At 40.3% G+C, this 71,010-nt stretch overlaps 5 protein-coding genes and 3 pseudogenes across 5 annotated transcripts; 3 read left to right on the forward strand and 5 right to left on the reverse strand.

Moving 5' to 3' along the window:
* The window catches only part of LOC140932700 (E3 ubiquitin-protein ligase TRIM71-like), a 3,016-nt pseudogene extending 2,924 nt beyond the window's left edge, over positions 1-92 (reverse strand).
* A 6,649-nt stretch (positions 93-6,741) lies between these two features.
* On the reverse strand, positions 6,742-15,085 carry LOC140934298 (E3 ubiquitin-protein ligase TRIM71-like). The gene is made up of 2 exons (XM_073383951.1): positions 14,472-15,085; positions 6,742-8,388 (listed from the first exon to the last, which is right to left on the reverse strand). Exons 1-2 carry the CDS (start codon positions 15,027-15,029, stop codon positions 6,742-6,744), a joined length of 2,205 nt encoding a protein of 734 aa, XP_073240052.1. The 5' UTR covers positions 15,030-15,085.
* On the reverse strand, positions 8,604-14,465 carry LOC140932836 (uncharacterized). Its single transcript, XM_073382341.1, has one exon. It carries the CDS (start codon positions 14,193-14,195, stop codon positions 8,604-8,606), a length of 5,592 nt encoding a protein of 1,863 aa, XP_073238442.1. The 5' UTR covers positions 14,196-14,465.
* A 1,532-nt stretch (positions 15,086-16,617) lies between the features above and the next one.
* On the reverse strand, positions 16,618-48,645 carry LOC140934959 (probable ATP-dependent RNA helicase DDX56). Its single transcript, XM_073384515.1, has 26 exons — positions 48,562-48,645; positions 48,440-48,481; positions 47,860-47,936; positions 47,230-47,272; positions 45,663-45,746; positions 45,342-45,412; positions 44,997-45,069; positions 44,302-44,399; positions 44,168-44,219; positions 43,183-43,221; positions 42,472-42,536; positions 41,851-41,901; positions 40,105-40,158; positions 38,960-39,031; positions 38,694-38,785; positions 38,232-38,253; positions 37,856-37,905; positions 37,110-37,176; positions 36,418-36,521; positions 35,392-35,465; positions 31,295-31,325; positions 31,060-31,118; positions 19,571-19,676; positions 19,351-19,454; positions 18,136-18,198; positions 16,618-17,283 (listed from the first exon to the last, which is right to left on the reverse strand). Exons 1-26 carry the CDS (start codon positions 48,625-48,627, stop codon positions 17,257-17,259), a joined length of 1,686 nt encoding a protein of 561 aa, XP_073240616.1. The 5' UTR covers positions 48,628-48,645; the 3' UTR covers positions 16,618-17,256.
* LOC140932837 (uncharacterized) lies at positions 25,436-26,117 on the forward strand (annotated as a pseudogene).
* Positions 48,646-48,997: 352 nt separating the features above from the next.
* Positions 48,998-56,717, forward strand: LOC140932702 (uncharacterized). The gene is made up of 5 exons (XM_073382213.1): positions 48,998-49,192; positions 49,327-50,166; positions 53,529-53,776; positions 54,268-54,393; positions 54,763-56,717. The coding sequence occupies exons 2-5, from the start codon at positions 49,548-49,550 to the stop codon at positions 56,260-56,262; spliced, it is 2,493 nt and encodes an 830-aa protein (XP_073238314.1). The 5' UTR covers positions 48,998-49,192; positions 49,327-49,547; the 3' UTR covers positions 56,263-56,717.
* A 3,195-nt stretch (positions 56,718-59,912) lies between these two features.
* Positions 59,913-67,225, reverse strand: LOC140934960 (uncharacterized). The gene is made up of 4 exons (XM_073384516.1): positions 65,892-67,225; positions 65,228-65,475; positions 62,625-62,750; positions 59,913-62,108 (listed from the first exon to the last, which is right to left on the reverse strand). Exons 1-4 carry the CDS (start codon positions 66,601-66,603, stop codon positions 59,973-59,975), a joined length of 3,222 nt encoding a protein of 1,073 aa, XP_073240617.1. The 5' UTR covers positions 66,604-67,225; the 3' UTR covers positions 59,913-59,972.
* Positions 67,226-68,042: 817 nt separating this feature from the next.
* LOC140934961 (RING finger and CHY zinc finger domain-containing protein 1 pseudogene) lies at positions 68,043-70,018 on the forward strand (annotated as a pseudogene).
* The last annotated feature ends 992 nt before the right edge of the window (positions 70,019-71,010 follow it).

Genomic DNA, 71,010 nt, shown 5'->3' on the forward strand with positions numbered 1-71,010 from the left:
GACATGGCAAAGTCTTGGGATTGTTAACTGTCTCTAAACACAGCGGACACTGCCTCTTTCTGAAGATTTCTGAAGAGTTATTGCACATCCATGGTCCAATATAGGTGGGATGATTATGCGTAACTTTTTCAGAGCTGTAATTTTGAAATGGACTGCTACCTTTCATTGTTCTAAAATTAATAGTAAATTCCGCACGATCATTGGCCGACAGCTACTGTATGGCAGTCAATTGACAACGAATTTTTTTTTAAATTTAAGTGACGCGTGATTTTCCGAGAAAATTTGCCGGAATCACTAGTACCCAAGGCTTTAAATAGCAAGATCGTGGTCGAGATAATCGTTGGAAGTTATACTTCTAGCCTCGATCTTCTATGGAGGTCGTATTTCCTTCCTACTCCCCTTGTTGTGAGGGAGGGGAGGGGGAGGGGCTATTGAGCGACGCGATACCGTTGAGTTATACTCTAATTCGCCACCCTCCCCTCCCCCAAACGAATATAAAACATTTATCATGTAATAAGCAACCACAATTGGGGTGCGACCCTCTTTATTATGCCTTCATCAACAAAATGGATGGGAATGATACAACAACCAGAACGAAAACTCGGGAATTTAAAAAATTCAGCTAGAAAACCACCCTACAAAACGATCTAAACTATGCTCGTATAACTATGATACGGTAAACGTTCTAAACCTTTCATATAGCAGCATGCAAAAACTACATCTAGGAGAAACTGATAACCCCTAGTCACTGGGTCACAAGTCTCAAGTCAAGTTTATTGTGAAAATACGCTTAGCTATTTGTGAGAAAATACACTAGCTACTGGTATTTCACATTGAAAAATGAAATGAATAGATAATTATAATGGAAACTGTATATAAAATAGCTAATTAAACTGGAGATAAAATGTAATTTACATAATACTAAAATAAAGCTAAAACTATTTGCAATTATACTAAACCTGACAAGTCCAGTTTTCTAATTGCCTTCGAGGTACGAGAACGCAACCCCTAATTTGTGTCGGGTGTTCTGTGCATTATTGGGTGTCCTGTGTAATTAATAAGGGAGGTTTTTTCGAGATTGCATTCGTCGTCGTCGTCGACACACATTTGCCTCGCTTTGAGGCGCTTGCTTACGTTTTGCCTCACTTTGACGCGCTAACTCACGTGGTGATTCGTGTGTCCTTGGCGTTCATCTTTCAAACGTTTGCTGAGGTCTGCTATTCTGTCTTCGTAAATCGTTTATCTTTTAAAAGTGTGCTGAATCTTCGTAAAGCGTCTACATATTTAAGAGTTTGCTGAATGTCTACTATCGATCTGTATTTAATGAATCTTCCAAAGCGTTCATCGTGCTGAAAGTTTGCACCCTGAGTAAAATTTTACTTTGGATTAAGCCTTCATAATTTTCTTTGGAAAATGCGTGCTACTCCTGGTGCATGCATCAAACCGGGTTGTTTAGCTCGGTTTCCGTTGTGCCACAAAGTAAATTTACCGGCGAGTTGTGAAGCTCAGCGTCTGTTGTGCCACAAAGTAAATCTACTGAGTTGTGTAGCTAGGAGGCCGTAGTGCCACAAAGTAAATCTACCGAGATGTGAAGCTCGGCGGCACCATTTCATCATGACTTGTGATATTTTCGGCGCTGGACAAACGAACATTTTAGCTCTGTGTTATTTATTCGGAACAACGCGACCAGCCCACAGTAGCACCACTCAAGCCACTGAAATCAATGCACTCGACCTAATTACCGGAAACGTTATTTCCGTGAGCCGCACACACATTCCACTGAAGGCTTTGATGATTCCCTTGAAACGTGTGAAATTGAGAGGTGTAGTGTAAGTGAGCCAGTGTTGAAACACAATCATTAGGGCCATTTATACGAGGAAAAATAAGACGAGTCTTACAAAAGACGCGTCTTAAATAAGACGCGAACTGTACCATTTATACGAGCATGTCTTATCTAATAAGACGCGTCTTAGCTAAGCCGCGTCTTATTTTAGACGAAATGTGCCGTTTATACGGAAAGTTCGCGTCTTATTTAAGACGCGTCTTATTTTTCCTCGTATATATAGCCCTATTGTGCCCCGGCATTTACCACAAAAATGTGGTCTTGTGTCCTTCTTTAATATCATCACAAGTTAAGAAGACTTTTCAGTAACTGTTTCTGGCATTTTATAGTAAATTTCAGTAATTGTCTACATGTGGAATTCCCAATATTAAATAAAATTAATGATTACATCTAAAACATTAGGGCCATTTATACGAGGAAAGATAAGACGCGAACTTTCCGTATAAACGGCACATTTCGTCTAAAAAGCAAACAGTTGACAATAGGGCCATTTATACGAGGGAAAATAAGACGCGGCTTAGCTAAGACGCGTCTTATTAGATATGACATGCTCGTATAAATGGTACAGTTTGCGTCTTATTTAAGACGCGTCTTATGTAAGACGCGTCTTATTTTCCCTCGTATAAATGGCCCTATTGTCAACTGTTTGCTTTTTAACAGTACCTCATGGGCCTGGTTGTTCAAAGCTGGGTTAAGATAACCCATGCGAGGAGGGTTAGTGCGAAATTTAAACTCAGATGTGAAAGCTTCATTTTGCCAACAAGTTGTGGACGCTCTTAAAAATAACTGAGAAACTATCCAAAGAAATGTTTTTTAACAAAAGAAAAAGAAACCCGGGTTAAGCGCTGATCAGCCTTCGAACAACTGCGCCCTGTAGAGCATCTATAATGCGCCAGTAAAGCAAAAGGTTCTATTTACACGCCCGAAGCACTCTGGCCAATGTCTCCTCAAATAACAGGCACTTGAGACGAACCATACGATATCACGCTGATCACTAGCCTTCAAAACCTTTTCATAATGATACACAGTTTAAATCGAAGTTTCACTGTACGCAACCCTTACGTTCAAAATATGCCATAATCATATTTATCTACCGTAAGAACCATCCGCCTTTTCCCCTCAGCTGCTACCTGTGCGCCTAGCAAACATATTGAACGCACTCTCCTAAGCTCCGATTACTCCTAGTACTATTTCTAAAACCCGTGAAAGATCGTATAGTTCTATATGAATCGGGTATTGAGTTCCATAGTTTCGGCGCTGTAAACGGGTTTACCTCAGTGTAAGGGCCTGTGAACTTCTTTGTTTCGCACCTTTTGTTTTTCCACGTTCTATTGTGTTGACTTCTTTGTTTCCTCTGTTTTACGTCACTTGTGAGTTTAACAGGTTCTCACACCGAGATGAGCCCTGTAAACCACCACGATTTAAGGCCTTATGTTGAAGAGTTGGCCATTAGCCGCTTTAAAATATCATTTCCCCTGCAGAGGTCGTGTTTATTGTTTCTTTGTTCAATCAGATCTTTAATCATGCTCTTTGGTGCATATTCATCATCGTTAATGACACTGAAAACTGGACATGCTATTTTAGCGAAGCCTTGATTCACAAGTGATGGTAAACCCAGAAAAGGCACTCTTTTCGTTTACGTTCTACCGACAAATGATACCCTTTTCATGCACATACCAAGTATAGAATTTGCATCCACTTAAACTGCTGTAAATCAACCGTATTTTAGAAATGAATAAATCAGTTAACCAAGAAGTTTGTCTCTTTTAAATCTGTCTGCGCCTGTTAGCCCTTTTTGGTCCTTTTTTAAAAGATAGATATCTCTAACCTTAGTTCATAGAATTCAACTAATGAAATACCTACCCCTTCATTTACCTGAAGCCGAAAAAGGAAACTCCGTACAGGTCATTATAGAGAGTACCCCCCACCACCCCGTCCCAACAAGCCAAATCATCAGAGTGAGAAAAGCAAAAACGGCTGTCTGTTATTGTCAATGTAATTCAATACTACCAGAGGAAACTCTTTTTTTTTCAGCCGAAACTGGAGATGTCCTTTTGCAACGTCGCGTGCTTAGCCTAACCAACCATCAGAGATCAGACCCAGCAATCATACCATTTGACTTTTGAGGGGAGGGAATATGGATGATATTCCCGTAGACTGGATTCGATGGGAAAAAAAATGACTTGCAAGGAAATACCTTGGGAAAAAACTTTCCTGCACTGAAAAAAACTCTTATGACGTATAATGCTTGAAAACAATCTAGAGGTTTGCGAAAAAAAATTCTTCTCGCTTTAACCGAACCACCCATATCCCCTTCAAAAGTCAAATGGTCGACCCCTAAATATACAAAGGAAAGTTCCTTAAAAGGGAACGGCCTTATGAGTAGCACTAAGTGCTGTTATCAATGAGGGTCAAGGAAGACATTGGAACCCATTATAACCCAGATACCCGGTGCTCTAACCACAGACCAACGAAAAGTTTCTAATGGAGCTAAGCCATTTATTGATTTCTCCGTGACGTCAAGCGAATTTGCATCAACATGCAAGGAAAAGCAGTAAAACAAGCATTCCTTGATGTGTGATGAAAAATATGTACGGTAAATTGTAACCTGGGTTAAAAATAAAGAAAGCTGAAGTGAGCGTAAAAAGATCAAAATTTGTTCACACCTTAGTTCCCTTGTGCTGATGTCTGTGGTACTTGAAGCTCTTCAATGGATCCAATTTACGTTTCTGAGTCAAATATACGAGTTCTTGATGACCTCTGTAAAGAGAAAATGGAGGGTCTGTGAACATGTTACACACTGGCTTGCCCGTTTGAGATGCCTTTTCTTATGGGCATTTCTCTTTCAACTCACCACCTGGTTAAAAAGTTCTAAACATTCATTTTACTATTCACCATTTTCACCGAGACCATAATGCACCTTGATTACCCAACAATATTTTACAGAACCATTTTTCCAATAGACCGTTTTAGTTTGTATGTTTTTTTCCCTGACAGACAACGTGATGGTACCACAGAGAACTGTTTCTTTCAAATGTCGTCTTATGCACCTGCATGCGCATGCATGTGCATGCATAATTAATGGCAAAACAAAAGGCAAGTTCCCTGGAGAACATCACGTGGTCTGATCTGGGAAAACAAAACATATCAGCTAAAAAGGTTTATTTTTCCTGGGTATTACAGGTCCCAACAGGGGGGGGAGGGGAGGGGCGGTTGGCGGCGGATAAACAAGGTGCCTTATCGGGTCTGGGTGAAACAGTCAATTCACACAGAATCCCTGTTTCCAAAGTATTTGGAAACTCAATGGCATCCGTGTCTGCTAATTGGATAAGACGTCCAGCTATATAATGGAGTTGCTGGGTTCTTGCCTGCGTAGCGAGCGTTGAAAGAGGTAGTGAATTGGGACAATTAGCCTTACAGGCTATTGAGTTTGCGCAATACAGCTTCACTGTACACAACAAGGTTGTTGTAGCCGAAAATCTTGGATCAGTCTTACAGTTCCATCTAAAAGACATCGAGAATTTTTACAGCTGACAACGATGCATTAATAATAGCTCACGTAGAATACAACATGAAATTAGAACTGTCCCTAATTATAAGAGTCCTCCGCGACTCGCCGGGTTCGTGAAGTTACAAAAGAAAGCAAAGAAGCTAATCGAACGAATTCTATTTCATAAATCTTAGGCTCCGTTACCAGCCGTTGTTCGGGAAATAAGCCCGCGCTCCTAGGGGAAAACCGAGCCTATTAAAATCTACCATTTTTACGTAAGTGTTCACTTACGTGTCGTTTATGTTAAAGAAATTGCGGGTGTTGCACAAAACCATTTTTTACGGGAAAAATAACACATAAATTGACGGGGCCTATGTTTTGGTTCCGTATCCTTACGATTTTTACCAAAGTTAACGAGATCTTTAACTGAGAAATGAAAAAAAATTCTTCTTTACGTAATGCCGTTCTAATGCGCTTTGTTAACCTCGGATGTACACTTTAAACTGTCATTAAGAAAAAAGAAGAAGAACAAACTTTTCCAGTGGATATTGAAGTTTAGTAATGATTTCATGTTTATTTCGATGTGAGCCTTAAAAATGTTTGGAACGATTTAATACTTTCTTTACACTCGGCGGATGGTTAACTTAAAAGTGAGTCAAATTAATAATTGAAGTACCATAACAAAGTTACGTGTGCCCTTAAGTGCGCCCGTAAGTTACCACGTACAACAAAAATTAGGAGAGTGGTAAGTGCGTTTCATACAATACCCGTAAGTGTACCCATAACGGATTCGTAAGTGACCTACTTAAGTGACCACTTAAGTGCAGGTTTTATGCAACCGGGCCCCTGGGTAAGTGGGCAAGTCTCTTCCTCACTAAGGTAGTAACTTGCTCGCTTCATGTTCTTCCACATTTTAAGCAAACACGCACTAGGCAATAAACGCAAAAAAAAATTAGCTAAAACTGTACCTCTTTCTAGAACAATGGTACACCAAACTAATATAAATAATTTCTAGCATCAAGAGCTATTGCCGGATGTATATTAGATAATGGACAACCTCTCTCTCCTAACCTGCATCTAAATTAGACGGATATCTCGCTAAAACAAACACTTAAGAGTTTTCAAGACTACAAAGTGCCATATCTCAGTAAAAACAGTCATATTCACAGAAAGAAAGAAACTAATTACCTGTTTACACGTTTGTAAAAGTACCCGCAGGGTAATGGCTATTTGATCTTGCCTTAATTTCAACAGACAGACGTTTTTCGTAATGTGCTTAAGAAACGTGTATTTCAAATATCAACACCGAGACAATGTATCGTAGTTATTATTTGCTAGCATGTCAAATGGTTCATAGCAGTAGAATATACCATGTCACTTCCATAAACACATTGGTTCGCTTACAGTGCTAATGGAAAACATACACACAGTGCCGCCGTGAATCAGTAACAAACAAATGTCCAGTATTAGAGATGACAGCATAACAAGGGTGGCGATTCTCAAAAATACTCCCAGCTATCTGAGCGATATACTTTCCATCAAGAGTGAAAAGTTGCAGTCTTCTTTTCCCCCCGCTATTGCAAACGATCAAACGGTTAAACTTGTCGATAACGACACTTCTGGGCTCCGAGAACTGCCCGTCACCAGATCCCTTGCTGCCAATGTCATGTACATACTCCCCTGCGTTGTTAAATACCATGACACGACATGCAGAAGAAAAAGAAGCAACAAATTTGTCCTGTTGATAAACGACACAGTCTGGGGTTTCATCACAATCTGGGGCTTTGAATGACTGAAGTAAGTTTTTTCCATCACCTGTAAGAACTTTGATTGTCTTGTCATTAGAGTCACTTGTGATAATGCGACCATCACTGGAAACTGATACGTAGTATGGTGTCTTTATATGTTCACCGCCAATGTACTTGATAAACTGACCATTTTCAGTAAAGAGTAAATTTTTTGTGGTGCTTTTGTCATAGGTTAGACGAACAAGGAGGTCACCTGACTCGGTAAAAGCCAACGAAAAGGGCTTACCCTTCAGTGCAAACTCTCTGAGGAAATCCCCTTTAAAGCCAAACATCTGAATTCTCTGATTATTGTAATCAGCAACAGCAAGAATTCTACTTTTATCATTCACAGCAATACCCCAAGGATAGTTAAACTGTCCTTGCTCTTTTCCATATGATCCAAATTGAAACGCAAATTGATACTGATGCGGACCAATCACCTGTACAACCCAGGGACTACCAGTCAGCGGCTGTCCATTAACTTGGATCTCTACTCTATGTTGTCCAACACACTGTGGTGTGTATGTTACTGTGTACTTGCCGTCTTTGGCGTCTTTTATCTCTGTTTCCAGTTGATCACCTGCGGGATTTAATATGTTGACTGTAATCACATCCTCTTCCTGATAACACTGTCCCTCATCCGAGTTTCGGGTTACTATGGTAAAATTTGTTTCCAGTTTTTCTCTTACATCTTTCAGACTTGCCACTTCAGCCAACGATAGCGAAGGATCTGTGTCACTGACAACAATACGATCCAAAATCTTCACTTTCTGTTCAACCATATAATTTACGTGTGAAGGCTTATAAATGTCAGGTTTTCTGGCTTTTAGAAGTTCTTCACAGCGTTTAACAATGGCTTGGTTTGTTTGCAGAATTTCAGCACTGATGTTTCTTTGTACGATAGTCTCACCTCGTTCAACGCAACTTTTTAGTTGAGTCAAAACCAACTCAAAGTTTTCTACTTGTGTTGCGTGATGTTTTTCTTGCGCTTCATAAATTTCAGCGAATTTGGTTTTCATGATCCTCTCATGTTCCCGCAAATCGCGAATCAAATCTTCCACTAAATCTGTCATCTTCTTTTCGCACGACATAATTTCTTCCTTGTTCTTATCCATTAACTCGGTTTGTTTCCGTACTTTTTTCTCGTAAACAACGGTTTCTGCTTTCACTTTCTCCAAAGCGTCCATCATTTGCATCTTTTGTACTTGTGCGGCTTTCTGAGTGTCTGTCATGGTGTGTCGATTATGGCTTACCACTGTCGTGTGGGTCTTTAGATAACAGTCTGATAATTTAGGGGAACGGTGAACGAAGACAAACGAACAGACAAGGAACAGAATCTCGATAACCAAACACAGCTATATTTCAAAAGGACGATCTGATCATACAGTACTTTCCATGTGACTTGCGCGTGCGCATACATTTATGACATGACCGCATAACATGCTGAGTTAAACAATAACAAGGTTCAAATAGCAAGTTCAGTCTACTCGACATCCTCCGGGGGGGCGCGGATGCATCTTGTCCATTCTGAAATTCTCCCCATGGCGTCAGTAGCCGCAGCTCGTCTCGGTCTAGTTGATGTGACTACGGTAGATTGTTGCTCAGGGGAATTTCGCGATGCAATCCTAGAGGAAGAGAGACTTGCAGTAACTTCAAGAGGATACAGTTTGGAGACAGGACGGTTGGTATATCCAGTACTTGTGCGAATGTGTGCTGCCCTCACAAAGCCATCACCTCCTCTAATCAGGTCTTCTATAACTGCTAACTTCCATGATGATCTGGGACCTTCGTCATAGACTAGTACAACATCTCCCGTCTTGATTGATTGCTTGTTGGTACCGGATGCTCTGTGGAATTCGCGAAGTGAGGTCAGGTATTCGTGTCTCCATCGGTTCCAGAAACATTCAAGGATATGGGCTTGTGCTGTCACACGCTGCCTCATGTCAGATGCACCTCCATAGTCCGGGTCAGATGGATCATCATCAGCAATGGGATAAGGCAGGGAAGAGATTCTCCTCCCGTTTAAGAGATGAGAAGGTGTTAATGGCTCTTCGTCTGTACAATCACTTGAAACATAAGTGATAGGGCGATCATTCAGGACAGCTTCTACTTCAGTGGCGAGTGTTTGGAGCTCTGTTAAGGTGATAGATGCCTTGCCAAGCGTCTTCTTAATGGCTCGTTTCGTTAGTCCAATGATTCGTTCCCAAAAGCCTCCGTACCATGGAGCGCGTTTCGGGATAAATTTCCACTCAACGCCTTGTCGGCTGAACTGTTCCTTTAGTGAAGGAGATTTGAATAGGTCACTGAGGGTATCTGAGGCTGCAAGGAACGTGGAGGCATTATCTGATATCATGTGATGTGGCACAGATCTGCGACTTGAGAATCGTCGGAAGGCTTGCAGGAAACTTCGCTCCGAGAGGTCACTGACAACTTCCAGATGTACCGCTCTTGTTACAGCGCACGTAAACAGACAAATGTAGCTCTTGGTGGTACCCTTTTCTGATCGCACATAGAGGGGTCCAGTAAAGTCAACTCCAGTTACTGAAAATGGTTTTGCTTCCTGGACTCTTAACTTAGGTAAGGGTGCGGGATCTGGAGCTCTGAAGGCCGTTCCTTGCACCTTCCGGCAGGTCACACATCGACGAAGAAGTTTCCTCACATACTGCCGAATTGAAGTTATCCAGAATGTTTGGCGAAGCATGGTCACTACCGCGTTGACACCAGAGTGAAGTTGCTTTTTATGGACTTCGTAGACAACCAGTGCTGTGAAGGGATGGTTGGGTGGAAGCAGATAGGGAAACTTTGCTGACTCTGCAAGCTGAGCATTATGGATCCTCCCCCCGGAACGAAGGAAGCCGTCAGCATCGAGGAACAGGCGGAGTTGTTTCACTAATGTCAAACGGGTACTGGAGTTGGATCGAAGGTTAGCAATCTCTGCTGTATAGATTAGTGCTTGGGAGTTCTGGATCCACTTGCGTTGGGCGTCTTGCCTCTCCTGTACAGATAGGGGGCCATGTGTCTTTGTTGCAGGATGTTTCAAGTTCTTCACAAACCGTAGAACGTATGCTGTTACGCTGAGAAGTCTGGAGAGAGTGCTGAATCTTGAAACATCAATAAGATTATGGATGCCTAGCTCTTTCTCCGTCGGATCTGTCTGAGTCGTCCCATTCCTGGTTGTGGCATCAGTGTCTTGCACATCGGCGATGTCACACAGCTGTAGATGGAGTATTTTGGAGGGATTCCAAGATGGCCATTGCTCGACAAGTGGTAACCATTGGGGACCGTGTTGCCAAAGAGATGAGGTGTGAAGCTGTGTTGTAGAGATGCCACGAGTAAGCAGATCAGCAGGGTTTTCTTGGGTTGGGCAATGATTCCAGACAGTAACAGGGAACAGTGTCATGATCTCTTTGGTGCGGTTGGCAATAAACTGTTTGAGGGGCTTGGAGCTGTGTAACCAATGGAGGACTATCTCGCTGTCTGACCACAGATGGACTGTAATATTGGGAAATCTCGATTTGAGGGCTTCTGCTACGAAATGAGCTAGTCTTGTACCGATTGATGCCGCCATTAGTTCCAATTGAGGGAGTGTCAATTTCTTCAGTGGAGCAACACGTGACCTTGACATGACGAGTGAGGTCTGGTCACCATTAGAAATGTAGGCTACAGCTCCATATGCTTTAGGGCTGGCATCAGCAAAGACATGTAAGTAGATTGGTTGTGCATTAGACGGCACTTGTGAGAAGAAGCATCTGGGTAAGATCAGCTTGCTAGCCTCTTGGATATCTTGGGCCATGTCATTCCACTTGGCTTCCAGTTCTGTGGGAAGTGGCTCGTCCCATTCCAGCTTTCTTTGCCACAGTTCTTGAATGAGGAGCTTGGCCTTCACAGTAACTGGAGATATGAATCCCAGTGGATCATAAGTCCTTGAGGCAAGTTGTAGTACATCACGTTTGGAGGTTGGTTGACTGGAAGGGGAGGCGAGTTCCTTTGGTGCAAGAGAGATGGTGTCTTGGATTGGGTGCCAGCGCAAACCAAGAATGTTGACCACAGTGCTTGGATCGGCCGTTTGATCTTGTTCTGCCCCTTCACGAAGTCGTGGGCTATTGGATGCCCATGAGCGCAGGTTGAAATTGGCTTCATTCATGATTGATCTTGACTCTTGATAGTAACGGATGATGTCAGTTTCTTGGTCACACCCGGAGATAACATTGTCTACATACATATTGTTTCCAATGTCTTTGGCCACAGGTGTACTGTAGTTTTCCAGATGATGATGCAGTGTAGCGTTCAGCATGAAAGGGGAACTGGTGGAACCAAATAGGACCGTCTTGAAACGAAAGACCTGAAATTCGCTTTCCGGATTCTTAGGGTCTGACAACCAGAAAAATCGGGTAAAGTCTCGGTCATTGCCATCGAGACCGACATGAAGAAAGGCCTTCTCAATATCTGTGGACAGGCCGTAAGTGAAGGATCGGAATCTTATGATGATGGAGCACATATCGCTTAGAAATGGAGGGCCCACCATAAGGCAGTCGTTCAAACTTGGAGAGTTGTTTGAGGATCGGGAGCTGCAATCAAAAACAACTCTGATAGGTGTGGTAGCAGATTCTTTCTTGACTGCGTGATGTGGGAGGTAGTGCGCTCTATCCATACTGTCTACATTGTCAACCCTTTCAATAAATCCACGCCTTTCATGTTCTTTGATAATTTCCCCGTACGAGGTAAGAAGGCTAGGTGTCTGAGCAAGGCGGCGTACCATAGCCCGCGTGCGGCGTGCACAGCTACCATAGTTGGAAGGTAGTGTGGGAAAATCTTCCTTCCATGGGAATTTGGCGCTGTAACTGCCATCGGACATTCTTGTGATTGAGGATCTCTGGTAGTGTTGCAGGAAGGACTCCTGGTTATCCACTTCTGTAGGTGGTGTGATGCCTATAGACTCCAGAGACCAGAAATGTTCAAGATCACGTTCTGCCGCCGTTGTGGAAGACAGTGTCTGTAGCAGGTTCACAGCAGTGTCAGTGCGATTGACGCAGTTAGTCTGTAGCGGTCCAGAGATGAGGTAGCCAATCTTTGATTCTACAGCAGTTGGGCCTTGACCGCGGATGACCGTGTCCATCACTATATCCCAATAGTGATCCGCACCAAGTAGAAGTGAGATTTCAAAATTCTCGTCCGACGTCACAGGGTGGGCAAGTTGAAGACCCCTTAGGTAGGGTATGGTTCGGACCTGCTGCCGAAAGCGGTTCTGAAGTGGTGTGGTGATTTGGTCAATCACAAGGACACGTACTGGTATGTGTTCCCCATTGTTAGTGACGATAGTGATGTTGGCCATAGGTAATCGTCTGTTGGATGAGGAGTGTGCACCAAAGGCAGACAAGGCAATAGATTCATTCTCTGTGTAAAGTATGCCTAGTTGATCAGCCAAGGACTGCGTGATAAAGGAGCGCTGTGCACCTTCGTCGAATAGAATGTTAGCTTCACAGTGCGTATGGTTATAGCCAACAGTTGCTACAGCAGTTTTCAAGAGTGATATTGGGCCATTGTTGACTGGGATATTCGTTTGAGTAATTGGTGCGAGAGAGGTATGTACCCTGAAGGGTGGCTCTGCTATAGAAGTATGAGGACTGTGAGTGGGAGCCGTATTGTCAGGTGTGGTTGGAGGGTTGATGGCAGGATCAGTGGGGCCCAAACATAAACTTGTGTGATGTTTCCCCTTACATTTATGGCAGCGGAATTTTGACTGACACACTGAAGACTTGTGTTTCCCCAAACAGTTGAAGCAATGTCCGAGAGTCTTAACCTTTGTCCATCTCTCCCGAACGTCAGTGACTACTTGACAATTGTAGGAGGGGTGGGGACCCTTGCAGTACAGACATTTTTTAGATTCTGGTTTACTAGATTTCCCCAAATGAGGCTGTTTTCCTTGTATTTGAGCGAGAAAAGAACCAGTGATTGTTGGGGTGAGTCCATAAGGGGTGTCGTTAAGTTGGGTACCTGCTTCAAGGATTCGAATTTCCCTTACAATAGCTTCTCTCAACTCCTGGAATTTCCATTCAGGGCTCTCGTGTTCACGGGCTAAGATCTTTCTCAACTCATGGGGTAACTTTCCCAGGATAATTGGAACGAGGAGATCCCCATAGCTTTCGTGTGATCTTCCAAGTGATTCAAGACCTCTGACATGAGTTTCCATGGTATCATAAAACAGTTGCAAGCTTGTTAACTGGTTGGCAGGGCTAGCAATTTCCAGGAGAGCTTGCATATGGGCACCTATGATCTTACTGGGTTGCCCAAAACGTTCCTTAAGTAGTTTTATGGCTTGCTCATAATTGACATTGCTTAGTGGGAAACCAGCTATAGCCCTTGAGGCGACCCCCGTTAGTTGGGCCTTCAGGTAACTAAACTTCTGTACTCCCCCCAATGTGGTGTGAGAGTGGACAGCTGCTTCGAATGAATCCCAAAATGTGGGCCAGTTGAGGGGATTGCCAGAAAAGGTAGGTAAATTCAGTTTGGGAAGGCGGCTACTGTGGTTAACATTCAACTGAGAGGTCTGAGGCGGTGGATGCGTGTTCAGGGGTGGCTGAGAATTCGGTTGATCATTAACAGTTTCCCCAGAGGCTGCTTGACTAGTGGGTGGGGTATTTTCGTGACTGTTTGAAGTGCTGGGTTCGGACGTGTTACTTGGTACGAGTGGGGTTTCATTATACACCATTTGTGGGGATTCCTGATGAGTGGAGGACGGAGGCTGGGTAGCAGATTTCTTAGGAGATATTGTGACATGAATAAATCTACTTATCTGGCTGGTGGTATCTAGAATTTCATCATGGATTTCTTCTGTCTCAAAAATCTCTTGCTCGAGATCCTCCGGTTCTTCGATGAGCGCCGCAATTTTCTCGTCCAGTCCGGTGAGAATAGTCTTCTTCCGTGTAAGTTGTTCAATGATACTGTTAAGCGATACAACATCCATTTCGGTGGGTGCCTCCTTCTTCATAAGATCCTTCGCCTTGTTCAAGGTCTTCGTTAAGTGAGCACGATAACCCGCACGTGAAGAGGTTAGTTTCGGGAGAGTTTCCGCCATACTGCGTTGGATGATCCTGGTCTCGGCACCAAAATGTCGTGTGGGTCTTTAGATAACAGTCTGATAATTTAGGGGAACGGTGAACGAAGACAAACGAACAGACAAGGAACAGAATCTCGATAACCAAACACAGCTATATTTCAAAAGGACGATCTGATCATACAGTACTTTCCATGTGACTTGCGCGTGCGCATACATTTATGACATGACCGCATAACATGCTGAGTTAAACAATAACAAGGTTCAAATAGCAAGTTCAGTCTACTCGACAACCACACTGCACTTGTGGCAAATAAGAACTTTGCATTCTTCACAATAAAATTCCAGCGGTTGATTTTCGTGATATTGCTGTGAACACATGACGGGTCTGTGAATCAAATCTTCCACATCTTGTGCTTGTAATTTCTCTACCACAACATTGCGATGACCTCTTGTGGCCTTCAAGCGTTGGTGAGCTTCAAAACAAGGAGTGCATAGAAAGTTCTGGCACACGAAACAGTACAAGGAAGCAGTGCTGTTCTCATCACAACTGCCGCATTTCTGGGCCTGTGCGCCTCTATCTTTAAGAGCCAGAACATCCACCAATTGGTTGAGATGATAAGATGTGGGCAAGTTCTTGAACGAGTCGCCTTCGGGGATTTGAAAAGATGTCTGACAAACCGGACATTTTATCGTCACTTGCATCTGCCTTCTAGCGAAGCCTGCATGTTTGTCGAGACACTCAAGGCAGAATGAGTGAAGACATGGCAAAGTCTTGGGATTGTTAACTGTCTCTAAACACAACGGACACTCTGCTTCTTTCTGAAGATTTCTGAAGAGTTGTTGCACATCCATGGTCGGCCCAATATGGGTGGGATGATTATGCGTAACTTGATCAGAAATGAACTGTTGTCATGGACCATGGACTTTCTATTAATGTATCAGTCGAAATTCTAGCGCGCCCATTGGTCGACAGTTATTGTCTATGAAAACGACTGTTGTGGTACCTTTTGTACACTTAGCTGAAGGGTAATCACGTGCGTGGTTTTCCGAGAAATTTTGCCGGAATCATGGATATCCAAGACTCTAGACTGTTCACAGCATAGGGTTCAGAGATGTGTTTGTCGTTAGAACATCAAAACCCGTCGAAAACCTCTGAAAAAATGGGTCATTTTGATCGCGTCACAGTTTCGTTACACATTCTATAGTCCGCAAACCAAGAGACTGAGGGCTCGCAAGATCGGCTTACAGTATAAAATACGGTCTATTTTTTTACTCGGCACTTCGTGCCTCGGCCGCCCTTCGGGCGATGGCCTTCGGGCAACGTGCCGTGCGCCAGCGAGGATATGGCTTGCGGTTATTGATTTTCAAAAGTCGATCTGGGTCAGATAAGAAGCGAAGAAATCGTTAACAGTAGATTTATAAAGATCCCATTAGGCTAATTAATCGTGCTAAGCGACAGGTATAGACATTTTTCAAGGTGAGACTTTAAATAAGTAATTCATTTATTCACACGAAACTTCTCTGGACCCTGTGTTCACAGTCCTCTATTTTTCCGTAAGATCGACGAGATCGAGCGCTTTTGCGTTACGGGCTTCTATCTTGCGTGAGTGTATAAACTACAGCTATAAACCCCGACGCCCGCCCCCTCGGTACATTTGAAAATCAAGATGGCCGTCATTGACGGTAAGATGCGCTATATCCAAACGATCTCACGAAAAAATAGGGGACTGTGAACAGTCTACCAAGGCTCGGGATAGATAGGTCGTAATCGTATTGGCGAAGTTGTCATTTGAGTGCCACCAAACCTTTGAGAATTTGAGCATAGTATTCCGGCTTGTCAACTCAACTACCGGCTGGAACTGAACTTTAACGGTGGATCGCTAAACTAGGAGAGGCCTTTGTGATTTATGGGTTTCTGGTGCTTTATAAAAAAAACTACATTTGTAACGATTTGCAAACAAACCTCCATATCTTGCATTTAGCTGATAGTCTTATTTTTAGCGCGAGTGAGAGGGGAGCAGGAAAAGGAGAATTCCTTTCTTTCTCCACCCCTCGCACTCACGTCTCCTTTCGCGTGCGGCTCTCGCGTGACTTCTCGCGACTCCTTTAAAGGAGAGCTTGCTCACAGGCTAACTTAAACTCGCAATCATGCACCCACCTGCTTTTTTAAATGTTTATAGGTAAGCCCCTTAATTTATGTAATAAAGGCCAGCGCCACAAAATACTCTTCTCTTCAGCAGCTGTCATCTTACACGTTGGGATTTATGGGAGCGATCTCTTTGTCTAAAGGAAAGGCCAATATAAACAGATCGAATTTTTCTTTCCATTTTAATTTTATTTCAAAAATTGGACACGCGTCGTTGAAACCCGGCCCTTTACTTTTACCTTATAATCTCTGATAGCACGGTTTACCAGCTATAAGCCGTTGTTTTTTTCTCCGCTTAATGACCGGCAGAACTAAGACAGAAAATGACTTATCATTTTCCTACTAGTAACTATCAGCTATAATTCTGCAGTTTGAGAACGTCATATGATTATACAAACAATGTCCAGTTAAACTGCTCTTTGATGCTCTTCTCGTCCATTAATCTTCAAACTGATTACAAGTAATAAACCTTCAACGGTAGCCTGATTCTGATTGCGTCGATAGCATAATACTATGCGTTTTTTTCTTGAGTACGAGATTTCACTAACAGATATAAAACTGCACAGGTCGACAAAGAAAACGTCCACTTGATTAATGTTTAACGAATCACTTTTTTCCATTAGTAGTTTCCGTAGCATCAACAACCAGTGAAAAGTGTTAACTGAATTTCACCCCATTGTTTGAGGTCTTTCGCCTGCAGAGAGTAGGAAGTGGCTGACATTAATCCGAATCACTTCATTTGGTCATTTAGTGGCAAGACTGGGACAAAAGACTGGGACGAGACTCGTTTGATGGTCATCAAACCATAGCCTCCCACGCAGACGTTCTTAGGGCTTCGTCACGCGTTTCTTTTTTTTCATCTGTGTGGTGATTGGCTACCAGACCATCGATGTTCTGTTCCCATACAGAAAAGCGACGTATACCAACCACTGATTAAGTTTTCTTTCCTTTATTATGTCCCTGGGTAAATAAAAGAAACACGTCTTGATGACTGAATGTATTTTTTTCTACTTACGGATTAACACACAACACATCAGACTAACACTATATGTGGCACACGAAATAGCTCTTTGGCAAATACAAAAATTCATATGTTACTGTACCTGTATTGCTTTTTTTTACTTTGTATTTCCAGTACAAGCCCCCTAGGGCTCATATTCGGAGGGGCGATTTACCGGATGGTTTTTTGCGTTACGAGTTTTAGGGGCTTATACATGGAGGGGCCTATTTTCGCAATTTTACGGTATTAGCGAGGAGGAGCGTTGCGTGACGACCCTCTCTGCAGACAAGGGCCCGTTTCCTGAAAGATTGATTAGCAATTTAACTCCGCAAGTAAAACTCTAATCCATGATTGTACTTAGCTTCCATTAGATTACTTTAGATTATGTTTTTATTATCGTAACTGAAACTGGATCGTGGTGGTAAAGGCTGAATAATATTTTATCAAAACCAAATATCTCTTTGCGTGAGAAAACACCTGACTTTTCGTGACACCGGAAAATGACGTCAGAGGAACGAGCACTTAAATCCCATACTGATGACGTGCCACTACTTTAATCTCGGTAGTGCTTCTGATTGCTGGAAGGCAATGTCTCCTCGGTGCCCTAACCACAGATCAACGAAAAGTTTCACATGGAGCTAAACCATTTACTGATTTCCCTGTGACGTCAGGCGAATTTGAATCAACATGCACGGAAAAGCAATGAAACAAGCATTCCCTGCGGTGTGATAAAAAATATGAATGGGAAATTGTAACCTGGGTTCAGATTATAGAAAGCTGAAGTGATTGAGGAAGCGCAAAAAGACTCACACCTTATTACCCTTGTGCTGATGTTTGTGGTACTTGAAGCTTTTCAATGGATCCAATTTACGTTTCTGAGGCAAAAAGAGAAGCAAAAAAATAGATCCAAAATTGTTTATTATTCCAAGTAATCAATTATAACAAGATACTCGAAATGTAAGACGCTGAGTACAATCGGTTCTCTCTAATACGGACAGTAAAGGGTGTCCGTACAAGAGAGGTGTAAAAAAAATGTAAATTGCTTGTTTACCCACGAAGCACTTAGGAGTTCATATGAACTCGTTTAAACGCGTCCGTGCATTCCAGATCGAATTGGAATTTGGAAGTGTTGGTTTTTGAGGAGAGGGAAAAACAGGATTACCCGGAGAAAAACCTCTCGGAGCAACAGAGAGAGAACCAACGTCAAACTCAACCCACATATGGCGTCAACGCCGGGATATAGATATAGATGTAACCACGATCACTTAATTTTGAAGACTCACTCTGACAGTGTCAAGTAACTAAAAACAGGCGCTCGTTTGTCTTCAGAGGGAATCTAAGGTAGCCTGTCCACTGAGGTTTTTCCTCTTTTTTTGGAAAATTTGACATCACGCTTATGATCAATAAAACCCTTGCGGTTGTTTTTTTCATATACGAGTTCATGATTACCTCTAATAAGAAATAAGAGGGTCTGTAAACCTGTTACAAACTGGCTTGCCAGCTTGAGATGTTTTTTCTTGTGGGCATTTCTCTTTCAATTCATCACCGGGTTAAAAGGTTCTTAACATTCATTTTACTATTCACCATTTTCACCGAGACCATCATGCACCTTGTTTACCCGACAATATTTTACAGAACCATTTTTCCAATCGACCTTTTTAGTTTGTATGTTTCGTTTTCTCTTTCAGATCACGTGATGGTACCCCAGAGAACTGTTTCTTTCAAATGTCGTCTTATGCACGTGCATCCACGTGCATATGTATGCATAATTAATGAAAAGACGAAAGGCAAATTCCCTGGAGAATATCACGTGGTCTGAATTGGAAAACAAAACATAGCAGCTGAAAAGGATTATTTATCCTAGGGGGTGGGGCGGGGGGTGGGGGTAAACAAGATGCATTATCGGGTCTCGGTCAAATAGTCAATTTCCCTTTTGTTGAGTTACTTTCACACAGAATCCCTGTTTCCAAAGTATTTAAACTATAATTATATACTATAACATATGTTTTCAATTATTTCTCATTTACCTTGCCAAATGCATTGTGAGCAGAGTTCTTTTCGGACGAGATAACGTGTAGGCGTCTTCTCTTTCTTGAGAACTTTGCCATGGATGGTTTAAGAGTCGCTGGAACTGATCCAAAGAAAATAAAGTAAGGATTAACGGAAGATAAATTTTGTTTTGTCTTTGATGGGGTTTGACAATGATTTGTATTTGAAGCAGAAATTAGCTCAAGTTCAATAACTCACCGAGGTATTCAGGGACATTTTTCAAGTGAGGTTGTATTCTGGTGGGATGTAGATCCTTATCATGTCTCAATACTTGTAAGTCTCTTGGATTATCTTCAAAATATGCCTAGACAACGAAAATAACAACGAAAAAGTCTCATTGACAGATTGTGACTTATTATACTAGTAGTCTTACACGGATGCTTGGGTAAATTTCATTCAAAATGGCGCCCTCTCAGCATGTGGGTGGGTCAATACCAGTTTTTAAGAATGAACTGGTTTTGGGAGGAAAGGAGGCTGGGCAAACCGGTTTTGGGAGAACAGAAACTGGGTCACTTTTATTAATGAGCTGAGTTCTGGGGGCTGGGCAAACCGGTTTTTCAGAACAAACAGGTTTGCGGTGACAGGAACTGGGCCACTTTTATTAATGAGCTGAGATCTGGGCACACCGGGCAGTTCATGGAAATATCATGGAAAATTAATTTTAAACTATTGAAATGGCTGGTCTGGTCTAGCGGTCTAGGACGCTGTGGTTGTGGCCGCAGAAACCCAGGTTCGAATCCTGAGGTCAGCCCATTACAGTTATTTTTTTATTTTTTGATAGTTCATTATATTTTTACCTGTGGACCTGATTTTGCGAAGACGAAGAAATTAACACAACACAGTATTTCATCGCAAAACATTTTATTCACCTCAAAGAGTATATCATTTTACACACAAGAAATAATAATAATAAAGGAATGGCTTTTGGTTACATCATCACTTAATGTGTACAGTCTAATATCTACATTTGTCTTTGTAGCTTGGGTCTTGGTCTGTAGGTAGGTGCTTTTTCTTCATCAATAATCGGAAGTTCATCTGCCTATTGAAAGTACTGACATTTTTCTTTTCTTCTGCATGAGAATTAAGGTCTGTATGGGTTTCTTTCCAATCTTGACACTCGTAAGGTAGGTACCTCTGAGCGTTTACAAAACAGTTGTTTTCCTCCTTCACAGGCGTTTAATCAGGAATAACGCGTCCGTAGATACACTGCTGATATCCGTGCACAATCTCTTCAGGACAGAAGATGGGACACTCTTTCCACTTAACACAACGCAAGTAGGGCCACCAGATGCAGGCTTGATAACCTCAAGGTTTCGAAGACACAGTCCACACTTTGTGTAACTCATCTTGGTTTAAGTGACATGTGAAATGCCGTTCACCATACATTTTATATACATGGTAGTTTGAATACAACCGGTTTAAAACTTGTCAACTTCGTCAATACCAATGATTAACAAGTCTAACCAGTACCAGCAGGTTTTACAAAATTCATTAGGATGCAAAATAGCTCTTTCAATGCGTTCTCTTTCCTGCTGTGGATAATCAATCCAGTCTTGCTCATACGGTACCAGTAAATCCAGTATGTCTAGCAAATCATGCCATAACCAGTAACCACGCGACTCATATTGACTGAGATGTGTAAACGCAAAATCTAGATTTGACGACAACGTCTGATTGTCTTGTGCTGATGTTGGATTCGTCTTCTTCAGATCATCGTAGATTCAAAATGCTAAGCATATCCAGTAGGCCTCTTTTGTCCTTTCATAGTTTACTTCTGCACAATAGTCAATGTGATCTTCATTGAGATTTGTTGCCATGGTGCAAAGTTAAGCAAAAGAATACAAAAGATACCCAGTGCATCCCAGGTTTATCATAAGAATCCGTATTTGCAAACAGTCCAGAAAGATACTTTTTAACAATAGGTAACTTGTCTCTCTGGTAGACACCCGGCATAAGAAGAGCCAAAATGGGATCTTGAAGTGCCGCTTGCCATAACTCAAAAGTGGTATGCACTGTCTTGTTTTTTAAGCGCCTTGAGACAGGTCGCACACCACGCGTCTGTAACGGTCAATTTCCAACTGATTTTGAAATTCTGCGTACACGATTAAATTGACAACAGCTGGCGTTGGAGTGTCAAACTTCAAATACGAATTGACCTTACCGCTGCTGTCAGGTCTAGTCTGAACAAACCATACCCTTGCTCCCAATCTTTACGATCAATATCAAACCCGTGATATCAGTTCATATCTCCACTGCCTGAGAACGAGGTGTTGTACCCATAAATCTTTTTCGCAACTTGGTGCACTCTCGAGCAACTTGGTGCAGGTTGGTGAAGATTGGCGTAACTTAGTGCAGTTTGGTGCAAATTATTTCAACTTGGTGCAATTTGGTGCATTTTGGTGCAACTTCATGCAGTTTAGTGCAACTTGGTGCAGTTTGGTGCGGATTGGTGTAACCTGGTGCAATTTAATGCAGATTGGTGCCGTTTGGTGCAACTTCTGCAGTTTGCTGCAGAATGTTGCAACTTGGTGCATTTTGGTGCAGATTACTGCAATTTGGTGCAACTTGGTGCAATTTGGTGCAACTTGGTGCAGATTGGTGAAGATTGGTGCAACTTAGTGCAGTTTGAAGCAGATTAAATTAACTTGGTGCAATTTGGTGCAACCTGGTGCAGTTTAGTACAAGTTGGTGCAGTTTGATGCAGATTGGTGCAGATTGGTGCAACTTGGTGCAGTTTGGTGCACACTGTTGCAACTTGGTGCATTTTGGTGCAGATTGGTGCAATTTGGTGCAGTTTAGTGCAACTTGGTGCAGTTTGCCGCAGATTGGTGCAATTTGGTGCAGATTGGCGCAGTTTGGTGCAACTTGGTGCAGTTTGGTGCACACTTGCAACTTGGTGCATTTTAGTGCAGATTGGTGCAGTTTGGTGCAGACTGTTGCAACTTGGTGCATTTTGGTGCAATTGGTTCAACTTGGTGCCGCTTTGTGCAACTTGGTGGAACTTGGTGCAGACTGGTGCAACTTGGTGCAGTTTGGTACATTTTGGTGCAGATTGGTGCAGTTTGGTGTAACTTAGTGCAGTTTGGTGCAGACTGGTGCAACTTGGCGCAGATTGCTGCAGTTTGGTGCAGACTGGTGCAACTTGGTGCAGTTTGGTGCAGATTGGTGCAACTTTTAAGAAAGTGGTGCATTGGTGCCTTTTAAGAAAGTTTGGTGCAACTTAGTGCAGCTTTCTGCAACTTGGTGGAACTTGCTGCAGATTTCTGAAGAGTGGTGCAACTTAGTGCAGTTTGGTGCAGATTAATTCAACTTGGTGCAATATGGTACATTTTGGTGCAACTTGATGCAGTTTGGTGCAGGTTGGTGCAACTTGGTGCAATTTGGTGCAGATTGGTGCAGTTTGGTGCAACTTGGTGCAGACTGTTGCAACTTGGTGCATTTTGGTGCAACTTGGTCCCGCTTTGTGCAACTAAGTAGAACTTGGTGCAGATTGGTGCAGTTTGGTGCATTTTGGTGCAGATTGCTGCAATTTGGTGCAACTTGGTCCCGCTTTGTGCAACTTCGTCGAACTTGGTGCATACTGGTGCAACTTGGTGCAGTTTGGTGCTGATTGGTGCAACTTAGTGCAGTTTGGTGGAACTTTGTGTAGTTTGGTGCAGATTGGTGCAACGTGGTGCAGTTTGGTGCATTTTAGTGCAGTTTGGTGCAACTTGGTGGAACTTGGTGCTGATTGGTGCAACTTGGTGCAGTTTGGTGGAACTTTGTGCAAATTGGTGGAACTTGGTGCAGATTGGTTCAACTTGTTGCAGATTGGTGGGACGTGGTGCAGTTTGGTGCAGCTTGGTGCAACTCCGTGAGGTTTGGTGTAGATTGGTGCAACTTAGTACAACTTTGTCCAGCTTGGTGCAACTTGGTGCAGATTGGTTTGATTGGTGAAACTTGGTGCAGTTTGGTGCAACTTGGTCAAGACTGGTGCAACTTGGTGCAGGTTGCTGGAACTTGGTGCAGTTTGGTGCATGTTGGTGCAACTTAGTGCAATTTTGTGCATTTTGGTGCATATTTGTGCAGTTTGGTGCAACTTGGTGCAGATTGGTGTAGCTTGGTGCATTTTGGTGCAACTTGGTGCAGTTTGGTGCAGGTTGGTGCAACTTGGTGCACTTTAGTGCAATTTAGTGCAGAGTGCTGCAACTTGGTGCGGTTTTGCGAAGATTGGTGCAATTTGGTGCAGACTTGTGCCACTTGGTGCAGTTTGGTTCAACTTGGTGGATCTTTGTGCAACTAGATGCACTTTGGTGCTGATTGGCGCAGCTTGGTGCAACTTGGTACAATGAGATGCAGATTGGTACAACTTGAGGCAATTTGGTGCAGATTGGTGCAACTTACTAAACTGCACCAAGTGACATCAAACTGCACTAAGTTGCATTAGCCTGCAAAAAGTTACATTAAACTGCACCAAGTTGCACCTAACTGTACCAAGTTGCACCAATCTGCACCAAACTGCACCACGTTGCAACAGTCGCACCAAGTTCCACCAAGCTGCACCAAAGTGCACCAATCTGCACCAAGTTTCACCAATCTGCACCAAATTGCACCAAATCGTACCAATGTGTCCCATTCTGCACCAAACTGCACAAGTTTTATCAAACTGCACCAAGTTGCACCAATCTGCACCAAACTTCACCAAGTTGCACCAGTCTCCACCAATCTGCACCAAACTGCATCAAGTTGTGGCAAGATCCACGAAGTTGCACTAAGTTGCACCAAACTGCTCCAAGCTGCACCAAACTGCACCATGTTGCACCAATGTGCACCAAACTGAATCAAGTTGCACCAGTATGCACCAAGTTGCACCAAACTGTACCAAGTTGCACCAAACTGCACCAAGTTGAACTAAAGTGCACCAAGCTGCATTAAGTTATACCAATCTGCACCAAGTTTCACCAAATTTCACCAATCTGCACCAAATATCACCAATTTGCCTCAATGCGAAAAAAGTTTGGAATGCGGTCAATGAAGTTTGTTCTCGCAACTCTACTTCAGAAAGTATCCAGTGCATTGTTTCTGATGGAATTCAGCACACTACACCTAAATCTATTGCTTCAGCAATTAACAGCTTTTTTGTGCCTATTGGTAAGCGATTGGCTGATAACATAACAACTACTTGGCCGAGTTGTAATTCAAATACAGATTTGCCGAAGTCGCAGTTCCAGTTGGCTGAACTAGAGGAATCGTTTGTGTCTCAGCAGCTCCTCGCTCTGAAGACAAACAAGGCGATCAGCTTGGACAAAGTTAGTGCAAAAAAAACTTGCTCAAAAACTCTGCTCATACGATTGCACTATCTGTTACTAAGTTACTGAATCTATCAATTAAAACTGGTAAATTTCCTAAATTGTGGAAATGTTCTAAAATTACAGCCCTGTTTAAGTCAGGGGACCAGACAAATGCATCAAACTACCGACCTATCTCTATTCTGCCTACACTCAGCAAGATTCTTGAGAAAGCTGTACATACACAGTTATACCAGTTCCTGGTTGCCAGTAAACTCCTCTCAGGAAAACAGTCTGGATTCCGGAAGGGACTGTCCACCATATCTGCTCTGACATCCTTTGCCGACGAAGTCCTTCTCAATATGGAACAGGGTAGACTATGTGGAACCGTGTTTTTGGACCTAACAAAAGCTTTTGACACGGTGGATCATCAGATCTTATTGTCTAAGCTATCGGCGTATGGTTTGTCTTGAAATTTGCTTCAATGGTTTCGTTCCTATATCACTGACCAAAAACAGCGTACATCTGGTGGGAATGAGATGTCTAACGAGTTGCCAGTAACTCACGGGGTGCCTCAGGATAGCATATTAGGCCCCTTGTTTTTTTCATTTATATCAATGATTTGCCAAGCATTCTGAAATGCTGCTGTACGTCCCTCTATGCAGACGACACCGTGATTTACTGTTATGGCTCATCTTCCCAGGAGCTCAGTGAGAAGCTAAATCACGACTTGTTGGCCATAGCGAAATGGCTAAACGATCACAAGCTAACTTTGAATCTCGAGAAAACCAAATGTATGCTTGTAGATGGTAATAGGAAATTGGAAAGCAAAATGGCTCTAACAGTATCAATCTTCGACCACAATGTAAATAATGTCAACAGCTTCAAATACCTTGGAATTTTTATATCATCTGATTTTGCATGGACAAATCATGTTGATTACATTGCTGGCAAAATTAATCAAAGGCTTGGTCTCGTTAACCGCATTAAGCATTTGTTACCTTTTGGTGTGCGCCTTCTTTTTTATAATAGTCTTGTCATGCCTTTAATTGATTATAAAAGACCTTGTTTGGGGAGACAAGCATAATTTAACCTTAATGACCAGTTTGCAAGTCTGGCAGAATAAGGCTGCTAAAATAATTTTAGACAGACCTCTTTATTCATCTGCTACGCATGCGCTTGCCACTCTTAAGTGGGTTCCATTAGAAAAAAGGCGTTTTCAAAGAAGATGTATTTATGGGTATAAGTGTTTAAATGGACTCGTTGAGCACGATATGAACTTCATAAGACAGCAAGGACAACATGATTATAATACCAGAACTAAGCTGAATCTCAGACTTCCAAGTGTCAAGAGGAATTGGGGCAAACAACAGACTGCATTTCATGCCATCAAGGATTTTAACTCGCTTAGCCAGGCAATCAGACAATCCGTGAATCTGAATATTTTTAAACGTAATCTTTTAAAATTTGTAATTTAAATGAATTTCATGCCATCAAGGATTTTAACTCGCTTAGCCAGGCAATCAGACAATCCGTGAATCTGAATATTTTTAAACGTAATCTTTTAAAATTTGTAATTTAAATGAATTTCATGCCATCAAGGATTTTGACTCCCTTAGCCAGGCAATCAGTCAATCCGTGATTCTCAATATTTTTAAACGTAATCTTTTTAAATTTGTAATTTAAATGAATTTCAGTTCATATCTTGTACATTTTAATACCTTTTACATATTTCAGATTTTTAATGTCTTTGCGAAATGTGAGTATTTGTTTTTAATTTTATGAGATCCTTTTTGAAAACCATATTTTATACGAAAAAGTCATCTCAATAAAGATTATTATTATTATTATTATTAAGGTGCAGCAAAATGCACTACATTGCACCAAACTGCACCAAGTTGCACCAATCTGCAACAAACCGGACCAAGTTGCATGAAGCTGCACCAAACTGCACCAAGCTCCAGGAAACTGCACCAATCTGCACCAGGTTGCATAAAAGATTTTTGGCTACAACACCTTGTTCTCAGGCAGTGGAGATATGAACTGTGGTCATGGGTTGGAATATTGATCGTAAAGATTGGGAGCAAGGGTATGGTTTGTTCAGACTAGACCTGACACCAGCAAGAACTTGTCACCCAAGTCACCTGGTTTCACATCACAGCGGTAACGTCAATTTGTATTTGAAGTTTGACACTTCAATGCCAGCAGTTCTCAATTTAATTGTTTACGCAGAATTTCAAACTCAGTTAGAAATTGATCGTAACAGACGCGCGGTGTACGACCTGTCTCAAGGTGCTTGAAAAACAAAACAATGCATACCACCTTTGAGTTATGGCAAGCGGCAATAGAAGATCCCATGTTGGCTCCTATTATGCAAGGTGTCTACCCGGGGAGACAAGTTACCTATTGTTAACAAGTATCCTTCTGGACTGCTTGCAAATACGGATCCTCATGATAAACCTGGGACGCACTGGGTAGCCACGTACTTCATCTCTGTGTGGGAGAGTGAGTTTTTTTGACAGCTATGGGTTTTCTTGCTGATACCTATGGCATAGATGGATACATCAACCAGAATGTGACCCGCTACAATGATAAACCGTTCCAAGGACTTACTTCAGACACTTGTGGAGACTATTTGTTTTATTTACTTCATCAAGCACGTAACATTGATATGAACACAATTCAAGCTAAATTTAAACAACACGATACACAGTGGAATGATGCACAAGTAACAACTTTTGTACACAGTTACGTAAAAAAATCGTTGACGAGTATTAGACATAACCTTCCGTTTTCTCAGTGTCAGCAAACTTGTAAACCATTCAAATATTGGCGTAATGAATCAATAAACCATTCTTTAAAATGAAAACTTTGTGTTATATTTCTGTTGGTCTCCAGATATACCCCTATAAAAGGAATGACACCTGTAGTTTTCACATCAGTTGGTCTTCTTGTCTCAGTGAGCAACATGGCTCAATTCAAATGTCCGTGCAGTATTATGATCATCGGCCCCAGCTAATATGGGAAAACCACGTTCACCAGACAGTTTATTAAATATGCAAATGTTTTGTTTGAAAGACCAGTCCATAAAATCGTGTACTGTTACGGACAGTGGCAAGAGTGCTTTCAAGACATGGCGTCACAAATTATGTTTGTGGAGGGTATTCCTGAAGATATTCCTGCGTTATTTCCATTGCATTGTCATCCAGGAATACTCGTGTTAGATGATTTTATGAGAAACTGTAGTGAGTACCAACATATCCTGCATCTATTTACAAAAGTGTCTCATCATTGTAATGTCACTTGCCTCTATTTGACCCAGAACCTTTTTCCACTTGGGAAATTTTCAAGAAGCATTTCTCTCAATACTCATTACCTCATCGTTTTTAATAATCCTCGCGATACACTGGGTGTCAGAACGTTGGCACAGCAAGCCTTTGCAGGACATGTTCCTTACGTATGGGAAAGTATTCAAGATGCGCATAGCAGCCTTACGGTTATCTCATGTTTCATTTACATCCACGAACACCGGTCACCCTGCGATTATCCAGCAACATCCTACCTGAATCACAATCTTACCCTGTGGTTTACATCAACAAGAAAACGCATAAAACAGACAGCCCTCTGACTTTTGACTTTAGTTAGCAACATGCCTGTGTGTAAGTGAGGTCGCTCAGTAAAGTCAAGAATTGCAAATCAACGTGGTGGTACTATGGTCTTACGTTCTGGTACTATAACTCAGACAAAACGGGTAAGAGGAAAGCAAGCAACGGGTAAGGAGACAGCGTGGCCGAGTGGTCAGCGCGACGGACTCGCAATCCGGCGATCCTGGGTTCGAGTCCTGCTCTGGCCACTTGCTGGATTTGTGCTCGGTCGTCCCGAGTTCAAATTCTCAGCCACGCTTGTAAATAGCCAACTGGTTGTCTCCTGCCAGTTGGGGTATAGATAGATAGTAGTCTTTATTTCCACACAAGATAAAAAATACATATCTTATGTTACAATATTTGAGTAAAAAGTATATATATCTAAGTTATTTACAATTTGTTTTTAATCCTGTTATGTTGTATTTGAATTATTTGTTTCTAATATTTGAGTGGAGTGCCTGTAAATTAGCTGGACAAGCTAAGTGCTCTTTCCACAATAAACAAGCCTTTTTTTTTTCTTAAGCAAATGCAAAAGCAATCCAAACTCCGACAACAGTTGCCTTTCCTTTGTACATGTTTTAAAAGTAATGAAAAGCAGCAAAAAGATATGATAACTCATGCCAACATAGGACAAATGGAAGCTATTGGGGAAGTGGTCCTGAATCTCCTTAAGGGCAACATCATAGTACCTACTTCATCATTTAAACGACTGAAACCACACAAGTCAAAGCTCCTCTATTTGGCTTGCAAGAAACCGAGCCTTAAAAAGAAGAAGGAAGTGCTTAATCAAAAAGGAGGATTTTTACCAGCTCTAGCTGCACTGGTTGCCCCCCTTGCTGTTGATTTACTGGGTAAAGTGTTCATACCCGAACATTTATTACAAAGTCTGGAGACAGAACGACGTTTAACTACTCTCGCTCAGCTTCCAACACTGACAAGATTAGACCAAGACATGAAGCAAATCATAGAGTGTCCTTTACCAGAAGACCAAAAGTGTTTTTATTGGATCAGTTACTACAGAGGTATCGAGGATTAACCAACCAAATGAAAACGGAGACAACGATAAAACCAACCATGGTCCTTCCCAAGGCAGATCCTTTGCCTACCACAGATACAAGTGGGAAAAATGATGCACGCACACCTAAAGAAACTTCTACAAACCCAGATCTCGATACTTTGAAATCAAAGTCAACTAAAGCACCTAGAAAATTGCCTGCAACACCTCAAACACAAGAGTAAAAAATTCCAAGGTGGAAAAAAATGACGTCTCTTGTTTCACCAGAGGAAATGTCATTTCCTTTGATGTCAGACACTCCACCTGATTCTGCACGCAAATCATCTAGAGAACAACTATAGTGGCAAGATTACGAAGAAAAAGACAATGGGAACCTTGTTAATCCTGACAAACTGGTTGTACGTGAGTGACACCTTAAAAGGAGAGAAACAAGGTTTTCATTTCACTTATTTTTGAGCTTAACTTTGCACCATGGTACCAAATATCAACGAAGATCACATTAACTATGGTGCAGAAGTAAACGATGAAAGGACAAAAGAGGCCTACTGGATATGCTTAGCATTTTTAATCTACGATGATCTGAAGGAAAAGAATCCAACATCAGTACAAGACAATCAGACGTTGTCGTCAAATCTAGATTTTGCGTTTACACATCTCAGTCAATATGAGTCACGTGGTTACTGGTTATGGCATGATTTGCTAGACATACTAAATTTACTGGCACCGTATGAGCAAGACTGGCTTGATTATCCACAGCAGGAAAGAGAACGCATTGAAAGAGCTATTTTGCATCTTAATGAATTTTGCAAAAACCTGTTGGTACTGGTTAGACTTGTTAATCAATCGTATTGACAAAGTTGACAGGTTTTAAACCAGTTGTATTCAAACTATATATAAAATGTATGGTGAACGGCATTTCACATATCGCTTAAACCAAGATGAGTTACAAAAAGTGTGGACTGTGTCTTCAAAACCTTGAGGTTATCAAGCCTGCATTTGGTGGCCCTACTTGCGTTGTGTTAAGTGGAAAGAGTGTCCCTTCTTCTGTCCTGAAGAGACTGTGCGCGGATATCAGCCGTGTATCTACGAACGCATTATTCCTGATTACAAAGACTGTGAAGGAGGCTCATTAATAAACGTGGCCCAGTTCCTGTCACCAAAAACCGGTTTGTCCTAGTTGCTGATTTTTGAGACGGGATAACCTGGTCTTGATCGCTTTTAATACCAATGCAGTGGCGGCACGTTAATTAAATGCGATATAAATCGAATTTTTTTATTACAGGCAGATAGCTTGAGCATCAGGCCTTCCTTAGGAGTTGAACTTTTCACTTCTCTTCTCCTTTTTGCTTCATGATACACAGGCTAGAATATATCGAGATGGTGTAATATGGGATAAACGTCACCACAGCAAATCTAGAGTACCCGCAATTGCGGCTCATACATTAGCCCTCGAATAACAGAGTACAATTCAAATCAAACTAATGCCGAAAGCACGTCTCTTTTTTCAAATGGTTAAATAAAAAAACTACTTCTCGCCCATGTACTTAAAATGACTTTTACTGGTCGCACGTTTCAGGAAACTTGCCAGGCTAATAGCTGTAGGGGTTGATAGCAAGTTATCACTTAACGAAACAATCACAAATTGCTGGCTTTTTACATTCTAGTTGATTCAAAATAGAGGAATACTCTTCGGCTGAATATTATTTAAATAATCTAATAATTGCTGTTTTTCATAATAAAAGTTATTAGGGATTAGTATACCTTGAGCTTCTCAGAATTTAATATTTCTGACTTGATTTCCTTTAGTCTTGCTTCTTTTACTGCAGGAGGGAAACATTGTAAAAATTAGTTAAAGATGTCTTCATACTTGTCTTCTACTTTATGCAGACACGTTCAATCGCCCTCAAAATCTAGGAACCCAATAGAAGACTGTACGTGCATGGACGGGAACATTTGTCGTGTATTTTGTGTAATGGTGTATTATTCTATCACTAACCTGCTGATTTCGTTACTGCTCTTAGCGCGTCCTACATACGACAAAAATAAATACATAAATAAATAAATACGGGTTAAGTTGCAATAAAGCTGAGTCAATAATTAGTGATTCGAACCACAATCATTAACACCAGTTTTTGAATTTGCAAAAGAAAATATTATGTCGCTAGTATCCGCTTAATAGATATGTCTTGCAGGTATATTTCATTCCAAATCGAGAAATAACGGTGTGAAACTCAATGGCATCCGTGCCTGTTATAATAGATAAGGGGTCCAGCTATATAATGGAGTCCTTAGGTTTTAGCCTGCGTAGCGAGCGTTGAAAGGGGAGGGAATTGGGACACTGAAAATGGAGAAAGAAGAGGGGGATTGGGGAAGAGGGTCCCCTTTTCCTTTTCGCGCTTTTCTTCCTCTCCCTCTCACGGGGCTTTTTTGCGCCAGCCTTAAAGGCTATTGAGTTCGCACAATACAGCTTCACTGTGCACAACAACGTTGTTGTCTACTTAGTGTTTTTGCGAAAATTAACGAGGTCTTTTGCTGAGAAGTTTTTTCTTTACGTAATGCCGTTCTAATGCGCTTTGTTAACCTCGGATGTACACTTCAAAACCGTCGTTAAGAAAAAAAGAAGAAGAAACATTTTCAGCGCATATTGATTTAAAATAACGATATTTCAATGAGAGGCTTAAAAGGGTTCGACTTGACACTTTCTTTACACTCAACGACCGTTAGCTTAAAAAAAAATAGAGTGAGTCAAATTAATGAAGTTCCATAACAAAGTTACGTGTGACCTTGAGCGAGCTCGTAAGTAACTACGCACAACAGAAAATTAAAAGAGTGCACAGAGGTTCAAATAACGGCCGATCAACAGACAATGTCTGGTAAAAAAAAGGCTTTGTCCGGTCGAACCCTTTGATGACAGGACATTTTGTCCGCTCTTTTACGCCTCTAACGTTCACTATTTTTTAAATACGATTGGTCAAAATTGGACATTATTGACGTTCGTGAAGGAAAAAAATGGGGGGGGGGGGGGGGGAGAGAGAAAAAGGCGACCATCAAGGAAACCGTTCACAACACAGAGCCTCTGATACGTCGCGGAAAAAAGTCAAATTTCGTGAGATTTTCAGAGACAAATTCGCGGAAAAAAACGACCGATTTCGCGAGAATTCGCGGGAAAATTCGAGTCAAATTTCGCCGAAAAACGATCGTTAAAAAAAGCCAATTTCGCTAGAAAGCGATCGGTTTTGTGCTGATTTCAGGCACGTTTTTAATGAAACATACCCTTCGAGCAGAGGTTTCTCTCTTGCATGGCTTTTAGCGTTTACGAAGTCGTTCGTGTGGCTCGTCTGTCGCGTAGTTGGTTTGTTTACGTAAGAAACGGTTTGCTGCAGAGGTTTCTCACGGGACGTGAACAAACCAACTATGCGACAGACAAGCCACGCGAATGACTTCGTAAACACTGAAAGCCATGCAAGAGAGAAACCTCTGCTCGCAGGGTAAATGAAAAAAAAAAAACCGGCAATTGTGCCAATTTTTTTTTTTTTTTTTTTTTGGGGGGGGGGGGGGACTGTGCAATAACAACTACAACAAAAATATCAAGTACTTATAAATGTTGCCTTTTTTAAACCGGCAATTTTGTGTTCAAAATCCCCGCTTGCTCTGCGATCAGAGATCATTTGCTCTTTTAACAACAATGAGCTCAGAAATGCGCCAATAACAAAGCTTCTTATATCGTGCACTGCTATCGGCAAAAATATCAAAAGGTTTAAAAATAACCGAATATCCACTCCATCAATCGATACATCATAATTCGTCTAGAGGTCACTATAGCCTGCGAACGGCAGACGTTTCTCCTCGCTCATCGCTGCTGAGAGACGTTTCGCGAGGAGGAACGTCTGCGACTCAGCGACAGAAATTCCATACTGATGACATAAATCAATGTTTACATAATAAATCCGGTAGTCATGGGGTTCCAAATGCAAATTTGTTCAACTTTACGTTTCTCCTGGTTGATTTTGGTAAAGTGTTGGGTGCATCTGCGAATGAGCTCCAGCAAAACTCAAATGCTTCTTCTAGAGAAGACTATATTCCACGAACATTGACTGTTTTGTTCACAAGATTCATCGTGTTTACGTTTTACCTTTACGACCTTTTGTCTTTTGTCTGTCATTCGTAAACAATAGCTAAAAAAATGAAACTACTCCGTCGACCAATAAGCGCTTCTGACCGGATTCCGGACAGATTTTGCGTCATCAGTATGGAATTTCTGTCGCTGAGTCGCAGACGTTCCTCCTCGCAAAACGTCCCTCAGCGACGATGAGCGAGGAGAAACGTCTGCCATTCGCAGGCTAGAGGTCACTATCGCTCTTTCAAATCCCAACATCAATGTCAGTAACCTCGCTCAGTGTTACTAGGGAGCTTTAGTAACGACGACGGCGACGGTAACGAGAACTTCGAAAAAGCAATAGGTTTAGGGCCTGTTTACATGGAGGTGGGGGATCCCAGGTAGGTGAGGTAACCCTCTTAGGTGAGGTAACCCGCCTGTCCATATAATCTCTCATTTTAATTTGATCACGTTTACATGATAGGTGGGATGACCCGCCACATGTTACCTCACCTATCTGGAGTCCCCCACCTTCATGTAAACAGGCCCTTAGATTAGCAAAACAACAATCCTGCACGTGCAGCACGCATTTTTGTACATTTCTTTGCCGTAACTGCACGATTACGACGTGAATATATCTAATTTCACGTTTTAAGGACGACGCAAACAAGCGACGACGAATTCTTCTTTCTCTATTTAAACCTGAGTTCGGTCCCCAAGAAATCAACTCCAGGGAAATATACGCCTACATTTGAAATTTTCGGCGAATTGGAATAAACGCGACAAAGTTTGGAGAAACGCGAATTCGAATGCAATTTATATAAAAATTCAAGACAACACTTTTTCCAAGACGTAAAAGCCAAGTACTTCAAATTTGTAGACATGAACAAATCGGAAAAAGTTGTATTTCTTTTTAACAATATCGATCCATATGTTTGTAAAAAACTTGGCTAAAAGAATGGGAAATAGAGATTTCTAATTTTAACTTTTAATTAAATACTATTTGTGTATTTGATTATTGTAAATATAACTTAATTTATAATTGTGATAGTTTAAAAGCAATATTATTTCTGTATATGGGAATGCTAGTAAAATGTTATGTTATGTTATTATTCATTCAAAATATTTTCCCGACTCCGATTGGCTAAAAGCACTCGTTTAATTCACCATAACCAGTTACCGATGACCAAATTTGGAAGAATTTTGTGTTTAACGAGGAAATGACGTCAAAAATGCAGCGTTTTCGCAGGTTAAGGCACCGTTAACCGAGAAGACCTGGGATTTGATTGTGAACTTGAAAAATGGCGGACATTTCACTCGTTTCAAGAGTAAGAACTAGGCGAAAACATAGCTACAAACATGGCAAGAACAGCAAGAAGACAACTCGAAGGGCGACATCTGCTATTTGGAGAATATTTGCTGGACAAACCCAAACGTGCACTATCGAAGATGAACTTAACATCGATGGATCGACGGAGGTTAGCATGTTTTAGCCATGTTTTTAAAGTAGGAATTATTTTGAATGAATATTGAATTCGGCTTTCGTATCATGTGTAGAATTATGGAGATCTCGGAGGATGTTATCGGCCGATAACACCCTCCTCGATCTCCATAATTCTTCATAAGATACTCAGCCTCATTCATTAATTGTTAATTATTTGGAAGTGGGCGTTTATTAGGTCATTTACGATTTTTCATAATTCATTTTTTCCGTTTAGGAACTGTATCATTCAATGTGACATCAAATTCAAGACTTCTTAGCTTGTGTCTCTGTCTATCTAACCACTCTTATAAATATCATGGAAACATGTAGCCTGCATGCGTTGCAGCCGGCCCACGCTAAACCAGCGATGGGAACTTCGCCGTGACTGCTACGCAGGCCACGAAACATGCCCGCAAAATAACAGGAAGTCTCCCATTTCTAAAAGCGTTAAACTTTCATTTATCTGCTTTAAGTCAGGGATGAAGGAGTGATGTCGTGTAAACTAAGTCTTTACCTGTGCTCGATATCTGAACCCTTCAATCTCCTCCATTTTAAACTGATAAGGTTTGAAAATTTGCTTCTTCTCTCCTGGAAAATTGGTACACATTTATGTTCACTTCCTGTATTTGTAGTTTCAAATTGTGACCAACAACTACAGTGCATTAATGCATTAAAATAGAAAGACACTGTCTACTTAAGAAGAGGATTTCGAGTAATTTCTCGGCGACATCACTCAAGGCAATTTTTCTCCCAACTTGTTTCGCACATTTGTTGCAAAACTGCAATCCTGGACAAAAGTCCTTGGGACAGTACTGCAATATTCGTACTTTTCTGTCATTTCTCTGTTCGCTCTTAAAATGGTGCATCCTTTTCGAAAATTTCTTGCAGTTCTCCCTCCCCCCACCCTATACAAAGTTGAAACTCGAAAAAAATTCTGGATACAGGCGTCCAACATTGTTTGTGGGGGTGAAGGGAGGGGTTGGACCTGTGTGAATTGGAAAACGCCCCAGAAATGAAAATTGGTCCCAAGACTTTTGTCCATGATTGTGCCTTCACCAGAAACTGCAAAGTGTAACGCCACTAAACTGAACTTGTATCGCAACATTTTTGGTGCACAATGTTAAATTATGATCTAATTTTCGAAACGTGTTTTCCGGGTTAGGCTACAGTTCAACAAAGTTTTATCCGGGGAGGCTCAACCTCGAGGTCCAACTCCTTACCCTTATTTTTTATCATATATACCATTTTTCACAAAAAAGGTAACCCTTCAGTACATCTTTTGCTGACAAATGGTATTCCCTCCCTATCCCTTGATATACCTGAAGCCTGGCGAAGCCTCACCGCATAATGAGTGGTTACACTGAAAAACGTCGCGTTAAAATTCTTTCGTAACGGTGAAACAGATTGCGAGACAACAAAAAAATTGCAAGAAAAATTGCCGAGGGTAACAAGCTTTGGGTAGTTCTATTTTGCATCTTCTTTATTATGTACAAAGAGATAATGACGTGTTTTTGCAAGGAATCAGAACATTTTCACGCACCTGTATACTCTTTGGTAAGTTCTTCTTCAGCTTTCGAAAGTAATTTATGATCATCTGAAGTCACAAATGACAACGCAGTGCCATTATTATCACCACGTGCTGTTCTGTAACACAAGGATAATTTACAATCAGCAGGCGAGAGCATCTCATTTTACACTAACGGAAACGAACACATAATTGACACAGCTCCCAACATCAGTGGCTTCATAACTATGCATGACATGTGAAAGGCATGTGGAAGAACACGGTTTAAAGGTCAAGCGCAAAAAGTCAAAAAGTTGAAGACTTGCATAATTATTTGAATATTTAAAGCAACTGACACGCCCCAACGGAAGCGCAGTTAGCGAGAACAGTATCAAAAAAAGGGCCAAAAGACTTGGAATTGAGCAAATGAGAGCAATCAAACATGGAAAGAAAACACTGCTACCCTTGTCTGTTGACCAAACACGCAGCAAAACAGCTGAAAAGGTTCAAATCTGTATTTAATTAAAGTAAACTACATTTTTACGAGTATTTTTATTTAACGATAAAAACAAACAAAGAAAAAGGACAGTGGCTAGAAATTCGAAGGAAAATACATAATTTAATCTTAAATCAAACTTTCTTTGCTCCTACCAAACATAGCCAGCGCTTTATTCTGCCAGCGTAAAATTAAGTACAGTAACCATTATAACAGTTTAAGTGTCTCTTACCTTCCCACCCTATGAATATAGGCATCGACAGTTGTGGGAAAATCAAAATTGATGACATTTTCTACACCTAAAATAACAAAAAAAACGGTTTCCTTATCTGTACTGTCATGGTGAGTTCCATATTTTTTTATCAAAGCTGAGCTGAAATTAGGTATTCTCAAACATTTTTCCCAAACTTAAAACACTTAAAGGAGAGATATTTGATTCTTTCAAGGGGATCACCAATCGGTTTTAACTCATTTTTTTAAAACACAATGGTTTATCTCGAAATAGTGGAACTCTTTGTAACTTACAATCAGCTTTAATCCTAGCAACTGAAAAACGAGCTTTTAGAGCTGAGGTTTAGTACAGTGGAACTTTGATATAACGAACCTCTACATAACAAAGTCATCGATATAACGACCTTCTACATAACCAAGTCCTCCCTACAAAAACTTCTACATAATCAAGTCCTCGATACAACCTCCACGTAACCAAGTCCTCGGTATAACGAACGCCGTGGTTTTCTTTACCCCAGTAATATTAACACATATGGAAAAGAACTTCGAAATAACAAAACCTCTTCATAACGAACAAATTTCGCCAGTCCCTTGGGTAGTTGGCCCTTCGTTATATCGAGGTTCCACTGTATAGAAAGAACCTCGACGTAACCGCCAGGCGCCAGCCTCAACTGGCCTGACTGTAGTGTCTCGGCCGTAACATCGGCGACGAAATCATAGTTAACAACGTGATGTGGATGTTATCACCTTGGAAATCCACTCCTCTTGATACTCCATACTCGTTGTCTTTCTTTTTCCTGTCCACAAAGAAAGACAATTTTAGTTTTTAATTTGACACGAGCACACTGCTTATATCACAATTTCAAAAAGAACCCTTCGAAATGACTTGTCATTGAATAGAATTACAGCTATACAAATAGAGTAAGCCACCAATATCTATAAACAGGCCGGCAGTGGTTGCTTATTTTAGAAGATTCGTTAGACGGGAGAAGCGACAAACGAGGCCTCACTCCTCTTAGATAAGCGATCATTTGTATTATGAGGGATTTGTAGTCTTCCTGTGCACTAAAATAGCTGGATAGTTAATCTGCACTATATCAGGGGTTACGCCAATAATACTCACTTTTTCTTCTTCTTCACACTCGCTGAGTATTTTCAGATTATTAAGGAGAACAGCTTTATTTGTTGTTTAGTGAGTTGACTGTCAGAAAGTCGCTGTCTGTTTGCTGTCTATGCCCCAAATTAGTATTTTGTCAGATACAAGTCGCCATACACCTGTACAGGTGTAGCTGTTAACATGGGAATTGTATAACCTCGCTTGATACAGCTTCAAAACAGTGGTGGTCTGTCATTTTTTCTCTAAAATGAGACAGCCCTCATCGGTAATCTTTATAATTTATGTTGGTGATAACACAAACCAGCACTGTACAATCACCTGAAAGAATTATTCCACCTAATTATGATAACAAAATTTATCTAGAATGATCGTTGAAAACTTGTACATGTACGCAAGCTCTTAATCGTAGTTTAATCTAAACATCTCAATTAGCTTGTTTAGGGCAGGTAAGGCCATAGATAAGGATACTGGATGAAGCAGCAACGGCATCGAAAACACTCTCATCAGATGCTATTATGTAATCATAAATATCTCGGTTGAATTCTTCTACAATGTGTAATCTAAAAATGGCAAAAAATCATTCAAATGTCACTCAACAATTTTTGATCAAGTATAAAAGAAGAGACAATCAATCAACTAACTTGAAGATAACATCCTACACAGTGTAATTAACCACTCTAGAAGTAAAATGAGAGAAAAGAACTAACACAAATATAACTACATGTAAAACTTACCTTGAATTGTGTGGTAATTCAGAATTTAGTACACAAGCTTTGATTGAAAACTGTTCGAGAAAGAGTTTAAGTCTGCAAGGTAAGGAGAAAATTTAGGTGATTATCGTCAAAGCTGTTCTCTAGTATAATTATTAGAACCTGGAGGCTGATTCCGGTGCCTTATTCTTGCTTGATTTTCGTTTTTCATTTGCTGCGGACACGCTAGATTTTACAGGTTCATAGTACCGGGCTTCCTTCAATTTTTCTTACAGCCCAGCCTTACTCTTGGAACAGTAAAATGAAAATGCAGATGATACAAATGACAAACTTTATGATGTAACTAACTGCAGTCATGTTCATCGCCTGCTGCTTACATATACCTCAACTGCTTGGGTACCACAATGGGGAGCTGTAAACCCCCCGGGTTCAATTCCCAGCTCAGTGGACCAACACTTGAGTGTTTAAATAACTGAGGAGAAAGTGTTTCATTTTCTCTGACAACTGTAATAATTATGGTTAGACTTGTTATTCTTCTCAGATAAGAAAAAACGGTACATCCCATCTCAAAGTATTCACACTTGACCCTTTTTTTAAGTTCTAAGAGTGATCAACATCAATTCTCTGTGAATAATATTCACAATTGTCAAAACAAAAAGTTTTGAGAATGAATAAAATGATCACCAAAGAGATAAAAAATAATAATTATTCTATCAAATATTCTCTTCATTAATGTCTTTAAGGAGACGTTCACAATCAGTCTGGAGAATTAATGAATTAAAGTAATCATCTATTAATTTTTGTATGTGGGTAATTTGGGACAACCACCATGGATGTTACAGATCTCTGGCACCTTACTGTCTGTCACACAGATTCACATTAGCATCAGGTTAGGGGATATTCATAACTCATTACTTCATTCATGGACTGTAAACTACACCAAAAGAACTCTGACCAGAGAGAACTCTGAGCTGTTAATGCTGGGACTAACTTCAAGCTGGATGTTGTTATGCTACAGGGGTTATGCGGTGCCTGTACATTCCATGGCTGCTGTGTGTAGTCTAGTTTGGGTGTTAACCTCTCAAGGTGTATGAGTATTATTGTATTATGTCCCTTTCTTCCAAAGAAATGCATATTTACACGTATTTAAAACTAAAACACTAAATTACCTGTAACACCTATCAATCCCATTGACAAAGAGAATAGTCTTCCCTTGGACAAGTCTGTTATAAAGAGGAAAAAATGTGTGAACACACGTATATCATGGTACAATGAACTTAATGATACCTATAGAACCTATAACATTTTTCGTCCAAAAAATAAAATACTTTTTAACACATGTAACAATAATTGTAGCTCCTGGGAGAGGAGGAGGGGTATTTATGGGAAGTTTGGGTAGGAGAGTGCCATTGAGGCCTTCAACACTCTGATCCTGTTTATTGGTCTGTGTATATGAGGTGAGAAAATCCAGTTAGCAGGGCTCCAAGCTCTTGCATGTAAAAAGGGATGTGCATTTAAATATTTTCAACGATGGAATAAAATCAGTTCTTTTTTAAAAAATTCATTCTAAGTAATCCTGCATTTCTGATTGGCTAAAATCCATGCATAATTCATTTTAACCATGTACTGTCAACCAAATTTGGAAGAACTTTGCAATATGTGAAAAATAACATCAAAATCGAAGCAAAATTGCCAGATTGTTCACTGAACAATTAACCGAGAAATTGGGTTGTTTTGGTAGTGAGCGCAAACTGGTGAAACATTTTACTCGTTTCATTAGGAAAAAATAGGCAAACTATTGGCCAAAAACATGGCAAGAACACCAAGAAGACGACTTGACAGAACACATCTGCTAGTTGGAGAATATTTGCAGTACTAAACAACCCTTTATCTCCTAACCTTGGCGATAAACGAACAATTGAAGATGAACTTAACATTGATGGAGGTAAGAATGTTTTAGCTTGTTTTTAAACTGGGAATTATTTTAAATGAATGATAAAACAATTATATTTAATTCAGCTTTCGCATCATCTGAACGATTATAAAGATCTCAGAGGCTGTTATCTGCCTCGGCCTTGCAACATCAGCAGATAACACCCCCCTCAACCTCTGTAATTCTTGAGATGATACTCAGCCTCATTCAATAACATTGCTATATAATAACCAACATACTGTCAGTACAGTCCTCATACTAGAGGAGGGTGTTATCCACCTCAACCTTGCAATCTCAGCAGGTAACACCCTCCTTGACCTCCATAATTCTTTAGATGAAACTCAGTCTCACTCAATAATAAATTATTACTACTTATTATTCATTCAAAATATTTCTCAGTTGCTGATTGGCTAAAAGCACACGCATAATTCACCACAACCAGTTACCATTGACCAAATTTGGAAGAATTTTGCGATAAATCAACCAATGACGTCAAAAGTGCAGCACAGTTGCAGGTTAATAAACCGTTAACCAAGACGAGGTTGAGTTGTTTTGGTTTTGAAAATAAAAAATGGCCGAACAGTCGGCGGAACATTTTACTCGTTTCAGGATGAACTATTGTCTAAAAATATAGCAAGAAGATAACTCAGCGGAAAACATCCGCTTTTTGGAGTATATTTGCAGACCTGAACAGCCCTTTATGTTATAAACAAAGACCATCAAGGTGAACTTAACATCACTGAAGGTAAGCTTGTTTTAAACTCGCAATTATTTTAAATGAATAATAAAGCAATTGATGAATTCGGCTTTCATAGGATATAAAGAATTATGCAGATCTCAGAGGGTGTCATCCATCTCAACACCCTCCTCGATCTGTGTTATCCACCAAGGCTGAGCTGCATAATTCTTCATATCCTACTCAGATTCATTCATTAATTGCTAAATAATAACCAACATACTGTCAAATATACAGACCTCATACCTTAACTTAAGAAGCGTGTATATTAAAAGAAACTTTTCATCTACTTCACATCTGTCGTACATAGTTGGACATGAAATAAAAGTGTAAATGTTAGAGTTGCCACCAGCCAGGATTTTACAATGTGCATACCCTCAGTAGTCCCCTTTCACCACCACTCGGATCAGAGTCAAGCAATGTCTCCTGCCCCCACAAGAACATTCCATGACTCCAAACTGAGCAGGAGGAGACTGTAGACTACATCCCCAGCTACTACCATAGAAAACAAAAGGATAATAGGACAAAAAGAACCTCTTATACGGCATATACCCAGCAATGTAAATGACATCCCTAAAATGTATTGCTGTGCGACAAATACAGTAGAGCCTAAGTAACTCAAACTCTGAAGGGAAACAAAAGACAGTATGATTTAGCAGGAATTTAAGTTATTGGGGAGGGGTAAATTTCAGTGAAATTTTGATTGTGGGAAAGGAAAATTAGTTCAAGTTAGGGAGGAATTTGAGTTATCCAAGTTCCAGTTGTGGGGTTCTACTACATGTACTTTCACTTTACATTCATCTGGGTAATTTAATGTCCAAAGAAAAGCCTCTATTAGACTTGACTGTTTGGTGTATTTTAACATACTTTATAAAATACTGTGTAAGTTTGTCATCAGATGGAAGCTGAGATTCTTGAAGCTTGAGGATAACCTGTGATAAAACCAAATAATCTGAAATTATGCATAAATGACATTTAAAATAAAATTTCAAGGTGCTCCTGAGAGGTAGCTAGAAAGTGCAGACAAAATTATCATGAGGAAGCTTGAAGAATAAAAAGTGGGTTTATATGGAACAAAATTCCTTTCAGTTTTAACTTAAACTTGCTCTTCAATTCCTTCAAAGAAAAAAAGATTTATTGACACTGTAAACTTGAGAGTGTTGTGCAAATTGGGAGTCTGGGATTAAAATTGTGTCCTTTTCTCATTCAGGAAAAAAAATTTGCCTTAGATTTTCCCTCTTTAGCCACCAAGGTTTATAACTGGGTATTGGTGACATACTGTTTATGAACATGTGTCACTTGGACTACAGTTTCCCAACCAATCCAGGGAGATTAGTAGCAATTTTCTTACGGTGTACAAGCAGTGGGGTTCAAGCTTCAAACACTAATAGATATACTCTGGTTGTGTTGGTGTATGTATCCCAACTTAATACATAACTTTATAGACTGTCACAATAATTTAGTCAACTTTAGTTGTGTAAATTATGTTCAACTAATCAGTTAAAGTTAGAAGCTTTCTATAATAGAATTGTTTGCATGAATTTTGTAACATGTATCTTGTAAACATTGTATACTCACTGGATTGTGCAGAACCAGCTTTTTTAGTGCAGTAACATCCTGTGAAAAATAAATATTTAGGATAATAATAATTACTGTTTATTAATTGCCTGTTAATTTTTTAAAAAGGACAGTGGTTGATACATGACACTGCAGTTCTTACTTATTTATTTTTAAATAAGAACAACTATCAACAAGTATAAACAGTGTTCCAGATAAGAGACTGGTCTCGGGTCAATGGCCTGACAAAGGAGGCTTCCTGACCCATATGACATTTAAGTATTAAGTTAAATATACGAAAAAAAATTAGCACGTGGTCTTGGTGACCCATCAGATGGTCCACATGATCCCCTGCTCGAAAGAATTAACTGGAATGTCGATACTGCTCAATTAAGTACAATTACAACTTAACAGATTTATATGACTGAGGACATAGGCCTTTGTAAAACACAGCCATGCAACTACTTTGTCTATATGGACCGAGGAAATCCACGCCAAGACCGAAGAGTGAACTATGCAAACAGCAATATACTGTGACACTTTTTGACCGCAGTCATTTAGCACATGTAAGACACGTAGTTCTTTGGCAAATGCAAAACTTTATGTGTTACTCTAAATTGCTTTGTTTTATTTTGAATTTGAGGGCAATTTCTGAGTACAAGCCCTCAGGGGCTTGTATTTGGAGGGATGATTTATCAGAGGGTTTTTGCATTACGAGTTTGGGGGGCTTCAGTTGGAGGGGCTTATTTTCGGAATTTTATGGTAACTAATGAGGCCATCTACTGTAGGTTGAACACTTTTGCAGGATATTATTCATTATTTTATTATTAAAATTATTATTATTATTGTTACTATTATTATTATTTAAAAATGTCATTTTTCACTCTATGCTAGAACTTTCAAATACGTTTTTTTACATGTACATGTTTTATAGTGAGAGTTTTGAACAGATTTCAAAAATTAAAGTAAAAACTCTTTATGTAAACATTCCCACAATATTACTTACTTCACTTAATGTTGCAGACATCAGAAATGCTTGATAAATCTTTGGAAGGTGACTACAAAAAAAACAAAAAATAATAATAATAAATGCCAGCTAAACTGATAGGCAGCACATTCGTACCACTCTCTGTACTTTACCTTAACAAACTCTTCAAGTCATGTTCATAACCATATGAAAACACAAGATCAGCTTCATCAATAACCAGCATCTGTATACTGCTCTTAAGATCAAGATTCTGTGGACAAGAAAACAATCATTTGATGTTCATTTTGAAGGAACTGTACATGTATTAAAGTGTTATATAGTGGGGCTCCACATGCATGCAAAGTGCAAGCAAGCGTAGCCCCACAGCTAAGAAAATTTGGTCATCTACATGTATCCACCCAAGAAATTTTGGTAGTCACGTGACCGTATGCCCACCTGTCCACCTGCTCGGACCAATATAAAAAGTCACACTTTCTAACTTAGGTGTAAGACCTGCTAGCTACAATGTACTTGATATTGCACATCCATGCTACATGTATAGTCAATTGACAGCTGTCAAAACAGGGCATCCACCGACCAGTATCACATGAAGGTGTCGCAGGCTCAAATGTCTACCGATTGAGGTAACATGTTTTTTTGAAGTCTTCTGTTGACAAGTTACTTATTATCAAATAATTTTTTCTGTAAAATCACCCAGCCCCTCCCCACAAAAAATTAATGTCATATGGATCACCCCTAAAGTTAACTGATTCGAGCATCACAAGTCTCTTGTTTGGTTTGAATTATAACTTTATCAATGGGAGCTTCGCTTTTAGCCCAGACTAAATCTATTTTTTATAGTACTTACTTTAGCATGGATATGACCAAGGAGTACACTAGGTGTGCCCACTACAATGTCTGGCTTCTCCATCAACAGAGACCTTGAATAGAGGAAAACACATTTTAAGTAATACTATTTATGGTGTGTATGTACATCTGTACAGTCATGTAGCATTTGATTCTGATGTCAATCGGACATTAAATGGGGCCAGTGAGTTTTCAAATACGGGTTTTGAGATGTGCTGCCCTTCTCCCTCCCTCCCTCCCTCCTTCACACCCCTCCTCCTTTCGTAATGTTCCTTTTTTGCTTTTAAGATGCCAGAAGCACCCCAAACTTTTGTTTAAAAAATGCCTGGGTACACTGCTTTCTTACTTGGTACTTGCAAGATTTCCTTGGGCAACATCAGCAACCCTGACTTCCCGAGAGCAGTACAGCGATAACTCCTGTGTCAAATAAATGCATAAATTTACAAGGCAGAATAAATAAAAAATTTAGTACTCAATAAAAAAATACTTATTGATAGTCATGTAGTTTTCAGCGCTGCAACACAATATCATACAAATGTACATTGTAATGCTGAAAAAAAATTTCATCAATGTTATGCGAAAATTGTGTGAAAAGCTGAATAATGCTCAAAATCAAGCCATCACAATCCATCAGACCCTACATCTACCTGACTAAAACACACTGTACCTTGATATTTTTGTGAGCTTGCTTTGCCAGTTCCTTAGTGGGGACCAACACAAGTGCTCTTACTCCACAGCTTGAGGAATCAGCCTGTAAAAAATGAAATACAATAAAAACACTGTTAGTGATAAAAACGATAGGATAGGTACTGGTAAAATAGCACCATGAGGCCAAACAGTGAGAGCTTCATCCAGTTTCTGTAGCATGTAGCACCTAGTTACCATAAATGGCCTAATTAATGCCTGGGGCATCTATTTAATTTTAAGAGTCCAAGAAGGGGCTTTTAATAGATATGTGGCTTTTAAAAGAGAGAAACTGACAAACTGTAACAAGCTCAACTAACCTAATATACTTTCAGTAAATATATCAAGAGAGTTAAAAAATAGTGGAATGTCCACTCCATGATATGTCCAGGCCATCTAGAGATCCATATCACTCTTCTAAAATCCCAACATTGATGTCAGAATCCTCCCTCGGGGTTATTGTGTCGCCATCATTAGTCTATCCTTAATTCAAACTCAACAATGAACAAGATGAAATATGCAAAGCCTTGTTAATTAAGCAAGAAGCTAAGTGTCATGAATTGAATGACTTTGATCCTTTTTGCTAATTCCTAGTTTTTAGAGTAATTCTCATAGGGGGTGTCTATTAGACAGGGGACTTTTATTAGAGAGGGGCATCTAAGAAAATTTTAACAGAGTTGAGGGAGTGTTTAATAGATTGGAGGCATTTATATTTGGATGTGGGTGCTTATTAGGTTATTTACGATATGGCTACTCGTCCTAGACGGGATTTTATACATCCATATTTGCATTGCTACCCTGAGCATTACATCGCTATTACCTAAATGTACACTATTGAATCAAAACCCTGATTTCTGGAATCCTCGGTTTTTCAATACTGCTGATGATTCAAACCAAACCAAAATTCCCTTCACCAGTCAAACACTGTATTCTAATTTTGCACCCGATTTTTCGAACCTTATAATCTTTTGAACCAGTTACACCATAACTTTTCCCAAGGTGGTTACAAAAATCGGAATTCCACTTTACTTATACATCTGGGCATGCAGAGAGAGAAATCCTAGCAACAGGAAAGTTTCTAAGCAAGCAAGGCAATGGCAAGGAATGAGCCTTGACTTACAGATCTGAAGTTGTTCAAGTTGTTAACTGCTTGGCCACCATGCACCTGATGAAAATAGCACTTGTCTAACGACTTATCAGACAACTGTTAACAAGGTTGCACTTTTGCGTGGGCCGAATTATATCACTGGCAAATACTAATTTCATTCTGGTTGGATTCATTTAATTTTGCTCCAGTTAAATCTAATCAAACATACTGAATATGAAAGAAAGCAAATTAATGAAATCAGTAATAAAGTTAATATTCAAGGTAATGACCCAGCAACAGACGGTGACCCATGGAAACATATATTTGCCTTTTTCAGCAGCGAGGAAATCTTAGCCTTTGCACCAAACCAATAATACGGTATGCACACTATGTACCCAAGAAGCACAGCCTTGAATTAAAACCATGTTAAAAAACCTAATAATCAACATTTTCATGAACACACCTGTTTTTCTTGTAGGATTCTTTGTAACACTGGTATTGCATAACTATAAGAATAATCACAGTGTTATTAACTACACTGTTAGCCATATACATGTAACATTTTATAACTGTAATATACAGAAAAATGTCTCCTTTTGAACAACTTTATTATGTGAACACCCAGTCGTCTTGGTTGTAAATATGTAAGTATTGATATCTTTAGAAAGTTACACAGTTGCTTAAAGAAAGTTGAAAGTATTTTTCTGTACTATCTCTTTAAATACTAAGTGAGATTTTTCTACTTTTGTTCATCCAGCGGGGTGTTCACCCTCATATGCCCTATACCAGGATGTGCTGCTGGACAGGGTATAATTTGTTTACCTGTTTGTCTAAACAGGGTGTATAATTTTGTGTGAGTCTCTCTTAAACAGGCCATATAATTTTGTGGGAGTTTGTCCCAAATACATTGCCTGTACAACTAATTTGGGTGAGTTTCCTTAATTGCAGTTGCCAAAAAATGGCTTTAAAACAAGATGGCATGCCTTTTGTCCTTTGTCCTAAACAGGGTAGTAAAGTTGAGGTTTTTGCCCTAAACAATGTATATGGTATAAGGAATTTGGAAATCAGGTGCACTTCTTTGAAGAGAACTTACGCTGCTGTTTTTCCTGATCCAGTTTTTGCTCTGGCTAAAATATCTTTTCCCTCCAGAGCTAAAGGAATGGCTTTCTCCTGTAAACAGTAATAGTCAAAAATGATATTTATGGAATAAAAGGTTACTGTAAAATCGAAGGCACACATGAGTAACCCCACCGACCCAACTCATCTCTTCGGATTCTAATTCTACAGCTAACATGACACTGGCCAGCTCAAAGCCTGTCTCTCCTTTGGCCACTATGCACGTACAATGTTTTTCTCTCCTTTACGATTGTCTTTTCTCCTTTATGTACTTTTATAGATTAGTAAACGCTTGTAAATATGTTTTTAACAATTGTTGATGTTAATGCCCTGTAGGCAGACTGAAATAAAGTTGAAGTTGAAGTTCAGTTGTATAGTAATAATCAGCACAGCATGATGGAAATATAAAGGTTTGTATCGAGAGGAAATTCTAAAAATCTAGCTTTTGCATGAAGTTAAAAACGAACAAATGCATTATCTGTCGTTGGATAGGGAAAACGTACTAGTAAGCAACCTCGAAGAACAGTTGATAAACCACGGTAGCCTAGCGCTCATACCTGGATCGGAGACGGTTGTGACCACTTCAACTTTGCTATGGCCTGTCAAATAAAAACAAAACTCTGCATGAAGATTAAAATACGTATTTAGGTTATACCAAATTTTAAAAAATGGAATTAACCTTTATAAGTCGATCGTCTAAACTCATTTCATGAAAAGAGCAAACTTCTTGTGTTTCGTCCGCCATGTTGTTTTTCCACGTGAACCTACGCGCATGAACTAACTTATTTACTGGCTGTACAGCTATTTTTTACCCTCGCGGGCTCATGTTACCGCGCACCTGTCGAAGTGACGCCCTGAAGACCATTGCCACCGCATCGTTATTCTGAGTCATATTTTTAATAACAAATGACTTATGCTGTTTAAAATGCTATGCCGAAACATTAAATCATCACTTAAGAACGCGCAAACTCTATTGTTCCACTGGATTTGCGAATATATCTTGACATTAGAAAAATAAAAATAAAAACTAGTCTTGCCTTTTTTCTCCTTTTTCGACAATATCTCAAATTTAATATTCGTAAACGGCAGGAGGTTATTTATTGAACCAATCGCTTGAAGGATACCCCTTCTGCGAGATAAACAAATGCGATTGTCGTCTTAAAGATTACTTTTTATTTAAAATCATCCTTCAATTGTGTGGCCATAGCATGCGTACATAAATTTGGATAGCGGGAAAATGTCTGCTGAAGAAGCCCTTTCCAGAATATATGGAACATCTATCCAAAGAATATGTCTCTGATATTGTGGTGGCAAGTAAGTAGGTACAATATGGTTGGAGTTTTGTGATCATTCCTTTATGTTTTTACTTAAAGTATCAGTTCAAACAAGCTTCAGTCTTGCGTCGCGGCGTAAGTTTTTATTTTTGTTATTTTTGTTTTGTCAGGGCGAGAATACATCATACTTGGACCGGGATATTTACATAGTAACGGGTGGTAAATTTACTTAACGACCGTAAAGTATAAGCGTGAGTTGTGACTAAATTTAACACCAACGTATGTGGGGAGTTATTTAAAATTGAAGGAGCGAGACAAGTTGTTTCCAAAGTCATTAACAAAGAAGATGTTGAACTGAAATTGACTGCTCCAGGCAACATAAAGAATTAAAATGACTGCAAACGGGAAAATAAATAAGAACAGAGTAATTCCTGTTCAGCTGACTGTCGAGGAAGACCAAAAATTAGTTGAAGAAAACAAGGGAGCGCACGCATCTCCATTAGTGCCGAGCTTTGAGGAGAAGGAGAGCCCTGAGTTTAACCGGAAAGTACGGGTAGTTTCTCCATTAAAATCGGCAGGTCAAGCAAAGGTGACTGTGTCAAAATGGAGAAAATATGCCAGGAAAAGAGCCGACATCGCAGCATGGCACGAATATCAAAAAGCACGCATCGATTTTCCAACTATCCGTGAAAGCATGAGAGTAAATCATCATCGTATGAACGCGGCGCAACTTAGCGATTTGGAAGAACTCGTGGAGATCACTTCGCAAGAGAAACGTAGAAAAGATGGCGGGGTATCTACAGTAAGCTCCCCCAGCAGAGCTCTGCTTTATTATTTCGCCAAGTTAGCTGCGTCGACACGCGAGGAGGAGGTAATTGATCTAGAGTTCGTTGAAACGCTTATCGAAAGCGGAGCGTCCGTGAATACAGCTGATAGACATGGGCAGACATTGTTACACGAAGCAGCCAGACAGTGGGATCTCTCCGTAGCTAAATTGTTGCTTGAAAGAGGTGAGGCAAAAAAATTGAAGTTTTCAGAGTAAGAATAATGATTTTCTAACTTTGTCGGGCAAAAGACGCCCAAGTCTTAAGTCCAAGAATTCAATACACTTTTAAAAAAAGTAAAATCGTGATCGGGAATTTTTTACCTTAGATATGTTGGGTCATCAGTGCTAGAAATTTGTTTCTTGAAAATAATTATTAATACATACCGAGCGTATTACACAAAACGTTTTCAGCGAGTATATATTTTACTCAATAAATATTGGAATTTCCTATTGATAGGAGTCAGTGAATCACTCATAAAAATGTTTTTTGTAAACATACCAAATGAGCTTTTTGAGTTACAAAATGAAAAGGCAACAATGTGGCTTCAGGCCAGTCAATATTATCAGCTTCCTCAATTTTTAATCATTCACAAAAATTAAAATTAAGCGAAAGATAAGATAAAAGGTGACTGGAAATTAAAATTATCACCACAAGTCTGTTTGGCAATATTTTATATAGATTTCGAAGCGGAACTGTCTATTATGTTAAGGCACGCGAATCCGTGACAATAGGAGACAATAACGACAAATTTTCGTTCCTCCATACTCAAGTCCTAACCCTATTTTTAATTCGACCTTTTTTAAGTTTTTCTTTTTTGACGGATATTTATATTTTTCAATAAAACGGCAGGAATTGCTTTATATATATAGCAAAACTGGTAAGAAAATAATTAATATTTCTTTGTAGCAGATGTTATTACAACTCGTATCTCATGTTTTTCTTTTTTATAACTCAGTTTTAATGATAATTTCAAGATGTCACTGATAAGATTTTTTTCTTTAAAAGGTGAAATCCAGTTACCTTAAGGATCTATTTCAACCCTTTCAACAATTTTTAAACGTCTTAGTTTGGATAAAAAAAAATTATGGGTGCGGTCTAACGAAAACAAATATTTATCCCGAGATCTTGGTTAAATATGGTGTTGTTGCAGTTTTATTAAATATATGCTTACTTTTTCATTTTCTTCTTTTCAAGCTAAATAATGAAATACGCACATCAAACTAGGCTAAATTAACTAAACAAAGACAACCAGTGAGGCTCAATCGCCCCTTGAAGTTCAAAAATGAATTAGTGCATGTTTTCCTAATATACGAGATAAACTAAATAAATTTGCGATACGGCACTGCTATTGCAGATGTTCACGTTCTCACGGAAAAAAATCAACATGAGAGCCTAAACATCAATTATTACAAGTTTCTTACCTCGATGCGAGAAAAAAAGGATGTCTTGAGATCTAATGCCTTAATCTAATTCGTGACTCTAAGTGAGACTGACAAATCTTTTCCGGATCAATTGGCGTTTATTGGAATTTTCTTCTGTCTTTTTTTTTATTTCTAGAGTAGGTCGGTTCTCCTGTTATATGGCTGAGGAAGGAAAGGAAATTCCGCTAGCATGACGAAGCGATAGAGATGAAGGCCGCTCTAGCATTTGTTGTTTATCAACTGCTGTACATTAATTATCTACTTAGGAATAATACTGTCATATTTATGAGTCTACGAGCAATTCAGTATGAGAGAAGATTGAAATGCAAATTGGCATTCATTATACAAAAAATCGATCCTTTTGAAATGGTCCTTGTAAATAGCCTGCGAACTCTAACAGATAGCGTTCTCGGGCTATTTACAAGGACCATTTCACTGATAAGGATCGATTTTTTTGTAAAATGAATGCCGATTTGTATTTCAATCTTCACTCATACTGAATTGCTCGTAGACTTATAAATATGACAGTATTATTCGAATTTTTGATGAAAGGATGTTTTCCCTGAAGTCACGGGCTAGGGTCTTGCTTCTTGTCCCAGACACTGGTTTTGTTTTTGTTCTTTCATGAGAGCCCTTGAGATATCTCCCTCATAAATCTGATCTGAGCACGGCCGACGTGGGCCAAAAATTTGCTTTAAAAGTGAATCCGCGTTCTTTCAATTTTCATGGCGATTATTCCAATTCACTTTGTCAAATTGAGTTGAATTCCAAAAAATAAAATTCAAGTTCAGAAACTGACCCGAAATTTCTTCGTCGCATGTTTATTTCCACCATTAAAACGTTAAATTATGCATCTTATCGTTGTCAGGTTGCAACATGTTGCTTTTTTGACGTTCTTGTTGGTGTCGCCATCGTCGGAACGTAAGGTCCCTATGTAAGGGCCCCATGTGCATTCATGGGCGTGGTTGTGCAAAAGCATCTTAGAGAGGAAGGCTATCTCCAAACCTTTAATACTATAAATCATCAAGCTCTCTCCGTATAATACACCTTTTAAAACAGAGGCAGAAAAACCTTCACTCAAAAATATCGGTTCCTTCCTCTTTCTTCACTGGCAACTAATTGAGAGCCAACCTCAAACGAGCATGGTCTCTTAATGATTTTGTAAAAGCAAACCAAGAAAAAGCCCCAAAATAATTCTAGTAATGGAGGGCTCGAGTCTGGTTTGTCTATTAATCAGAGAAATAACGACCAGAATTCTTTGTTTCATTTCAGTCAGTGACAGGAAAAGACTGGGAAAGTATCCGAGTTTTCCTAACAGAGACGAACCTATGAAATAATTATTCATAAAGGCATTGAGACCCTCATAAAGCTGCGTCTCCGACTGAAAGCATTATTGTCGTTTTCGTTAAAAGCTACCAGCCTTAAAATCGGTCATCATCATGTCATCATCGGCTCATATTAATACACTCGGGAAAGTAAGAAAGCATATCTCTCAATCATTTCAGTGTTCTGAGTGCGAACTTGCCTTGTCGCCTAGCTCCTGTAGGGCGTTCCCCAGGTCTTCTCGGTTCCAGGCCGAACGGAATAATGAGGCCTAACGCTAGGTAATAAGCGGACGATGCGCTTTTCCTACATTACTTCAATGTCCACTTACTGCAGATCTGCACGTGATTTTTTCAATTTAGCCTCTAACATGCCTCTAAATTAGTGTTCCCAGTGTTTATTCAGTCTGTGTTTGATAGTAAGCATTTAACAGGTGCACATACAGCTATTTTAATTAACCTTGTCAGATTTTAAGGCATCAAGCCAAAGCGATAAAAAATTAAAATTTGCGGGTCTCACTTCATGGCTGTCAGTCCCATAGAATGGTATGAAAAACGTTTACCTTTGTCAGTTTATGACGTCAGGGGAATCGTGCTTCAATTGGCTGAGTTTGGCAATTTTCAAATGAAATTTTCCATATTGCTTCGTGGTCTCGTTGCTTTAGCTTTAGCTAACTTCTTTAATGTAAATGGTCGTATATCACCTGATTAACTAGGTCGTAAACAACTCTGATTATTTCAGCCTCAACCATGACATGCTGAGCCAAACAAACGCTTGCTTCTTGTTCCTTTTCGTCACCAGGGGCATCTGTCAATCAAGCAGACAAGTATGGCCGCACCCCTTTGCACGTGGCCGCCGCAGTGGACTATCCAGAGATGGTACAGTTCCTCGTTCAGCGGGGAGCAGATATCCACGCCAAAACTGGTAAAGAACAGCAGACGCCTGTGCATTTTGCAGCACGCAATGACGCAGCTTTATCGCTGAAAATGCTGTTGAAATGTGGTGCTGATATAACAGACAAAGACTTTAAACAGAGAACGGCTTTGCAGGTAGGTTAGACTTTCTCAATTCATAGGTTTCATTCGGAGTGTTTTTGTCAAGGAAGCTCTGCGATATGATTTTGAGTATTACCGTATTTTTTTTCGGTTATAAGGTGCACTCGGTTATGAAACGCACACCAAACTTTTTAACGCGATTTTTCTAAGTTAAAAAACTGAAAATTAAGCCAAAATACCCGGCTATAAGGCGCAGCCGCGATTTTGGGCGATGTTCACCTTAACCACAGCATCAGGCTTTCCAACAACACTGATTACGGCCATTCACCTATGTGAACAAAAGGGGAAAAGGTTAAATTTTTCGATCAAAAGCGAAAAAATCACACCTATTAACATAAAATGCATTGTTTTCTAAAGCTTCGAATACTTAGAGAATCCGTTTTTGTTCCATAAACAAGTCAGCTGTCTTGTAAGTATGTTAACTTTGTGTGCCTTCAACGAAACATCATTGGGTAACTGACATATGCAATGTTTTCCTCTTTCAGGTGGCAGCGGAACTGGATCGCTCTGATACTGCGAAATTTCTGATAGAGCGGTCAGCGGAAGCTAGCGTGGTCGATGACAGTGGCATGACAGCCCTGGTGTTAATGATTAGCAAGATGCCTAGCGTGGTAAGTTAGTCTGTTTACAAACCAACTTAATTCTCCTTCCAAGGAACGCGGTTCTTTTGGGCAGCGCTCCTGTAGACCCTGGCGGGCGCCAAAATGATCGCCATTGATGTGTATTTTTACTGTTTCATCTAATTCGCAATGAATATTCACACAAATCTCTATCAATTTGAAGAGTAAAAGTGTCTTAGGTCTGGGTGCTCTCCTATGGAACGAGAGAATGCTTTATAAGTGGCACACGAAAGAACTCACCTGACCTACTCAAAAACACTTTAAGATCGGATGGATCAGTATTTCGACATTGATTCATTAATTAAATATTAGTTAAAACTTGCTAATTCAGGATCCTTCTCTTTTTTTTCCCTTTTTCAGGCAAAAGTGGCACTAAATCAATTTTATTCCACTGACAGAGCCAATAGAAAGCAGTACTTTCACTTAAATTACCTTGAGCCTCCAGTACCAACCTGTTTGAGCAGCGGTTGCGCCAAGACAGCTCTAGAAGTCATTGTTCAGCTAAAGCAGTTTGATCTAATCATGCATCCTGTCATACAGAGACTTATTGCAGCAAAATGGAATTACTTTGGGAAGCGGGGAGCCTGGTGGCAAGTCATAACAAACTTGTTTTTCGTGATATTGTGGACCGTGCTTGGTGTTAGCACACCATATAAGGCAAATGAACTTTTTGACCCAATTGAGAAGAAGTGGTGGAGGGTTGTAATAGGATCGCTAGCGTTGTTAATGACGCTTAATTTTATCAGGCAGGAAGTCATGGAGTATTTCGCTTCCAAAAGAGAACATAAGCTGTGGGTAAAGTGGCGGGAAGATGAACTGCGAGGCGACTTAGAGTTCTGTCATCCGAGGTGGCCGGGAGAGAGACTCTATCTAATGCAGGAAATCGACTCGCTGCGTCACCAAGAACCTTCGTATCTTAAAGACGCTTGGAATTTCGTAGACTGGCTTTCCTATTTTTTGATTGTTGCTTCCATCGCAACGCTTTTCATAGCGTATGTTTTTAACGACCCAATGGCACTCTCAGTACACGTAAATATACTCTCAGCGACACTTATCGTACTTTGGACTCGTCTAATGAAGTACGCACGCGCATTCACTACGTTAGGGCCCTTCGTGGTCATGCTGGGTCACGTGATATACGATGTGCTAAAATTTGGCTTTCTGTTCTTTATATTCTACATTCCGTACGCGGCCTCGTTTTGGATGGTGTTCAGTCGGAAGAGGGTGGACGGCTACTCATCGATCACAGACCTCTTATACAGCATGTTTAGAATGACTGTCGTTGATGAGTACAACTACGACGGTCTGTCAAGAGTCCAGCCTATTATGGCCAAGGTACTTTGTGGCACTTACATTGCAGTCTCGGGCGTGATTTGTCTAAACCTTTTCATCGCTTTGATGTCGGATACCTTTCAAAGAGTCTACGACAATGTGAAAGCAAATGCTGTTATGCAGCAAGCCAGCACTATTCTATCCTTGGAGAAAAGTCTGTCTGTCTCAAAGCGACGAGCGTTTACGAACTTCATCTACACACGATGTAATCCAGAAGAGATGTATTACGATGATGATGTAGCTGGCGAAGGAGAAGAGAAGGATTTGCAAAGAATGACCCATCAGATAAAGGAGCAAGTTGATAACATTTTCATGCACGTAAATGAGCAGGAAAACGATAGAAAAAAGAAGAACGGTAGTGGCTCTTCGAGTGATCTGCACAAACTACGCGAAGAAGTGAAAAGACTGGAACAGCAGCAAAGAGCGCTAACAGCTCAGTTCCATAATCAGATTGCGGAAGTGAAAGATATGATCGGTGAAGTTATTCATACTTTGGGAAAACGGAAAAAGAAGAAGCAAACAAAATAATAAAAACGTGGACATTAAATGTGTAGAAAATGGAAGACACTATCAGACCAGTTAGTGAACAAGCAAAACGGAAAGGGAAGGGATTCGCGATTTGTAACAGAAGCTGTAAACCACAATTCATCTCAAAAGGTTTTTAAATTAAGATGGAATCATAAGCTCTCGAATTAATGATTTCAGTACACGCTTGGCTTCAGTATTGCTTTAATAAATAACTAACGCCGCGGCGATCTTAGGAGTAGTTATGAATACATGACAGTGCTAGTTTCTCACTCCTAATCCTGGGGGTCTCATTGTCAGATGTTCGAAGGATAAAGAAAGAGAGAAGTTTGCAAGTGGTTTAACATGAATAGAGCGCCCGTCTTCAGAAAGACTGCTATCTCCTCCGCAAAGGCCCCACCCCACCCCATTGGTACGGTGTTAAAAACAGAAACGGCCATGCTTTTAAGTAGCTAACTGGTGTCGCATACCTATGCGCAGGAGGCCTATATATAGGCTAAGGGGTGAGTGGCATTTGGTCGAACGTGGAACGTTTTCGTGAGACGAACCAAACTCTAATTTGGCTCGACCCACCGAAATTAAGTTAAGATAGTCTGTTGGGTCAGACGTCTTAGGACGCGTCGAACCAATCAACTGAATCAGATCAGCAATAAACTTCCTCCTGAACGAATGTACATTATCATACAAATTTTTAATTTGTTAGTTTTGTTTGTCCGGGAGACAATCTTCAGACGTAATATCCGTCTGAAGCAGACGGATAGAACGTGTTGGACGATCCAAACTCATTCAAACGAACGTAAGCCAGACGTCGAACTTTACATGAACGTAACACACTAAGTTTGGTTTGTCTCATGAAAGGTGCGACATTTGGCCTAGGTCTAAGTGCATTTCAGCTGTAAACAAGCCATTTATGCCTCGCATGTACCATGATCAGCTAGTAATCACTGCCTATAGCTTCCAGTCTGTTTTCAAAAGAGAACTGCCAAGTACACTTACGTAAGGTAAAGTAAAACAACTTTACTGAAGAAACGTTATGGTCGTAACATATGGCAACAGCAATAAAACGTAGAAAAATAACAGTACAAACGCAACATGAAAATATATATCATCAATTATAACAATAATATACAAGTTAAAATTCTAAATAGATTTGATGAATTGACTTAACGTAGGAAATTTCCCAATATAGATTTTAAAATTACAATAGAATATATATATGTATGATAGCTGGTTTGAGCTTTGTTATGTTATGAAATTAAAATAAACTGTGCTACTCTGATATAAATTTTATGTGTCCTCATGGAAATTTATGCAGAATGGTATGGAGAATATAGGCGTCAATATGCGACTGTACTCACACACTTTAAACTACCGCTTCAAGGGATAAGGCCTGGGCTTATACATCTTCATAAGGGGTTTTAGTAGGGCTTATAAACAGAGGAGCTTATACACCGCTTATGTTTGTTTGTTATTCGGCGTTCGGAGTCGAAGATGACAATGACATCCTCAACTGTTCCTGGAGTCAGTTTGGTGTGTCCGAAGGTGGCTGATGAGGCCAATCTGGGCGTGGAACCCTCTCCCACAAGTCGGACACATGGGAATTGGGGTGGTCTACCGGTTGCTTGCAAATTTGGCCTGGCGCGTCTCGCGTTTCTTTTCTGTGGCGTCAGTTTTGTTGTATTCGGCTGCATGGGCTCCGCTATGAATGAGGTTACGCCAGGTTGGACGGTCGGAATAGAAAAAGCGCTTCGAAACAAGCAATAGCAGTGCCAGGTTTAACCTTTTGTGCAACTCGCCTTGGTATTTTTGACTCCTCAGCCCAACGTCGCTACCATTAGCGTTGTGTCCCGGCAGTAGTCTGTACTAAGTTGTTTTCACCACGTGGCAAGCAGGTATGAAATTTTTTTTTAACAATTGAAAGTTTCTACTGGTACTGTAAAGGTACTGTAAAACGGGCAACAAAAAATGTGTCACTTGTTTGAACACTGTTGCATAACGAGTTAAATGGCGGTGCTGCGTGTTTTTCCACCTACAAAAAAATATTTGCAACCTTATTTGTTACAAGAGTAGTTCGAACGTGGGTGGTAGATCGAGCAACATCGATCACTATTCAAATCGTTTCGCAGAAATGTTGCAAAACAAGTTGCACGTTTTTTATTCGCTGTCGTTGTTGTTGGCCGTTTTACTGTAGCATAAGAAAAAGGTTCAAGCACAGTTCAACTCCCCTAGGGCTGGTTTGGAACACTAATAGTGAACTTACGCAACAGGATGGGAGAAGAAATTAAAGATGGTCGCTAACCTTGTGTGACAAGTGTGACAAAACTTCACATTCCTTTAAATAGATCTTTTTGAAGAAGAGCAAAAAACATCAATATTAAGAGAATTCCCGACAAAACACGCAAGTAACAGCCCTGTCACCGCTTGTCACACTCAAACGTTTTGCCGTCCTGTTGCGTAAACTCAATGATAGGCTGATTTAGCAACACAACGGGAAAGTCAGCTGACGACGGAAAAAGCGCGCGAAAAGGACTACACGTGACTGCTCTGACCGCTCTGCCATTGGTCAAACCGGTTGTTTGATTTGCGCGCGCCGTCGTAAGCTGACGTTCCCGTTCTCTTGCTAAATCAGCCTATTATGGCGGACGTGACGTCGTGTGAAAACGTTCCTTAAAGGGGCCATGTCCCGCTATTAGCTATCTTTTTAAAAAACTAGAACTATTTTCTCATCAATTGAATTTCAAAAACAATGGTCTAGGCATGTTATTTAAGAATATGTATATTTAGGCAATGAAATTGTTTCCTGGCGTCTGATGCTACGGATGTGAAGGATTGTAATGGATGGAAACTTCGTATTCAAGCAGTTTCATGCTATCCCTGCAAAATCACCCAAAATAAACTATTATGGTTAGTGCTCCCTGTTAAAATTTGTTTGATGTCTTCTTCACAACTCTACAGAAGCGTTTTTGCGTATGGCGGGTAAAGGCACTAAGGGCCTGTTTACATCGAGATGGGGGACCCCAGGTAGGTGAGGTAACCCGCGGTGGCTCACCCCACCTATCATGTAAACGTGATCAAATTAAAATGAGAGATTATATAGACAGGTGGGTTACCCCACCTAAGCGGGTTACCTCACCTACCTGGGGTCCCCCCACCTCCATGTAAACAGGCCCTAAGTCATGACTTCAGTACAGAATGGACCTAAAACAGCAATATCCTTGTGACATGCCCCTTATACGTACTTAAAAATAAATTCGTTTTTTGGAGGGAACAATTAGGGCCTTGTAACGTCTCAACCACTAATCCCCGAGCATTAGGAAATCCTAGCTGTCATACTCCTCGTATACTCTGCCAGGAGCTGATTATTCGGCGAAACCTTCTTACGTCATTGCTGGCCCTTTGCATCCTGGCGAGGTTTTGGCGATAAAGCATTTCTAGTAATTGAGTCGCACTGGAGCCTTTATGTTTTATGCAATAACTTGTCCGAGTTTTTAAGCACTACCAAGAGGGTCAGCGAACATATGCGTAAAAGCATGTGCACTTTAAAACACGCCATTGGCCTATCGCGATTTTGATTTTGACATGTAGTCAAATGTTTTAAGACGAGGAAGTGGACGGGCTTTTTTCAAATTGAAAGAAAAAAAAACCTCCGCTTCTTCAATACGAATTATATCACTTGATGGAGGTTTTCATTTAACTCCAGTTGTTTCCAAATCTCATTCGTGTTTATCTTTTTCTGTATCACTTTGTTCCGTGTTTGTCACTAAACTCTCTTTCAGTCTGGCGATGTACTCATTTCTTGCCGCCTGGCCTGACAACGCGATAGTTCTTTTACGCTGCTTCATTATGCATTCGTCCTCACTTTCACCGAATTCATGCACTGATCCTGCATCAGCAACAGGTTCAGGAGATTTGCTTACGGACAATGATGTGGCATCAGTAGCAGATTTACCAGTGGACATAGCAGCTGCTTTCAACACATCTCTGTTTGCCTCAACAATTTGAAAGCCACCCTTGGCAGATTTACTCCTTGGTTTAGGACTAGGCTTTCTTTCTTGCTTTTCCTTGATTTTATCTTCTTCGACACTGACTACATAGGCTTCCAGCTCGTCTATTCTCAAGGTCATCTCCTCACATGCCTGATGATATTCATTACAATATGAGCTGAAGGTTTTGAATTCCATTTCAAGTTGATCAAACCTCGAGTTCATGTTGCTTTCCAAAACGTCATTTCTCAACTTTTCCTCCGTTTCGAGAGTTTCGATCTTCGAATCAATGCTACTCTCCAGACTTCCAAACTTCTCTGTGATGTTATTCTTCAAGTCCGTCACTTGTTCACTGACAACGCTTATAGCTGATCTTTGTTCTTTCCCGCCCTGCAACAACTTAGCGATTTCTTGGTAGATAAGGGCATTTAGGCTTCCAATCTCTTCAAGACGAAGATGCAGCCGTTCAACTGACTTTTCCATTTCGCTCTGTGTACGCTTTAAAAGGCCGATGTCTTCTATTACAGTATCGAACTCGCTTTTTTGGACTTTTCCAAACTTCTTGCCTCCAAGTCGATGGCTGACAATCGTGTGGACTAAGGCAATCTTTTCCTTTTGTTGTCTCTTCTGATCTTCTTCATCGGATATGACAACGAGCAAGTCGTTTCCCTCTGGGCTGCATCTGTCCCGGATGAATTCCCTATAGCGTCTAACGGTCTTGTCAGATGCATTTGATTCAAGATCTTGTAGGAGACGGGCACGCTGCATTGCCGCCGTGGCACGGGCGTTGTCGAAAACACGTTGAAAAGTATTTGACAGAAGTGCAATGTACAAGTTCATCAGAACAATGGCTGCAATGAGAAGAAAACTTCCGCATAGCACACGTGACATGTATGGAGCGACGTCTTCCAATCGTTCGAAGCCATAGTTGTCCACAAGTGGAAAGCGAATCATTGTATAAAGCATGTGGAACACATTGTCATAGCCTTTAACAGGAGTTTTAGTACGACCGCCGAATATCATCCAAAAAGCAACAGCATAAGGGATGTAAAACATCATAAAGACAAAACCCCATCTAATAGTGTCCCCAAGAATGCTATCCAGCATTACTACAAATGGGCCTAGACTCGGGAAGGGTCTGGCGAACTTAAGCAGCCGGACCCAGACTAGAATTATGCTGCAGGCGAGGATTCGAATGAAAATATCGTTGTAGTTATTGCTTTGGACGGTGACGTTAATAACATGCAATATGATGACGATTATCAGCATCACATACGTCACCCAGTCAAAATAATTCCACCTGTCTTGGAAATAAAACCTTTCACGTTCTTTAATCTGTTTTACATGCTGCTTGATGAACTTTTCTTCTTGAGACCATCGTGGATGACAGAATTGCAAGTCACGCCTGATCTCTTTCTTCCTCCAGCCGATAAACGTTTTGTTTTCCCTTCTAGACTGGTAAAATTCTTTCACCTCCTTTCTGATTTCGTTGAATGTTAAGACAACAACGATTGCTTCCAGTGGTATTCGCCAGCTATTAGTGCTGAGGGGATAGTAGTAATCAGAGGCATCATTGGGATGAAAAAGCCCAAGAATAGTGTATGCGACAGTAAGCAAAACATTCAAAAAGATCCCCAACCATGCTCTTGAGCCAAAGAATCCCCATTTGACCTCGATCAGTCGCTGAAATATCGGATGCATGATCAGCTCAAAGCAGTTCATTTCCACAGTCGCTAGTAAGGGAGACGTGGTTACCGAGTGTTTTTCAGAGTTCGGGGGATCACAGTTCTCCAGAAAGTTGAGATAGTATCGCTGCTTTCGATGAGATCTGTCCTTGATATGAAATTGGTCCAACGCCCTGAGTGCCTAGAATGTAAAGAAAGGAACATTCTGTTCAATTTTACATCTCTTAAAAAAGTGGAAAATGATGGTCTGGGCTTGCCGTAGTCCCGACTACCTAATTCTGAAGGGGACTGCTGTTGGCAGTAAACGCACAGGTTTACTGAACGACTAAACTCACGTATACAAGGCTTATTTCACCTATCGCCCTATGTAAGGGAATCCAAGAGAGTCTTGGATTCTGAATTCCACGCCGTGGATTTCAGATTCTAGAGGTGCTGAATGCCAGTCTTTGGCAAGGGAGTTAGATTCTGGATCTTCAACACCTTCCTATGAGATGACTCCCCGATTCGAACCATTTACTTCAACAAAATGTTGTAGCAAACAAAAACAAGCCAAAAAATTAGCACTGTTTTCTGGCCAGAAATTCCAAGCCCAGCGTTTTCTAAGTATTCCCAAGAGCTCGTTGACGGATTTTGGATGGGCGTTGAAACGAAATCAACCTAAAACACACACTGATAAAGAATGGGCCTTAACACTCACCACACTTGGCATTTTTGTCACCATCAGCGTTAAAGCTTCCATGCCGCTGTCGTCCCTTGTCCCGGCTGAGGCACCCGCTTCCAACAAAATTCTGGCACATTCGGCACTGTTGGTCTCTGCCGCGAGCTACGAAGTGAACGACACGAAAGACGTTAAATTGGTCAGTGAACCAAAGCGTTATGTCACTGCAAAGTGAATAAATATAAATATGTAAAATAAATATGTCCCACCCAAAAAACTCCACGAGAAACTTCAAAGATAACAATTGTTATCATTTCTGCTGGTGGCCCTTCCAGCTAAAGAACCTCAAAGAGATGGTTCTTCTACGCTGGCGAAGACATAACAGAAACAACCTTCAAAACTCAGAGCAAAGAAAAGTTTAACAGATGGGAATATTATGTTCGAGTCGCTCGAACTTTATTAGCAATGTAAAATGAATGAGATTAGGTTACGTAACTTTCAATGAGGTTGTTGTTACGTAACTTTGCCGGAGAAAAGTCAAGCACTGCCGGGTAACGCCTTACAGTTCACAACATCATGTAGCTGGAACATTAACCCACACAATGTTGAGGTGTCAATGGACGAAAAGTACACTCCGCGTCAAGCAGGCATTCGCCATCTTATAAAAAACCCTCCCTGAATAGGAACGAGGAACTGTATTTTCCGCCCATTTACAATGCTCTCTTGGAGTAAGAAATGCTTTACGGTCATTTCGCCCAGGTTCGGCTTAGCCCCCTATTTTAGAACGAGGAATATTATATTTGAAACTTATTTGTTTTGGTTTATGGCTTTAAGAACAAGGAACATTACATTTGAAGCGTGCTAAATGACTCGAATTAGGGGAATAAGTAACCGCGGCAAAATGACCGGTGAGGACTGGGGGAATCTCAATCAGTTAACATTGGTCATGAAGTTCGAGCTATTTGAACAAAACATTGGAATTTGTTTGAGGTGTTCTTGCTCTGAGTTTTGAAATTTATTGTCGTCGTCCCTCCCGCCCATTTCAGTACAATCCTCTCATAAAGAGGGAATACGTAACAATACGTGACTACTAAGTTGCGTAACCGAACCCTATTCATTTAACATCGCTGATAAAGTTTGTGTGATTCGAACGAAAGTTTCGAATTTGTTTAATTTTTCTTGCTCTGAGTTTTTTAAAATTTGTTGCTTCTCAATTATCTACCAAAGACACTCTTGCATCAACGCAATCCCCATTATTTCGAATACCGTGACATACTTCTATCGTTTTAAAAAATGTGTTCGTTATTGACCAATAAGCGTGAGGTCAATATGACTGAGTATTGACCAATTTCAGAGAGAAGTTGAGGTCAATTAAAACAACAAAACAAAAAACTAGGCCAATATCCAGTCATCTTGACCGAACAAGCTTGGTCAATAAAAAATTTATTATATGGTCAAAGACATTACTTTGTCTTGCGAGACCGACGCGGGTAATCCCGAGCGGGCAAGATGGGACCATCTCGCCCGCCCAGATAGCTAATCAGAACTCAGGGTTTTTTTCACCATGCCCGCTAGTGGATTCAACTATATAATAAGTAAAAGGTAAGAAAAGGCTTGGTGTACCTGAAGGTTTTTCGAGAACTTAAATAACATTTTCAAGTGCCTTTTTCTAGACCATTTCCCATCGACGAACATCTTTTTGAGGAATACTAACACACAGTTATTCTTATTACCACGATATATAGTCTTTCTTAACGAAGAGCTTTCAACGCTTTGTGCTGGTTTATGTCTTCATTCCTCAAATTCTGCCTGAATAATAAACGTAGAGTTTATACCCTACATTATAAATAACGTATACCCTGCTTAAACAGATTCCTTAGCAATTGTTGGTGTTCGAAAAATCATAGTCAGAGGGTCTGAATGGGGTTTGATGTTTAGCGTTATTTTCCCATAAGTTTCAGTGTTTGCTGTTAAATTGGCCAATTTTTTTTTGAATGAGGTTGTTGTTACGTAACTTTGCCGGAGAAAAGACAAGCACTGCCTGGTAACGCCTAACAGTTCACAACATCATGCAGCTGGAACATTAACTCACACAATGTTGAGGTGTCAATTGACGAAGGCTAGCAGCATCACACTCCGCGTCAAGCAGGCCTTCGCCATCTTCAATCAGAACTCAGCGTTTTTTTCATCATGCCCGCTAGCGGATTCAACTAGCGGATTCAACTATATAATTACTAAAAGTCCAGAAAAGGCTCGTTGTACCTGAAGGTTTTTCGAGAACTTAAATAACATTTTCAAGTGCCCTTTTTCTGGACCATTTTCCATCGACGAACAATCTTTTTGAGGAATACTAACACACAGTTACTCTTATTACCACGATATGTAGTCTTTTTTAACTAAGAGCTTTCAATGCTTTTTGTTGGTCTATGTCGTCATTGCTCAAATTCTGCCTGAATAATAAACGTAGAGTTTATACCCTACCTTATAAATAACGTATACCCTGCTAAAACAGATTCCTTAGCAATTGTTGGTGTTCTTTGTGTTGGTCTATATCTTCATTGCTCAAATTCTACGTCAAAAAATGAAGTGTTTAGTGTTATCGAGATACCCTATTCAGACCCTCTAGTCAGTGCATGTGTTACCTGTAATGGCGTGCGCTGTTTGTAGTCCCGGACTTCCAAAGTTGCGCCATAAGCAAGAAGAATCTTAATACACTGTGATGCTTCGTTCCTTGCAGCAAAGTGAAGCGGGGTTTGTAACTCTCCTTTGGTGGTCGCTTGAAAGTCGGCGCCATTTTCAATAAGAAACCTGACCATCTGTGGGTAATCAGATGAGGCAGCCACGTGTAACGGTGTTCGGCCATAATCATCAGCTTTGTTGATGTCTGCACCTAAACAAAGAATCGCACCAAGAAACGTTGAATTAGTCACAATAATGGAACGTTCCTGGTTGCCGATCACGCCATGTCTGTACATTTACAATCAATTAAAGCTTCACCTTTGGCAGAGTTAATCTTAAAGCAGTTAACACCAATTATTTAGTCTATTACTGATAAGTACCCACCAAGGCTTCGTCTTGTTTACTCATCTCTATAAGTTTCCCATTGTAGATCCATACGGTATCTCACCGAGGGGAATTTAAAGAAACGTTTAATGAAAACTATTGCAAACTAAAAGTTGCAAAGGCATTATACGTAAACAAACATGAACTAGCGAATATCAAAGTGCAAGAAGGATACTGGACAACTGACATTCGTAGAATTCAAGAGGTAAACTCTTAATGAGTTAACAAACTATTCACAACAACCTTGTTCAACAAAGAACTGTGCCACATCTATTCCCCAAGTTCTGGAAACTTCATGCAGTAAAGTTTGACCGAACCGATCACTGGTGTTCACTGAAGCGCCTTCACTTAACAACGACTTAATGTGCTCCAAGTTCAGGCAGTCATCGCAATTGTTAGAACTCGAAAGCTTTCCAAAGTACTGCAGCAAGGCCTGGTTGGAATCTTCTGATTTCTTGCATCTGTCACTTTCGTTTCCGTTTGCTTGGTTCTCGCTTTGGTCCTCTCCGTTGTCACTTTGCGCTATTTCTCCTTGTTCGCCCCTGTTTTCTTCATTTACTTCGTTGATGTATTCCAGAATGCATTCGGCACATTCGTCGTCTTGTCTTTTTTTGACCAACGTTTCGCTTGAGTTTGCATTCATCTCTTTTAGCATTTTCTCATAGTTTACCATATTACTGTCCCGTCTCTTCAATGCACCACTGAACGTCCTGTTTCGGTTTTGAACCCGACTGTCATTTTCATTTTGGAGAACATCATAGGAGGAATCTTGGCCTTGACTACAAACGGTTGAAGTAGACGCAGAAAGTTGGCTAAACTCAACCTCCAGCGACAGTTGTGGAGGCAAACCGTTTGAGACTGATCCATTTCCCTGCACCACTTGTGTTTCCAGATGTTCATTCTCTCCCGTGTTTTTCTCCTCTCCTTCCACAGGAAAAACTTTATTGCGGCTCATCTCTTTTTTATGACTCAGCTTGCGAAGGAATGTTGTTTCATTCACGGGTCCTTGTTGTTAAAAACAACAGTTCATTGATTGTGGCGTGATGACTGTTATTCAGCTGAGAGGATATCAACAATGGGACGTAACAAACGAAGAGAGGAACATTTATAAATAGTTCTTGTTTAGTCATGAGTGTTCTTGTAAATTAGCGAGGGGTTGGGTGGCAACATCAACATAACTTAATGGATTAGTGAACAATGGAACAAATGACACAAAGTACCCATAAGGACCTCTTTACATCGGTATAATTTTCTGTTTGACGCAAATGTAACCAGCTGTGCTCTTAAAACGTCACGCGAGTATAACATGTCAAATAAGCAAGTGATGATTTATTCCAAGCATAATTACTGCTCAAGGGAAGTAAAAAATCTTCCACTGTTGCACAAGGCGATCGCGACACATACGAAGCAATTTATGATGATGTAACTTTTTTATTAAGCGAATGTGGTGTCAAGTCAGAGCTATAAATGCCCTGTGTTCTTCATCCTTGACAACGGTAGCCATGAAGCCAATATAGGAAGAATAGATATTAAAACAACAGGAAACATAAAGTTAAGGATGTATTGTTTGCGGTGTTAGCTAGGTGACTTAAACAACTAACCGACGAATGTTGACGATTTGGTTGAAGAGCAACAGTGAGAACAGTGAGACAGTGAAACAGAGTGAAAGTAAATGTAAAAAAAAAGTTCTGTAAGTAGATAGCGGTCTAGCCGTTCAGGGGTGCCATGTATTGTAGACATTCAATTCGAAGTAACTGAAAGTGATTTGAATGCGGTATGCTCTTTCAGACTTATGTAGGTCTTGTGTTGATAATCCCGAAATATGCAGACTTGTAGCCAGTCCCCTCACAGATCGATTTTTCGTATCTTTCTCCTCTATAGTTGTGAACTAAAGTAGGGCTACAAAAAATCGGCAAACGCTGTTTTAAACACTGACGGTTTTTTTCTAGCCTGCGAAAACATCCGTTTCTCCCCGCTCTTCGCCGCTGGGGACGTTTCGCGAGGATTCTTACCTTCAAAAACTCCAACGCTTAAGGATTTTTTTTTTTTTTTTGGTTTTCTTAAGTTCTTAGTCTAGAACTTTAGCAAAACACCGCTTTCACGTCAGCGCTATTGTTTTGTTTTAATTTACCGGTCACCGCGCCCTGCAGTGCAGCAAATATAACGTCTGAGATAGCGAACCAATCAGATTGCTTGAAACACCCTGGTCACTGTGTGCGTATATAACTGAAAATACATATAGCTGATTCAATAAAGGTTGCCTTGGGCATTGGTAATTGGCAATTGGGCATTGAGCATTTGGTCAAACGGAACAATGTAAGTTTGCCTGAGTGACCACCAAACAATAGCTTCCTAGTACCCAATTCTCAATGCCCATTGGATCAGCCATATATATACAACGATGTGAATGCTACGAGCTCTGTGATTGGTCGTTGTCATGTCCACAAGTGATCTATCAGAGAATAGATACATGGATGACGTCACGGGAAACTTGTTTTCTTTTTTTTTATTCAACATTACTGAAAACATCTTTCGGGAAGCACGATCGTGACTTACTACGTGAAAGTGAAGAGTCAGTTTAGGAATTAGTCGTAACATGTAAATAGTTTCCATATTTTACGTGAAAGCATTACGCAATCAGCCTCCCACGCGCAGGCAGGCTCAGTGATCCGCAAATCCTGGGAATCGATCGCACGCGAGTGACGCGGAGTCGAGTTGGGGTCAAAACCGACGAGGAGGACTGGCTCTAACTACGAAGCAAAAATGGCTGGTTGTCAACATTATGTCAGAAAATGTTCCTTTTTGGCTCCTTGTTGCAACAAAATTTATCCATGTCGGTTTTGTCATGATGCTGCTGAACAAAGTCACGAGCTCGATAGGAAAACTGTGCAACAAGTGAAGTGTAATCAGTGTGGAGCGCTGCAAAATGTCGTCTCTCACTGCAGCGAATGTGGGATCAAGTTTGGATTTTACTTTTGCTCGATTTGTCGATTGTATGATGATCGAGATAAGGGACAGTTTCACTGTGATTTGTGCGGGGTTTGTCGGACAGGAGGAAAAGAGAAGTATTTTCACTGTACGAGGTGTGATATGTGCTATCCGAAAAACATTAGGAGCTCGCACAGGTGCATCGAGAAAAGCTCGAGATCAAACTGTCCCATTTGCATGGAAGATATGCATTCTTCTCCAATTCCTTGCCAGGTTCTCAGATGTGGTCATTTGCTGCATCAGACCTGTTTCCAAGCATGTTTGAAATCAAGGCATAACCAGTGTCCCATTTGCTGTACATCAATGACGTGAAAATTAGCCACCCTTATGGAAAGAAGTGATTGCTCTTTGGCAAAACAAAGATCATGCAAGCTATCTCTTTAAACTAACTTGCTGTCAATAACTTCCATCTCAGTCATCTGTAGGGATGCATATCAATGACATCGGGCATGGAAACTGAACAACAGTCCATGCCAGATAATGGCGACATCAACAGACAACATCCATCAGTGTACAATCAATCCTGTCTTATTATAGGGGTCTCAAGGTTTCTTTTATACTGTCTGGTGTTGTACACATGCGGACGTGCAAACCCGCCGACTTGGTCAACACACTGGGCTTTCCTAATTCTTTAGGAAGATTATATCATGCAACACATGGCATTTCCACTTGGTTGCTCTGGTGAAGGTCTCTGGTGTATGCTTTTATAAAATAGTTGTTTAAAAGACAGCACACTGAAAACTGCCCAAAATATTTCATGTGTCTGTATATCAATATTCTGGTGCTGCTAATTGGAACAATGGCACTAAACGCCAAACAGCCAGATAGGATTTTCAAAACACACTGTGTCTGGCAATCAAATTTGTTTTTCCATTTGTGATTTAGAAAATTGTTTGTGTTGGAACAAATAGAAATGTTATTCTTCTGAGATAAAATGGGCATTTTTGGCTAAGCACACAACTAAACAAGGATTTGCATGGTTGCTAGATTTTTGAGCTTCTGGAAACAAATTCAAAAAATATACTTTATGTCCGACAGTCGAACATTTTTGTTTAAGTGGCATGTTTCTTTACTTTTTTCTTGCTAGAAGATGATACCCATGTTTACAAGGCTAATAACAAAAAATTTACTGGAATGAAACTGTAATATCCATCTTGTTTCCTTGTTTTTAAGGTTACCATAAACTGCTTCCTTTAAGGGGGATTATAACCAAAATAGAAAAAGCAAGCTTTCAGTGCTGATCCAAAAAAAATTCCATAACGCTTTTCATTTCATCTTCAAAATGTCTTCATAAATCAAATAATCAAATTCATTTTGATACAAGCTAGAGGGGGCTCATAATTGGATGTGTTTTATTTCTTCTTATTTATTTTTTACCAGTAGATGGGTTAGTAGCTGGGAAGTGGGGGGGGGGGGGGGGTGCTTATAAGTGACAGTTTATGGCATTCACAATTTTTTAAACAATAGCAAATTGGATGAAATAGTTGTAACTAACCTGTATATAACGGCACTGTATAAAGTGGTCACCTGGTAAATAACAGTCACCTTGCCATTTTCCAAGGGTGACCGTTTTACACAGGTTCGACTGTGCTATATTTTAGCTGAAATGTCTGATTACATATAAGAAGCTGTAGTGGGTTAGTTAAGGTACTGCAACAGTGTTCGTCTTTAACAAAGGAAATGGATTCATTCAGTTAGTGGCAACCATTCGTGTTAACTTATAGAAAGTGCATCATTTACACTAAAGATGTTTTTAATTAATCATACTGGCCAGTACAATAAGCTTGCAAATTATCTTAGGGACATACTTAACATGAGAAAACAGCTGGCATTTCACAATAGCACCACTGGGTTTCCTGGATAATGACATCTAAATAGTGAATACTGATTACATGTCACTACTCAGATCTAGGTAGTACTTCTAATAATGTTCAAGCCACTTAGGAAATTTGCTTTAACCAGATACTATCAAAATGTTTTTCTGCAAAATTCTTTGCTCTGAGGTCTTAATTTTATCATTTACAAAATAAACTAGTTGTGTTTACAGGACAGGAAAATAATCCTTCTCAGTATATAATTTGCTGTTATTTGTTTTGCTACTTGTTTTGCCTGCTGTGTTATTGTGATTTGCAAGTACTATTGTTTAAAGCTGCGTTGAAACGGACGCAACAACTCGCAACATTGTCGCGCCAACAATGTTGGGAGTTGTTGCGTGCGTGTTGGCAGTGGTGTGCAAACGGATGCAAGCAACAACTCCTAACAATACTGGGGCCTGCAGTGCATCGTGGGAAGGATACAACCCAAAATTCTTTGTAAACCATGCGTAATTAGCGTGCGTGGCCCCAACAATGTTGGAAGAGCTGTGCGAACGAAT

Source organism: Porites lutea, chromosome 4 (assembly GCF_958299795.1).
Source record: "Porites lutea chromosome 4, jaPorLute2.1, whole genome shotgun sequence".
Lineage (NCBI taxonomy): Eukaryota > Metazoa > Cnidaria > Anthozoa > Scleractinia > Poritidae > Porites > Porites lutea.

What these genes read in the sequence shown, in the direction of transcription:
- LOC140932836 (XM_073382341.1), bottom strand. Translation starts at nt 14,195, where the DNA reads ATGGCGGAAACTCTCCCGAAACTAACCTCTTCACGTGCGGGTTATCGT.
- LOC140934298 (XM_073383951.1), bottom strand. Translation starts at nt 15,029, where the DNA reads ATGGATGTGCAACAACTCTTCAGAAATCTTCAGAAAGAAGCAGAGTGT. An exon ending in TTATTTGCCACAAGTGCAGT is followed by an intron (nt 8,389 to 14,471) that starts GTGGTTGTCGAG and finishes TGTTATCTAAAG; the next exon opens with ACCCACACGACAGTGGTAAG.
- LOC140934959 (XM_073384515.1), bottom strand. Translation starts at nt 48,627, where the DNA reads ATGGCGGACGAAACACAAGAAGTTTGCTCTTTTCATGAAATGAGTTTA. An exon ending in AGTGTGAAGAAGAAGAAAAA is followed by an intron (nt 37,906 to 38,231) that starts GTGAGTATTATT and finishes CTTTGTGGACAG; the next exon opens with GAAAAAGAAAGACAACGAGT. An exon ending in AGCAGTAACGAAATCAGCAG is followed by an intron (nt 31,119 to 31,294) that starts GTTAGTGATAGA and finishes TCCCTCCTGCAG; the next exon opens with TAAAAGAAGCAAGACTAAAG.
- LOC140932702 (XM_073382213.1), top strand. Translation starts at nt 49,548, where the DNA reads ATGACTGCAAACGGGAAAATAAATAAGAACAGAGTAATTCCTGTTCAG. An exon ending in TAAATTGTTGCTTGAAAGAG is followed by an intron (nt 50,167 to 53,528) that starts GTGAGGCAAAAA and finishes TTTCGTCACCAG; the next exon opens with GGGCATCTGTCAATCAAGCA. An exon ending in AACAGAGAACGGCTTTGCAG is followed by an intron (nt 53,777 to 54,267) that starts GTAGGTTAGACT and finishes TTCCTCTTTCAG; the next exon opens with GTGGCAGCGGAACTGGATCG.
- LOC140934960 (XM_073384516.1), bottom strand. Translation starts at nt 66,603, where the DNA reads ATGAGCCGCAATAAAGTTTTTCCTGTGGAAGGAGAGGAGAAAAACACG. An exon ending in ACAGTTCTTTGTTGAACAAG is followed by an intron (nt 65,476 to 65,891) that starts GTTGTTGTGAAT and finishes TTCTTTGTTTAG; the next exon opens with GTGCAGACATCAACAAAGCT. An exon ending in AACAGCGCACGCCATTACAG is followed by an intron (nt 62,751 to 65,227) that starts GTAACACATGCA and finishes TTCACTTCGTAG; the next exon opens with CTCGCGGCAGAGACCAACAG.